Here is a 72089-nt window from a genome sequence, read left to right as displayed (position 1 = left end):
TTAAAAAAACGGTTAGCGGACGGTTATCTATTTCACTAACCGCTAACCGTTAACCGCTAAGCGGTTAGCGGTTGCGGTTAGTGAAATCTACTAACCGCCTTGACACCCCTCATATTCCAAATTGTATCATTGACATTGTAGTGAGTGAGCATTTTGTCCCATTTAATTATTCTATCAATGAAGAGATATTGTTCAAAAAATAAATAAATAAACAAAAGATAAATTGATCCCTAAACCCTAAATTTAGGCATTTTACTCATGGATTTGGCTTATGCTCCTTTTTTATTTTTTATTTTGATATGTCCGTACAAGGGGAGAGAGATTCAGACTAATGACTTTCATTTCATGAGGTATGATTCCTAACTGATTGATCTACTCATTTGGGACGAATTTGACTTATGTGATGTAAAAAAACTATAGCATCTTTATGCTATAATTTTTTCAACAATCAATATTCAAATCTAAATTTTTCACAACAAAGAGATAGTCACATTAAATATAAATCATTAAAAAATTACAACACATGCTATAATTTTTTTTTTTCATTAGAATTCACAATAATTATCTACTTAAATTATTAACAATTTAAACAAATAATATGAAACAACCTATATAAAATCCTCCTCTCTAAATTATTTTTCCAAATTACTATCAATTCCAACACTAAAATCACCATGAATCCTTACACTTAGGGGGTGTTTAACACACTGTTGATTTTCCATGATACTGTTCATGAAAAAATGAATAAAAAATAATAATGATTGGTATGGAAAAATAAAAAAGTGGTATTGAAAAGTAAAAAGTTTTGTTTTGTAGTAATTTTTTTATTTAAATAGTAATAAAAAGTAAATGATGTAATATAAAAAGTGAATGATTTAATATAAAAGTGAAAATTTTTTTTTATTAAAAAAAATGAAATAAATAGTGTAATTGGAGAAGGAATAGTGCCAAAGAATTTAACAAAGAAGGCCTTACACTCGTCTTGATGAATGCAAAAAAACAGCAAAAGGGCGAAAAGTGGCTCCCTCTCGACATGGTGGGGCACTTTTTTCAACAGTGGGTCCCATTAAACTCTAGCAGCCACGTCGGTTCATTTAATTTATTGAAAACGTTTTGCTGCACGTGTCTTCTTGTCTGAACACGTGGCAAACTCCGTATTCTTTTGTGGCACTAGCTAATTTCTGGTCAGACTTTAGAGTCCAAATCGGCTGCTTCGCCAACCACAGCAGCTCGGCACTCGGTCCACTAGGCTATTGACAAGTCAGTGCCTTACATTATTTCGGTGCCGAAGTGGACTGATGGACAGGTGAGTGTTGAACAGAGCGAGTTCCTTAACTTTCTGTACTTGCGGCGCGTGGAGTTGGACTTTCTTATTATTCCGGGGTTGAAAAGCGACGTCCTTTTAATGACGTGGCAAACGTATGCTGAAAGGACGTGTAACGTCGCAGCGAAGCGTCACATCTTTTATCGGTGGCCTCCGAAAGCCACTGGGAAATTTTAATAATTAATAAGTTAAATTATGATATTACCCATACGATTCTATAAATTATCCTCTACTATCCTCCCATAATCCATTGCATTTCTTGATCACGTCGTTAACCAATTATTTTATTTTATATTTCCGCACCAAGTTGGATTGCTTCCGGAGCCTGTATTTGGTGAGACGAAATTGTCCTTTCCATTTTCTGGTTTTTATAAATGGATCAAGATATAAGTATAAAAAATAAAATAAAAGGGTAACTCCACTCTAAAGATCCCTGAATTTTCACCGGATTTGATAAATTTTAACTTTAAAATTTCTCAACTTAGTTTTATGAACTTTCAATTGTAATCAATTTAGAACTCTCCGTTAGATTTTAAATATTAAATAACGTTTATACCCCTGACTTTTATATAAAATTCTAACTTTACCCTTAATTCCAAAACTTTTTTTATTTAAAAAAAAAAATGAAAATCAATGATATTTTGGTAATTTTTTTGGTATTTCTAATGGCTAAATTTGACGGATGTGTTTAAATTAAGAGCAATTGAAAGTTTATAAGAGTAAATTGAAATATTTTAAAATTTGAAAATAGTTTGTTAAATCAAGTAAAAATTCAAAAGTTTTCAGTGAAATTACTAAAAAAACAAATGATAAGAGATTTTTTTTCTGTATTCTTTTTAACTGCTCAAATTTATTTATTTTTTTGCTTTTTTGAAAAAGATAATAAGATAAAATTTAAACCATTAAAAAAAAACTTCAGTAATTTTTTTTTTTTTTTTTTTTTTATATATACTAGTAATTCTTTAGTGATTTTTCTAAATTATGAAATAAGAGTTTAATAAAATATTATAACAAAGAGATGCTTTAAAATGATTAATTATAATTTATTGTTCTTTTTATTTAAGGCATTTTCGTAAGGATTGAGAACTGGCAAGAGATGCAATACCATTTTTTATGAGGCGTTTATTTTAAATAAATGGCCCTAAATCAATATAAAATAAAGTAAATAAAAAAAAAAAGTGGCAGTTAGAACGGTTTATTAGGGGTGGCGTGGTCCGAATGGTTCGGCCACCAAATAGTTATTTACAAACCACCCTTAACAAATTGCTTTCTTTTGTTATAATAATCAGGACCGTTCATTTTATAATGAATCACAATCCTTTTATAATGTTGTATCCTGGTGTTTGTTGCTCTTCAATAACCTTTTTGGAAGTAATTTCAAAATTGCAAGTTGAGTTTATTAAAAGCATTTGCATAAAGCTCAATAAATTTTAGCTAAACAATATATATATTCGCTCTTTTATTTAAATATTATTTCTGTATCTACTAAACTATTCTGAAAGAGAGGGAGAATCATATCCATTTTTTTTTTTTAACATTAAATAAGCTTGAGTTTATTATCAAGTTAGATAATTTGTTTAATTTCTATTCATTTATTTTTCGAACAAGCTTCACAAAATACTTAATTAACTTATTTCTTTTATTTATAAAGTAAGTGTTGTAATTTTCTTTTTCTTTTTTTTTTTGAAAAAAAAAATCATTCATATTAGTTATTTAATTATTGTTTAGATTTATTATCAGATTAATTAGAAAAATTAATTTGAATTCTCTAGTTATATGTTTATCTTATAGAATATATATTTAGAGCTACTTCAAATAGGTTCATTGCTTCGGCCCAGAATACGATTAATCCAGCATGGGCTACATGAGCTCCCAATAATTTACCAAATAAATTGATAAGCCGGACATTCCCAGCCCACCAAGGGAAACCGATGGTTTCTTGGTCACGATTAGCTAAGGCTAAAGTTCCATTAAAGAGCGTTTTCTCGGGGTAGAACATCCTCAAGGAATATAAGGTTTTCATGAGGCTCATCTTGAACCGCCATCCAAGCACGAATACCTTTATTTGAAAGAATGTTTTTGGTGTAGAAAGTCTCAAAATCAGGATTTTTTTTTTTGAGAAACTCGGGGTCTTCTGCTGAACGGATTTCCTGAGAAACAAAGTCATAGGCTCATAGGTTCAGAGCCAGACCGACTACTCCAAGAGCACTCATCCATAAACCAGTTACTAATACAAATAACATAAAGAAATGCAACTAACGTTTATTGAAAAAAGCAACCCCAGAGATTTAGGACCAAAAGTGGTTAATGGTGACCATTGAATAAGTTTCTTCAGCTTGAGTTGGGCTAAAAGCACGGAATGTATTTGCATCATCATACATTCACAATTTCGCGCACGCGCACACACACACACATAAATATACATATATCTATAAAAAAATGTTGCATTCTTCTTAACATGATAGTGAAAATCACTATTATATTATGATCTAATTGTGATTTTTCTTTGTGCATTTGAAAATGCATGTAACATTTCTCATATTTATATCAAGATTCAAAATTACAATAAGATAAATGTTATTTAGCACTCACTTGAGTTTACATGCTCAATTCATCATTGATTTTTTTTTTTTTTCTTTGAGACATGCTATTTAGCATTATTTTAGTATTTCTCCGAATTGAGCGTGTCATATTAAGCAGAGAATGCTAAATAATATTTATGATTTTTCTCTTCTTTTTAATTAAGTGTACCTAGCACTCCAACTCAACTAAAAATACTAAATAATTTATTATATTATGCTCTACCAAAACCAAACATACGATTGTTTTTAATTTGACCTTTTTTTTGTCAGGTTTAATTAAAGTAAAAGGGTAATTTGGTATTTTAATGGCACATTAACCGATGATGGCTTTTTTCTATTTTACTTTTTTCTGTATAACTTATTGGGTGGGGGCCAGGCATTAGGTGTAATAAAGTCTTCTTTGTTTTGCAGTTTTCAATTGACCAAGTCACGTTGAGCAGTATATAAATTTCACGAAGCTTGTTAAAAGGCCCTTGAAACCTACATGCTGAGGTGACATTTTGCAAAAAGGGCTCCCTTCAATTCAAATCCTGAGGTGACATTTAGCAAAAAGAAAAGTTTTTTTATTTTTTTAATTTTGCTCCAGTCGAGGTTATTTATTATTGTAAAGAAAGGATAGGTGGTTGAATTGGAATTTATGATGAGAGTACAGAACATTTGTGATTTTAAAATATATTAATTATATGATATGATCCGAATCTATAGCATTAATGCCTAGAGAACCAAAAAATTAAAAAAACATTTTTAAGGAATAATTTAATGAGTTGAATTGTAAGCTTGTCAAATATATGGATTACACACCTAAAAGGCATTAATCACCTAAAAGCTTTGTCAAGTATTTCTTCAGAGTTGCCACCTAGGTGAATTGGTAGGCCCTAATCACACACATACCATTTTATTGTACAATTAATTAACGATATTAATGTGATAGCTCTAATTAATATTTTTTTAATTTTTTTTGGGTAATTACTTTTTGCTTTCATGAATTACATCATCTTGACATTTTTCTCATGAACTATCAATTATGACACGATATCCTTTTGACTGACTGAATGGAGCTTTTTGTTATAAAATGATAGTTTGATGGGATCAAGTGACATAATTGGTAGTTTATGAAAAAAATTAATTAAATAATATTATTCAACAAATTTCTATTAATATTATTATTATTATTATTTAAAATCAAATCATTTGTTTTTACTATTAAAGTTTTTTTTTTATTGTTTTTCTTTTTAGAATTGTTTTATTGTTATAAACTCTAGATCTTCCACACATATAGAAATGAAGGACCAAAATACAAAAGTATCATATAGTGAGAACATGTAGAGTCGACTTGAATGTAAATCCCATATGATATCACTTTGGTTCTTAATGTAATTAGATTTGTGAGTTTCATTATTATTATTTTTTTAACTTTCTTTGTTTTTTAAATTATTATTTTTAAGTTAAGAACGTAATTATGATTTTATTTTATTTTTGTTAAAAGACATAAAAATAAACAAACTTAGATTGAAATTGTCAAAATTTTAAATTTTAAAATTAAAAACTCTGACCTTAAAATTAAATTGAGGCATGTCACAAACGATGTTTGATATATTTTTTTGGGATAAATATAAATTTGGTTCTTGTGGTTGGCCTAAATTACAAATCACTTCATGTGGTATAAAAAATAATTTATAGGTCAGTGTAGTTGGCCTAAATTACAAATCACTTAATGTAATATAAAAAATAATTTATAGGTTCTCAAAGTATACCAAAATAACAGTTTACTCCATAAAATCAATTTCCGTTAAGTAACTTAACAAAATTTATCACTTTGTCATGTCATACCTAATAAAAACGCGACACATATTATTATTAATTTCTGACTTTTAAACATAAGAATTATGATTTTTCACATCATTTTACGATGCCAGCTAAGATTACACATCAACCCTCATTTCACGTCATAATGTTACAGTAAATTAACATAATCTCTTATATCTCCAAAATTTTACCCTATGCCATCCATCATTTTCATCTTCCTCAGCCGCTTCACAAAATGCCACAATGAAATTCTTGTAAAATGCTCTCAAATCGTGGCGAAGAAGATAAAAATGAGAGAGGTTACGCATAGAGTAAAATTTGGCCCCCACTAGTGGAACATTGGCTACCTCCCCCACTATCTTGGTTCAAAATCAACTTCGACATTGCCATCCATGATTCACTCTTAGCACAAGCAATGTCTCTTGAAACAATAATGGGCACATCATCAGAATGATATCCATTATGAGCCTCCCTTGTCAGCCAAATTATGGTGAAGTCCTTACTGCGCAACTTCCAGTGTCAGTTGCTCTCTCTCTCAATCTTGAAAAATTCATCTTGGAAGGTGACTCCCAAGTAGTTATCTCATCTTTGCAACATCCCATCATCCCTCAAGATTTGCGCATCTCCACTGTCATCTCGGACATCGATGTCATTCCTCCTTTCTTGGTCTTGGAATGCCATCAAAGTTAATAAAAGTGTAAACTTTTGTGCCCACTTTGCAGCACGTTGGCTTGCAGCCATATCTCACTCTAACTGCATTCCCTTTTCTCCTCCTCCCCTTCTCTCGATTCCTATTATTAGTGGGAAAGACCCTCCTTTAGCTTCTTGCTATAAGCCCGTTTAGTTTTCTTTGTTCTCTTGCTTTCTTGTTGTTTATGTATTTACAAAAAAGGGACGCCGCGGGGGGGAGGGGGGCGGGGGATAGAAGAGATTATGTTAATTTACTGTAGTAGTATGACACAATACAGTAACAGATTCTGTTAAATTACTTAGCAGAAATTGATTTTATGGAGTAAATTATTATTTTGGCCTACCGTGAGGACCTATAATTACCATAATGAGTTATTTATAATTTAGGCCAACTATAGGGACCTATAAATTATTTGTTATAACACTGGGAGTAATTTGTAATTTAGGCCAACCACATGGACTAATTTTGTATTTATCCATTTTTTTTTATAGGATAAAGTTTTCTTTTAAATTGGGTTTGAAGAATTTCTTTTTAAAAACATCATTTATTAGATGCCTCCTCGAGCCCCGCAAGGCCCACTCAAGCTCAACAAAGTCTATTACCCCTTGGGTCGTAAAAAGGTCCATTTGCCATTAAGTTGAGCCATTCCTTGAGGGAATCGTTAATCGACATAGTGGAATTTCGTGTGTAGGAGTGAAATTTGGAAATCTACAAAACACCAAAAGCACATGTAGCTTTTTGGGTCCCTACCAACGCTAGAGTGCGAAAGTAGGGGAAGCAACTGAGATTGGATACCCTAGTAGTCCATGCTATAAACGAGGTCACATGCCCAACAAACACGTGGTGAGGGGACCACATATGAAAGCGTATCCCCCCATTTATGATTTTACCTATTTAAACTGACTTAGTAAGGGAATGAGCCATTGAAGCATCCTTAAAGAAAAGTAATTCATGAAACTATGCCACTTTCCATATTAGTCCCTTAACCTCCGACCCTTACTATATCAAGTTCACTTACCATATCAACGGCAATCCTATAAATGAAGGTGAATAGATGATGATCCCTATTTTAAGGTATGCATATTTTTTCCTCTCTACTCTCTTTTTCATTCAGTTCTCTCTTAAATACCCCACTGACTTAGGCATCAAAGTGTTCTCTATTACTACCTTCGATGAGACACCATTGTCTATTTTATGTCTTAGAAAGCCTTATTGACTAAACTATCGGCTATGGGAATGAACATTTTGGTGCTATCTATAGGGATAGCAAGCACTTGCAACATCCCTAGGTGAAATACCCATGCCGGGAATCCGGTCTAAAAGCTCCTAGTTGGGTGGTGCCGCAACCTCCAACTTGCTAAACCCCGGGACCAAAGATTTACACACTTGAAGCATAGTTGCAAAACCTCACCCGAAACATTGAACTTGTCCTGCAGCATTAAAGTTAAAAGGCTGCAAGACACAAAAGTGAAATTGACGTGAACCAAGTGTGAGAAATTGGTGAGCAATTGATGATACCATTTACTAGAGGCCCCGTCGGGCCTAGGAAGGTCCATCCACCCTCAGGCTAGGTTTTGCCCAAAGGGTCAGCCTTCCCTCGAGAGAATCATTGGCCAACGGTTACCTACTTGGCGTCATACACGTGGTGAGGGAACCAAAGAAGGAAGGGTATGCCCCACTTACGATTATGCCTATTTAAACTTTACTTAGTAAGGGAAGGAGTTGTTGAAGCATCCTCCGAAAGAAAGCAATTTTTAGAATATGTCACATTCCATATTGGTCCTTTGACTTTCGGCCCTTGCCATATCAATGTTAGTCCTATAAATAAAGATGATGATCCCTATTTTGAGGTATGCACATTTTTCCCTCCTCACTCTTTTTCATTGGGTTCTCTCTCAAATGCTCCACTGAATTAGGTATTCGAATGTTCTCTATCGATATCTTCGATAATTCATCATTGTCTTTTTCCTATATTAGCATGTTTCCTTGACTGGACTATCGGCATGCAGTCAACCCTAAGATTATTTTTAATCTAATTTATTAAATTGATATATATCTAAAATACATGTGATTCTCACTTAAACTTTTAGCTTTTACACATCAAACATACAATTTTTATGTGTATTTTTAATTAGAAACATATAAAAATTACATATATTTTGACCACAGAAGCCCCATCCCAAGATTCTCCAATCATGGACCTTTAAGCACAATTTCTCTCAATTAGAAAAATAAATATGGTACAATTTACCACAACCTTTTGAAAAGAAAATCAATAGTAATTTGACCTTGGCATGGGATAAAATAAAATAACACAACATGTCTCACCCATTTATTTTGGATGCTTGATAGAAAAATGCCAAACTGAAAAATATATAAATAAATAATAATTGAGAGCTTCAAGAATATCCCACTACTTGGTTTCCAAAGAATGTTTAACTATTGATGGAAAGGTGATGTGGTATGCACGTCCAAATTCCAACTAGTTTTCAAATAGGAGGAAGAAAATTATAAGGCCAAAGTGGGTAGTGAGTGCGAGCAATCAAACCACTCTCTAACTTGATTTCACACTATCTTATAGGTTTCATTGTAGATAATTATTTTTTGGATTTTTTTTAAATAAAAGATTTTTTTTTTTTAATTTTTGTTTATTTAATTTTGTATATTGCCCTTAAAGATTGCTCATGGTTGGTAACGTGATTTTGTTTTGGCTAATTATATTTATAGTATGTTTGAAATTGCATTTGAAAAATAGAGCTTTTAAGTCAAAAATAATTTTTGGACAAAAACTTCATTTTTAAGCTTTTACCAAATGTGCGTTTTAGCTATTTTTAGGCTTTTTGGACCCTTAAAAGCACTTTTAATTTTTGAAAAAATTTCACTTTAGACCCCTGAACTACCACGCTATTTGACATACCCCCGAACTTTGAAACATTTCAATTTGGACCCCTAAACTTTCAATTGTAATCAATTTGAACCACTCCGTTAAATTTTAAAAGTTAAAAGTGATACAATGATGTTTACACCCCTGACTTTTTTTATAAAATTTCAAATTTACCCTTAATTTCAAATTAATATATATATATATATATATAATCACAAGGTGACCCACGGTTGGGCCACCTTGTGACCTTTTTTTTTTCAATTATTTTTTTTCTTCCATTTTTCCATTTTTTTAATAAAAAGAAAATTGAAGGGTAATTTTGTCTTTTTAAGGGTTTTAACGGCAAAAATTGACGGAGGAGTTCAAATTGATTGCAATTGAAAGTTCAAGAGTCCAAAGTGAGAGGTTTCAAAGTTCGGGGGTATGTCAAATCACGTGGTAGTTCATGAGTCTAAAGTGAAGTTTTTCCTTAATTTTTTTTTTTTATCAAACGAGTACTTTTTTTCTTCAAAAGAACTTTTTAGTGTTAAAAGCACTTTTAGGCCCTTTAAACGCAATCTCAAACAGACCCTTAGTTCCATATGGTTTGAGTTAAATTTGATTGTGCAGATGGTGCATTTTATCTGTCTAAAGTTATCTTTTTATTTTTATTTTTCATATTTTGTTAAATCCGTATATATAGAGTACATATTTTAGATAAAAAAAAAACCAAATAAAGAATAATAATAACTTTGTTATAATATCAATATATTAAACTCATAAATTCAAAAAATAAGGAAAAAAAAATTTAGTTTAGTCGACAAAGATTTCCTTCCAACTGGTGGAGGAAGTTCTTCTAACTTAATATATAAAAATGACATGTGACAAGAATATATATATATATATATATATATATATATAGCAAGGACATAGTTAAATTTTTTTTTATTAAAAAGCATGTATTTCTCACATATAAAGAAAAATATGATATTTTTATAAATTAGGTTGGAGAATAACAACATTTTCATTTAGGCCTTCAAACTTTAAAAAGTAATATCGCAGCCTCCTAAACCATCATCGCATGTAAAATTTTCCAAAGTACCCTTGAAGTTACTAAAAATTAAAAAAATAACGATTTAAAAAGAAAAGAGAGAGGCTAATATGAAAAGGGGCACCCTTATTAGTATTTTCAACTTTCCTTTTTTTTTTTTTTAAATGATAATTTTTTAATAACTTTAAAGTATTTTTGAATAAAAAATTACAAAAATGTCTAATTTAACTCACTCAATGGTATAAGAGTCCCGTCCTGATATTATTTTTTTAAATGCGATAGTAGTTCAAAAAGCTAAATAAATTCTTTAAAAAAAATATGATTTGATTTAAAATATAATCAACATAAATTTCGTGTACCTAAAGTACAAAATACAAATGAATAAAAAGCAAAAGGCTTCTCTCCTTTCTTATCACAATTTTTAACCTTGAACCCATTTGCTTGCCAGGATGTGAAAAAGGCATGTAATGATTAGGTTCTATCAACACTTGTTTGTCTTTGGTTACGGTTTATTACATGTGTTTGTGTCGATAACATGTTGTTTGCTTTTTGAAAGGATGTTCATCTTTGATTATTGAACTTCACCCTAATGATTATGGGAGAATGAGTGCTCCACGTTGATTTTTGGTCATCCATGGGTAGCCTAACCCCATACAATATTCAAAGTATTCATCCATTAATTTCCATCAATTATTGGTCAATTCTTCGAATATATCTAATTATATGCTAATTATACACTATTACTTTTGTGGTAAAAGGTTTTCCGGGAACTACTAAAGAGCTCGGTTAGGATTGCGTTGAGAAATATAATTTTTAAAGTAAGAAATAGTTTTTATTTTTATTTTTAATTTTTTTTTAAAGCAACAAGGTTAAAAAAATATTTTTTGAGTTTTTTTACCAAACGAACTAACTTTTTATGTATTATAAGTATTTTTTTAAATTTCTTAATGCAATTTCAAACAAGTAGGGCTGGCTTGGTAAATTTTTTTAGAGGTTTTTAATTATTATTTTGGTTGTAATGTGATATATAAGCAAAAATAATTTGTGAATATTTTATATTTTGAGTTGTTTGTGAATACTTTAACTTTTTTGCCAAAAAGCAAAAAAGTTGTCTTAAAAGAAGAGTGCTGCACATACTTTGGCCGCCCAATTATGTTTTAACATGACAGTAAAAATCATAATTAAATAAAATAACAAATAAAAGCATATGAAGCATTCAATCATGCATGAGCGAGCACTTAAAAATATGTGGTCTTTATTTTTTTTATTTTATTTTTTAACATTTTTGCACAAGGGGGACGGGGATTTGAATTTTTGTTGTTGACATATTCACACAAGTAGAGAGAGATTCTTACTAATAATTTTCATTTCGTAATGCATAATTTTCAGCCAGTTGAATTATTCAATAATAACACGCTTAACATTTTTCGTGTTACTTGTCAAACGAGCTATACCAAATTCCGCACGTTGAGGGATATGGGGCAATAATGACGTGGGAGGTCATAAATATAATATAAAAAGCATTGGTAGTAGCAACATGTATCGATTACATTACAAGGGAATAATTGCTATTTACTATATAAATGCATGCGTGTGTGTGTGTTCCATTTTTAATTCACAAGTAATCAACAAAAGATTTTCTCGAGAAAGTTTCAAGTATAGGTGTATTAAGCAAACAACCAAAATACAAGGGAATTACGTGGACTCCAAGGGATTCCCAAGAAAAGAAAAAGGAGATGGAGGAGAGGGGGAGAACAACATGACCTATGGTGACCTATAGCCTATATGTAAAATTTAAGCATTAACTTCAAATTATATAAGAATTTGTATAATTTATTAAATTGATGTGTTTTTATATAATGTAATTTTTATATGCATTTTTAATTTACATTGTGTAAAAGCGCATGTCAGCCTAATAAACGATATTGGAGAAATATTCTCTAATTCATTTTAGAGGAAATCGTTATCCTTTATAGGAGGGTTTGTTTATGGTCATTCCTAAAAGAATTCTAGCGGGGATATTACACTTTTTATTATAAATCATTTACAAACTAATGTGGCTATTCACGTGTCTCTTAAGTCTTATCACATCAACCGCTCAACAATTAAATTTTATAATTACTAAATTTTTTCCATCACTAAAATATTGCCAGGTGAACTTACAATAAAATTGTAATGAAAGCTATAATATCTCAAACATTTTTCTTCCTAAAACTCTAAGGGACAAAAAACAATCTAACGAAATATCATATTGCTCGCCGAAAAAAAAGAGTAATACTATATAATATATTTTTGTTTTACAACTATCTCACAATGTTTACATGATAATCTCAATCAACCATTAATTTTTTTTTAAACAATTAATTAAATCAAGGGTTGATTGAGACTATCACTTTAATATTAAGAGATAAAAATGTGGTTTATAACCTTATTCATAAAAAAAGAAGAGAAAATACAAAATCAATTTATGTAGTTTACCTAATTTACAATAAGTTCTACCTAGTATTAAAAAAAAGGGGGAAACTTCAGTTTAGCTCCCTGAAGAACTTCTACTCGATTTGACAAATTTCTAAACTTTCAAATTTCTCACTTTGGACCCTAGAACTTTCAATTGTTCTAAATGTGGATCCCTCCGTCATATTTTAAACGTTACATGACGTTTATATTCTTGACTTTTGTATAAAATTCAAACTTTATCCTTAATTTCAAAATGTTTTTTTATTTAAAAAAAAAACAAAAATTAGGGATATTTTGATATTTTTTGGTATTTTTAACTGCTAAAATTAATGAAGTGGTCCACATTAAGAGTAATTGAAAGTTCAAGGGTCTAAATTGAGAGATTTAACAGTTTAGGGATGAAGTTTCCCCTAAAAAAAACAACTTATTATTATTATTATTATTATTATTATTTTTTTTTATAAAAAAAAAGAGAGGAGAATTTAGAAAAGTTTGATGGGGGACAAAAAGGTAAAAGAAAGAAGAGAGGGGGGTCAAAAAAGGTAGGCCAGGGGCATTGGGAGTCCATCCACAAAAAAACCACAAGTGAAGAAAGCAATCGAGAAAAGCAAGCCGAAGGAATTAAGGAAAGGTAACAGAAGAAAGAGTGCCGTTGGGGCCTCCGCTTACGTGGCATAGACCATCCCCTTAATCCGGATAAGTAATTCACACACCATTTCTCCCTTCTCGACTCTCAATTCACATTTTATAAACACGCCTTCTTTTCTTTAATCTCTCCAAATCAAAACAACCAAACCCAAACTCTCTCTCTCTCTCTCTCTCTCTCTCCCCCACAAATTCGTTCACAACCAGACTCCTCATCATACGATAGATGTGATGGCTGCGGGAGTGGAGTCGTCGTCGTCGGCGGAGGAGGGGAACCCGGTTGCCCCAGCGATCATGGACGATTCGGCGTCGTTTTCCAACTCTTCCCCAAGATTACCCCCAAGGCTTCGTCGGAGGCTCTTGGAGTGCAAGACTTCTCCCAGGAGTACTGTCGAAGATATCCAAGCCAGGCTTCGCGACGCCGATCTTCGTCGCCAGGTCTCTACTCGCTATTTTCGTTTCTTGAGAAAAACAAATTTTGGATTTTCCCAGTTTTAACCATTTCTATTTTTTTGTCCCAAGATTTTGTTTTTCCGTTTTTTTTTTTTTACGGAGAGAATTAAGGGAAAGAAGTGCTTAATCTTTTATTTATTTATTTTTCTTGTTTTCTTGGTTTGTGAAATTACTTGCGCTTAACTGAGCCAATTAATTCAGTGGATTGCAACTTGGTTAAAAATAGATGACTTTCGATTTCTAATTCATACATATCTTTTCCACGAAAATTTCGGCGACCAATCGGTGTGATAAATCATATACCTGTTTATAATTAATGCTAATATATACTCTGTCTCTGTTATTATTGTTTTTATATTCTTTTTTCACGTCATTTGGATACTGATGAAGTTACGCCTAAATAAAATTAATAAATATTTTTTTTTCCTGTTATTTTGTCGAATAGTTTAGTCGAGTCCATAATTTTTTCAGGAAGCAGATCAAATTTTGATTTTTTATATATTTATTTTTTCATAAAATTTTCCGCAAGCATATATAATATATATATTACTTTCAATATTTTATTTATTTTTTTGGGTCATTGCTTGTGTTAGGTAAGGGTGGGTGTTGTTCTGTTTTGCCCTTTCGGTCGCATGAGCCTCTCTTGTTTGTGTGTTTCGATTTTAGAATGTGACGAAGTCTTGAAATATTTTCTATATTTCTTTTTCTGTCACTTGATTTCTTGTTAAAACTGAATTAAAATTACCTCTTGCTATATATAAAAGAAATTTAGTGTCGTTAATTTTTTTTCTTTCTTTTATTATTATTTTTTTAATGGTTTCAAGACATGCTATACCTTCAATTTTAAGATAATGCTCGCATGGCTTTCTCACTTGGATTCCTCTCTTTAAAACCATTATTTATTCCTTTGACCCTGTGATATTCCAATTTTTTTTCTTCATTTTTTTGAATCTTTTGGTTCATTGGTTTTGGTTTGTATCCTTGCATGAAATTTTTCTTAGAACTTTTTTTTTTTTTTTTAATCTCTCTGAATCCTACACGAGCTTTACAGTGCCATTTTGTTTTGAGTGCAGCAATACTATGAGAAATTGTCAAGCAAGGCTAGACAGAAGCCGAGAAGCCCATCACGGTCTTCGTCTAGCGAGGAAGATCTTGGTCAGCGCCTTGAAGCCAAGCTACAAGCTGCCGAGCAGAAGAGGTAATAATATATGTGTATTGCACAATTTGGTCTGGCAATAATATGTATTTCAATTTTATTTTCTTCTGTATATATGTTCATGATGGGAATACTTGCACATCAAGCTATGTCGTTGTTGCTTAGATTTTTTGTGCATCTCCTTTTTTGATTGTCTACTTGTTATTCCCAATGCCTATTTGTAGTTTTGGGTTGTTTCTGATATCCTCATCCCTAAATTTCTGCTTTATAACTTTGTCACTCTTCAGTGATCTTAATAGCTACTCCATAACCATGTCTACCACGAGTACCAAATTTCAGTTCCGGATGTGACATATTTTCATTTCTTTTAACCTCAAGTATCACTTAGCCAGATAAAAAAAAAAAAGACGAGAGAAAAACTGTATGGGACTGTATGCTATACATGCTAAGGTGGAAGATTAGATCTCATGTCATTCTATGATGTAGTCTATTGTAATGGAGAATACTTTTGCATGTATGACATTTATCGTCACTAAATGAAGTTCACAATTTCAAAACACTGGCAGAATTTTGTGTCCTTATTCATTTCAAAACAATCAGTATGTAATATACTGCTTGTGACTTTTCAACTATATTTAGCCTGTCCATGTACTTGCTGTGCTTTTTAATTTTTTTCTTCTTTTTCCTATCAAACTCAAGAGAAATTCGTTAGATATGGAACTTAAATTGAAAAAAAAAAAGGGGTGTGAAACTTGTAAAGAGATCAATGACTGCTGATTATTGGGTAAGAAGAAGTTGAACTAAGTTCCTGTAAAGACTCATAAATTTTGGCCTCTATGTGATTACTGCAATACTATCTTTATGTATTTGTTAGGTAAACAAAGAACATTTTCCTTATACTGACAAGCACCAAATCTATTTTGCTTCTTGAAGTTCTAGATAATTTGTGCTTTTAAAGTCACTTATTATTGAACCGACAGGCTGAGCATTTTGGCAAAGGCCCAGATGCGCCTAGCTAGGTTGGATGAGTTGCGGCAAGCTGCTAAAAGTGGGGTACAATTGCGTCATGAGAAGGAACGTGAGAAGCTTGGCTCAAAAGTTGAATCACGGGTTCAGCAGGCAGAGGCAAATAGAATGCTTATGCTCAAGGCTTACAAGCAAAGAAGAGCCACACTAAAGGAGAGGTCATCTCAGTCATTATTGCGAAGGATGGCTCGGGATAGCAAATATAAGGAGCGTGTTCGTGCTGCAATTCAACAAAAGCGTGCAGCTGCTGAGATGAAGCGACTGGGTTTGCTAGAAGCAGAGAAAAAGAGGGCACGTGCTCGGATGTTGCAAGTGCGGCGGGTGGCTAAGTCTGTCTCTCATCAACGTGAGGTTGAGAGAAGGAGAATGAGGGACCAGTTGGAAGATCGACTTCAGAGGGTATGCATGTTGTCTGAAGTTAAATTATATTATATACCATGTGCTATTTATTACTTTTTGCTTGGTGTGACCATCATGGGGCTTGATTATTTTTTTTCCCTCATGATTTGTTTTGATAATTGCTAATTCTCATGAAAATATTTCATGATACGCAGGCGAAGAGACAAAGAGCTGAATATTTGAGGCAGAGAGGAAGGCTACATGGTTCTGGTCATGCAAAGTGGAATAAACAGGCTGATCACCTTTCCAGAAAATTGGCAAGGTATACTGCCTGTCATTACTACTTAAGACTTTTTACTTGTAAAAAAAAACCACTACCAAGTTCTTAAACATTGTTGATAATTTTTAATAAAAGCATCAATTTTTTTTTTTTAATAAAAGCATCATGGAGCTGGGTTAACCTCTTTAGCTCTGTATGGCCCTAGTTTCTACTCTTTTTTACTTGTTATGTGATGTTGAGGGGGATATAGTGCTGCACATCTTTTCTGTGCATTTCAGGGCGAGTTTGTGACATTATCTTTTATAGCCTTGATTCATCTGGATGAAAAGATTTATATTTTGTGAACTTTTTTTTTAAATTTTTTTATTATTATTATTTTTTAAATTTTAAAAATTTTCAGGCGGACAATAATGCTACTTAATTTTCTTTTGCTAATAAAGGAATTATTTATAGATGAGTACTACACATACTCCTAAGTGTTCACTCTCTGACGTAGTGGTGAAAATCACTATTAGATGAAATAACAAATGAAAGTACAAGTAGCATTCAATTGTGATTTTCACTGGTACGTCAAGGAGTGAATACTTGGGAGTGTGCACTTGAGAGTATGTGTAGCATTTATCTAATTTATATCCCTTGCTAGTTAGGTGGCTCATTTTGTATACTACTTGTATGCTTAGGAGTTCCTTACGCTTTTATTGAGATTGGTTTATTAATTATCTAAAATTTTTTTTTATCTTATTTATGATTGGACAATGCCATGCATTTTGTAATATTATTGCAATTTTAGTTTGTTGGAGATGAAGTTAAACATATTCAACAGCCTAATGTTATTGTTGAATTAGGTGTGCAAAATTTTTGCAATTTTAGTAGTTTGGATATTAAACATATCCAAGATTATTATTTTTTTGTGGACAAACGACATAGTTCTCATCCTAATTGGCCAGTAAGTTGTAGAAGAAAATGCATATTTCTTATTCTAATTCTGTTGCTTTACTAGGTGCTGGAGGCGGTTCCTTGGGCTGAGGAGAACTACCTTAGCCTTGACAAAAGCTTATGATGCCTTGAAAATTAATGAGTTGTCTGTGAAATCATTGCCATTTGAGCAGCTTGCTGTTCTGATTGAATCATCTGCTACCCTTCAGACAGTGAAAGCATTACTTGACAGGATCGAGAGCCGCTTGAAGGTCTCCAGGGCTGTTTCTGCTGCTAATCATCCATCCATTTTGGATAACATTGATCACCTTCTCAAACGAGTTGCTTCCCCAAAGAGAAGGGCTACTCCCAGGACTTCTATGAGGAACCGAGATGTAAAGAAAGTAGGTTTTGTCAGAGAGGCAGCCAGAAGTCCAGATAAATTATCAAGGTATCCAGTGAGAGTGGTTCTTTGTGCCTTCATGATATTGGGTCATCCAGATGCAGTTTTCAGTGGCCAAGGAGAGCGTGAAATTGCCCTGGCCAAGTCTGCGGAGGAATTTATTCGAGAGTATGAGTTGTTGATAAAGATTATACTAGAGGGGCCCCTACAAAGTTTTGACGAAGAGTCTGACTTCAAATTGCAAAAACGCTGGACCTTCAGGTCTCAGCTTGCAGCATTTGATAAATCATGGTGCTCCTACTTAAATTGCTTTGTGATGTGGAAGGTTAAGGATGCTCAATTGTTGGAGAAGGATTTGGTGAGGGCAGCTTGCCAACTCGAGCTCTCTATGATTCAAACTTGCAAGCTAACTCCAGGAGGAGAGAGTGTTGCTCTTACCCATGATATGAAGGCTATTCAGAAACAGGTCTTGCCCTGGGCCCTTTTATTTATAATCTTTTCTGCAGAAATCACCAAACATCCAATTAAAGTTGTGGTAAATATAGCTAAGTATTTCCAAGAGTTGGGGTGATTTGGAATTGGAAATTGATTTTTGGCTTCTCCACATTTCTTTTTCAATAGAAGTGTGCCTGAAGTAGTCTAATTTAGTGAAGTCTTGTTATAGGCATCAATATCCAACTGTTTTTTTTTTTTTTGATAGTTTTAATTCTGTTTATACATTGTGCTAATTGTTATGTTTGGATTTTTTAAACTGCAGGTTACAGAAGATCAAAAACTGCTGAGGGAAAAGGTGAAACACTTGAGTGGAGATGCTGGGATCGAGCGTATGGAATCTGCTCTATCTGAAACCCGATTTAAATACTTCCAAGCAAAGGAAAGCGGAAGCCCTGTAGATTTGCCGATTACACAGTATATATCTCCAAGCCCACCTAGCTCCTCGAGTGGCCCTTCTTCTGTTGCTACTTCAGAGAAAAGCAGTAATGTGGCTGAGGGCACTGAGAGGCCAAGTCGTGTAGTTCGCTCCTTATTTAAAGAAGATAGTACTTCCCTGCCGAGAGGATTTGGTTTCTCTGCAAACAGAAGCAGTTTGGACAGTCAGCTGGGTTCGTCAGATAAAAAATTGGTCACAGAGAATGAGCTGATTGTAAATGAATTCATCCATGAGCAGCGCCATGATTCTTCTGATAGCTTGAGTGTCACTGATGAAGATGACAATATTAAGGTTAGTAATTAATTTGATTTTTTTTTTCCTCCATATATGCAAAGAGAATTATCTATGTATGCCGTTCTATGTGAATATTGAGTGTAGATAAAAATGCACATTATAGAGCTTATTTTCTTTTTTAGTGTTCTGAAGTTGACTAACTTATTCCCTGCCATACCTATATACTCGATACCCATCAGTAGTGACTGAAACATATCAGAAGCCAATGACCCTTTTTTGTATTCATGGTTATAATTTGTAATGTGGTAATCTTGTTGTTATCTGAGAAAAAAGTGCGGATTTTTTTCCTGTTGGCTGTGTGCAAAAACACAAAATTTACACGTTGGATTTAAAAAAGGACCGACTTTAATACTTTTTCTTGGCTCTTTATTGTGCAGGTGAAAATAAGAGCAACAATGGAGAAGGCTTTCTGGGATGGCATCATGGAATCTATGAAACAGGATGATCCCGACTATGAACGGGTTGTCCAACTCATGAGAGAGGTGAGGGATGAAATTTGCGAGATAGCTCCACAGAGCTGGAAGCAAGAGATTACTGATGGTATTGATATAGACGTTCTCTCTCAGGTAGTAAGCCTTTTATTGCTGCAGCCAGCAATCATTAGTACTGTTATTACTATCATATATCAACATTAACTCATATTTTCTACTGTCCTGAAGGTGCTAAAGTCGGGTAACCTGGATATTGATTACCTTGGAAGGATTCTAGAGTTTGCATTGGTCACTTTGCAGAAGCTTTCCGCTCCAGCTAATGATGATGAAGTGAAGGCTAATCACCAGAAGTTATTGAATGAGTTATTTGAGATTTGTCAAGCCAGTGACGAGTCAAAATTTTCATGTGTAATTGCAATGATCAAGGGTCTGCGTTTTGTCCTAGGGCAGATTCAGGTGTGTTTTCATCTCGGCTTAGCCTGAAAGGAAAGAAAAAAGGCGTTTTGTCATAACTTATTTATAATATAATATACACGTGCTTTTAAAATGTTGAAAAATTAAAATGGGATTTTCTGTATTTTCCATGCACATAGGTAAATTTCTTGGGCAGGCATATACATGATAGGGGAGCTTACTTTCTGGATTATAATTTTGTTGCTGTTGTTTTAGCTGTACTTGCTCTGAGATGCAAAGTTATCACACCAACAGGCAAAAAAATGGAGGGCTTATATTACTAGTTTTAGTCGGACCTTTCTGTGCTTTTTTTAAATGCTTATGCCAATGTTTAGATTAATACAATAAAACAGCTTATGAATTACTGTACGATGTCCTTGATCATCTTCTGATCGTCCATGGCCATTTACTTATTTTTATAGTTAATATGTTGATAGTTATCTTAACTTCTGTAGCCTGGCTGTTTAAAGTAATCTTCCTTTTTTCAGCACTATACACTGTTTAAGGTGCCGTTATACTTTTTTTCTCTTCTATAGCCAAGCTTTGGAGTAGTGACTACGTACCACACTAGGTATTATATGTAGTGCTCATGCTCTGGAAAATCTAATTAAATCATGCAAGCCACTTAAGTATTTAAGTTAATATATTATATGCTCGTGTAGAGATAGTATCCAAAGAGAGATTCTTTTTTCTTTTGGTGTGTTACAGTCTGCAAGTACGACCGTATTTCTTATGATGTGGACCTTTCTCTGACAGGATCTTAAACAGGAGATAAGCAAAGCACGACTAAGAATTATGGAGCCTTTGTTGAAGGGTCCTACTGGCTTGGATTACCTTAGAAATGCTTTTGCCAACCGTCATGGATCTCCATCCGATGCAGATACCTCTCTGCCATTAACGGTGCAGTGGCTTTCTTGCATTTTAGATTGCAAAGATCAGGAGTGGGAAGAACACACAAATTTTCTCTTACCTTTGACAAGCAGTGAAAATTCGACACAAGGGTTTCTTCCTTCCACCAGCCTTAGAACTGGTGGAAGTTTTCTGCTCAAAACAACTGGAAGCCCAATGACTCCTCCTCCTCCTACAAGTACTGGTATGATTTTGGAAAATATGGAAAATATGTTAATTACCGTTGTGAAATCTACATTTTTTACACACTTTGTTTTGTCATTGCATCAGGTAATCAACAACCAGAATGCAAGGGAGAAAAAGTTGACTTACTGGTGAGACTCGGCTTGTTGAAGTTGGTAAGTGGGGTAGAAGGCCTAACACAAGAGGCTCTGCCTGAAACTTTAATGCTTAACCTCTCTAGGTTGAGGTCCGTGCAGGCTCAAATTCAGAAGATAATTGTAATTTCAACCAGGTAAAATGGCTTAGTGACATCGTATGGGAATATATTTTGTTTTGATTGTTTATATATAATGCTAAAACAACAGACATGTTCAATTCTTGAATGAGCTGCTTACTAATCTGAAGTTGTAAAATGCAGCATTTTAGTTTGTCAGCAGACCCTTTTGAGTGAGGCAGTAATAACCAACCCTACAGACATGGAAAATGTATTGTCGAAGTGCGTAGAGCGACTTTCGGATGTATTGGATCGAGATAAAGATGCAGGTATTAAAGAAATTGTTGAAATAATCAGCAAGTTCCCAAGAGATGGTGATGGAATGGCGGACACCGAGAAGGTTCAGTTGCGGAGGGCGGTCATGGCGAGGATGCTAGCAAAGAGCTTGCAAGCTGGGGATCCCGTGTTTGAAAAGGTTTCTCGGGCTGTTTACGTGGCTGCTAGAGGAGTGGTGCTGGGAGGGAGTGGGCCTCATGGAAAGAAATTAGCAGAAATGGCATTGCGGCGAGTCGGAGCTGCTGTGCTGATGGAGAGGGTGGTGGAAGCTGCCGAAGTTTTAGTCGTGGCTGCCACCATGTCGGTTAGTGTTCATGGGCCATGGTATACACATCTGACTAGCTAGTAATATGTGAGGGGATTTGGAAGATGATAAAAGCATTGTGTAGTAGTGCAGAAGCAAATAATAATACACACTTGTATATACTAGTGTGTGTAGTTTGTACATGTGTAAGTATATGTATGTAGTATTATGCGCAATTGTTTGACGTAAAAAAGAACAAGATGTAAATAGTATGTAGACTAATTGAATGAATGCTCTCTCTCTTCTGTATTTATGGGGTGCTTTTGAAGCAAAGAGTATGTAAATTGTATCTAGATTTATAAATAACAGCAAATTTAATATTGCACATTTTACCAGATGCTTTCTTTTTTTCTTGTTTCCCGTTGATTCATTGAGAATGCATGGGTGATTCAAAAATTTGTCCTCTACTTCTGGGCGTCGATTGCGCGCTCATTGGCAATCGAAGATGACAATGCTCGAAGATTCCCTTAATGTTCTTTTCTAGACTGAGCTTGAGCTCTAGCGCGACGAGCTTGATGATGATGCTCGAAGATTCCCTTAATGTTCTTGTCTAGTTGTCTAGACTGAGCTTGAGCTCCAGCGCGTTGTAGGCACGGTCCACCTAGAAAGGTGGGTTCAAGTAATATGCGGAATTAAAAATATGAAGCATGCAAACATTCACTAAATATAATAGAAAGCAGTAAATCAATCAGACACATTTGTGATGAAGATGAAACTTTTTAGAAAACTCTCTAAAAGTAAAGCTTTTTTTGGGGTAGCCCAACTAAATCTATATTATAGACACAATAACATTTACAATCCTTTGTAAATCATACTCTGTAAGATCAATAAGCTTTCAGTTTGTCTCATACCTCAACAATCTTCTTGAAGTGATTCTCCTTTATTGGATCTTCCGATAAACTTCTCATCGTTGATGAATAAACAGCTTCTCAAACACAGCTATAAAGAGAAAATAACTTTGAAGCTCTGAATGCATCTTCTCTTAGCACAATATATAATTTGCCCCCTTAGTTGCTTAGAAAAATTGTGCTCTATAGAGTCATATATATATGCAACTGAGAATTAGGTTTCCTTACTGAAGCAGAAAACCTTATTATGGAAAATTCGCAATAGTGTTCATACGACTGACGGTCTCATTCAAACGAAACTAGGGTTTTATAGAAGTCCAAGCTAAAGTTGGAAAACCTTAATGCGGGAACAACATACTTTCGTTTGGATGGAATTGACTTTCGTTTGGAGATAGCTTCAACCGTTCGGTCGGACTTGCGAAAGCGCAGTGAATGAAGCTCTTGGGTTTCACTATGTACTTCATCCATTCGGACGGTCCTACGAATGGTTAGCGAATGAAGCTCTCTGGTTTTACCCCCGTTCACCACTAGGAATACCTTTAAAGGCTACATTGTGCTTATTAACTTTATTTGTTTATAATACAAAGGTCCCTATTTATAGAGTAATATCTAAATACAAATATAGTAATCAAATTTCCTTGATTTGATTACAATCCCAATATTTGATTACAATCAACCCATAAATAGAGAATATTTGATATTAACATACTATGGAATATACAGAAAATATATTATATATTTTCCGTATATTCTAACAGTGTCAAGCTCTCTTGGAGGATCGTATCCATACCATCCTCAATAGTAAGAAAAACCCATTCTTTTCTTTTTCTTTAATTCTTCTCTTTCTTTCTATTCTGATGATTTTGGGGTGGGTATGTTTCTTGGCTTCTCCATCTTGATCACAAATTATAGTTGATGTTTTCTTGAATTGGGTTTTTGGTGTTTCTTTAATTGGGGTTTTAGGTGATTCTTGAATCGAGTTTTAGGTATTTCTTAGCTTCTATCTTGGTCGCAAGTGTGTTTCTTGAAATCCAAGGCTAATTGAGGTTTCAGGGCTGTTTTGAATTTATTTTTAATCTATTTATTAATTAGACATAAAATTCTGATAGCTATACATGTTTGAATTAACCTTTTCTTTTTTCTTTTTGGGGTTCCTTTTTATGTATAAAAAGTGACTGAATTTCTCAAGTGGAGTAAGCATTGAAGGTGTTGAATCTATCTTCTACTCGGGCCAAAAACGATTCACCTCTTGAAAAGCCTGATAAATATGTATCTTAGAATATTTAGAATTCAATCATTATGTTATTTATTTATGTTGGGTCATGGATCAGTTTCATAAGGTCCAACAGATCCTGAACCCGGTTTCCGCAAGTCCACAGGCCTGACAAGGCCTCGGACGGCTTAGCTCGATGAGGTCTCGGACGCCTAGTCCGAGACTCAACTCATGGGCCGAAATAGTCAATAACCGAAGGGCAAGTCGTCGGTCATTCTACAATAAAGATATATCTATATTCTATTAAATTAGGTGATCTTATCCCACATTTGATAAGATCATCTAAAATGTAGACCCGCTATCAATAATATATCAACTATCCCTATACAAATGGGATAGGCCATCATTCAAATTCAAAAGGTTATCTACATTGATCAAGATGCATGATAGCTATCAGCACCTAAGCTGTACACGTTTGACTGAGGACTACTCGGGCATCCTCATCTAATATCAAACGGAAGTCATATCACTTATCCCACAATCTTAGGCTACTAAGATCACGGAGTGGCTAACAAACCCTTAAAGAAAATATGAATTAAGATCGTATTTGTAAATTTATGAAGGGTGTCCGGACGGGACATACCCCCTGTCCAGACACGTAAACAAAACGTGCATAAAATAACATAGAGGTGTCTGGACGACAATTCCAGAAACTCTAAGATCACAACCCTATCCAGACGGCTAGAGGCCCTATCCGTACACCAATTCCAAAAACTTAAGATTGTAACCCTGTCCGGATGGCTAGAGGCCCTGGCCGAACACCAATTCCAGAAACTCGGAATTACTCCCTGTGTCCGAACATGGATGTCATGTTCGGACATTGCAATCGTGTCTTGACTCTTTAGGGTCCCTTCACACTCATATCTGCCTTAGTCTTCCTCATGAAGTCCCAAGAACTCTAATCTTTACTCTTAAAAAAGAGAATACTATGCAGTGGAAACATATGATTTATATTATTGTATCAACATTAATCGTTACAACAAAACATCTACTAAGAATCATCACATTAACTGAAATTATACTATACATATCATCATTACAAAATATCTAAATTAAACCTTAATACATACACATATCTCAAACCTACAACATCACCCAAAAATAATAATTACCATGAGCAGTTTTCGAAATCCTGTAATGAGTCCTCAAGCGTTAATCGAATAGATATCATAACGCCAAATGGTCATATTTGTCCTGAGGTCCATCTCGAAATTGACATCTAAAGGTAGTCCATCTATAAAATAATACACATAGGTGGAAAAGATACAAGTGTATATAGGTTATCATGTAGTGAAATAAGTTATTTAAGCAAAAGATTTATAAATCACAAGCAGTAATGTAAATGAAGTCTTTTGTTCAATAAAAGAATGTTATGGGTCCCCAAGTGGTAGCTCAATTGAGTGTGTACCACACCTCATAAAGCGGAGGTCACTAGTTTAAATCCCCCATTCCCCTTCTTTTGTGTGGACATGTCAAAAAAAAAAAATGTCATATATATATATATATAGTGTGTGTGTGTGTGTGATATATTAAGCGAGCATGTTATATGTTAAACAATATATTCTACTCGAGATTTAACCCCTTCTCAGTAGGGTTGGCGTTGTCCCAAGGGACATATAGTACAATATCAGTGCTCTGGATACTACCACATATCGTCATATGCTAGCAGCTCAATCAAATCTAACCTCTGGTGGCCTACACTCCTAGCAAAGTCGTATTAGTGACCACATTCGTACATGGTGTGTTCATTACAAAATAACCATTGGATCCAAGGTCAAAAAATAAAAGTAAACCTCTTCGACCATAGGGCCAACCCTTATAATAATAACCCTATGGCCGTTATCCTGCACATATCAGTATATCATGTCTTACAATTCAATTCGTTATTCATTGTCTTTTATATGAATATGTTAAGGTGCAATAGTGCTACTTTGCTTACATAGACAAATCTTAGAACATGCCTTGTGTGTTGCAATTTTGAATGCCATAAAAGGCTTTTAGATGAGATTGTCAAAGGCTCGATCAAACAAATGGTATTAGAGCCAGAGTCATGGGTTTGAGTTGTGTGAGCGTCATGTTGAGGGAGGGATTGTTGAGGTGCAACAGTGTTGCTCTACTTACATGGACAGCTCTTAGAACATGCATTGTATGGTGCGATTTCGAATGCTATAAAAGACTTTGGCTTTCCTCACTAGACACCAATTGGTTTTCAGATGAGATGGTCAAACACCCGATCCAATTGCATGCATTTACGATTTGTCATTTTCATCATTTGTTTATTTATCACTCATTTTCATAAAATAGAGTTCACAGTAATCTAAACTATATTTCATGTGAGTTGTAAACATGCACGTTTGAGCTAAAACAATCCATAATTCCTAAGTTGTTCAAAATAGGCTTACTGTTTGGCCATCAAATGTTTGGACAGAAGAGGTCGAACGTTATGCCTTGACATCGAACGTTCGTCCAGAAGGTGTCAAATGTTCGGTTCTGTGTATAAACCCATTAGAACAAAAATTCCTTCTAGACCTCATCCCGACATGTCCTAAGGTACTAAGCCTCAATAGCATTCTCATGCAACGTATGGTACGCCCAATAACATTAAACTACGAATATAGTATTAAGATAAAAACCTACTAGAGATTAAAAACCTTAAGCCTAGATACAAAAACTACCTAAGTAGAAGATAAGCATTGAGATAAAAACCTAATAAAATCATTAGAACAATCTATGTTAGGAGAATTACTTCATTTGAAGATCAAGGGACCAAGAGAGCTCATTCTCTCTCCAAATCACTCTCTCTCTCTCTCTCTCACTTTCACTCTAGGAACAAATTGATAGAAGGGGCAAAATAGGGTGAAGGGGTAAGGGGGGGGGGGGTATTTATAGGTTTATAATCGCACAAGATAGGGTTGATGTGTTATTTTTAGTACTGTATCAAACTTTCGGATCAAGAGTTTCAAGTGAACGTTTAGCTGCCCAACTTCAAATGTTCTAGTGGGATCACGAACGTTTGGCTCTCTACCTCAATCGTTTAAATGAAACATAAGTTAGGATTCTATTTCTTATTAAACCCTAAAATTCCCATTAGTTCAAATTAAGGCTCACTTAATTGTAATTAATATTTTGGAGCCCTATAAATGGCTTCTTTAGAATACTGTTATTTTTCGACAACTAGTTTGGCACTGCAAAATAATTTTCCCGACCTACCTCTCGTACCCACGGCACCCTCAAAATAAAAAAATAAAAAAATAAATTCTTTTTATAATTTTACCTACCCATTACCCAAGACATGGCAACCCTTCTCCCGCTGCCCCGCACCCCCATTCCCCAAAAAAAAAAAAAAAAAAATCTCTAAGACGCTCTCTCTCATACGCTCTCTAGTCTCTTCATTCTCTATTCTTTCTATCACAAATTCACAGGTAACTCCTCCTCCGTGTCTCTCTCACATCTCAGTTGCTTTTGTAGCTTTGTGTTACAGTTTTAGATTTTTGTTCTAGTTTCTTTCTTTTACCTGGTTTCAATTTTGGATTTTTTGATTTATTTTATCAGTTTCTTGAGGTTGTATGGTGGAGAACTCAGAATTGGAGAACATGAGAAGGTGTGGAAATGATCGAACTCGATGATGTAGTTGCCAAATTAGGTCTTGATCTGATCTCTCTGATTATTAATTCCCACATATTCATCTTTTATGACTATTTGTAATTTTTTTTATTGTTTTCATTTAATAATCTTCTGTTTGGTTGCCTAGGAAATTGAATAAAAGTTAGTAAACCTATATGTATCAATGTATGTATAATGTATTAATGTATCTATGGAGTTTGGTTATGAAGAAGTTTTTAATTGATGATTCTCCTACTACTAGGGAAGATATTTTGAAATGGGGATAAAAGAATGGAAAGGTAGAACCGTAGAAAGATGAAAGTTGTTTTATGCAAAATATATTGGGATGCGATGGTCAAAACCCATAGGAACTAACTACTAAGCAAGATTTGACTATTCGTGATAGGCTTTGTGTTATATTGCCGGAGTTGATTTTTTTGTATTTGAATTTTTTAGAGTATAGCAAGAAAAGGAAAGAACCAATACTCATGGAAGATTTTGGGAGAAATTCCTGGGATTTTGGAGGAGCTTAAGGTAAATTGTAAATGTTGTTTTGTTTCACCAAATTTTGATGCTTCGGTTGAAAACCATGACTTAATTTATATTTTGCACCCTTTACAGGAAGAAGGTTTGGGAGAAAAGTTCAAATACTCTGGTGTTTTCTACAATTCAGTTAATTTGGGCCTTTTGGGTCTGGCGGGTTCTTAGGAAATCGAAATCAAAGACACTCTCTCTATCTTCTCAGGTGAGTCACAACCCTAGTAATTTCCTAAACCCTAAACTTTTGTGTTACATTTTTTATTCATCCTCTATTTTTCCTCTGTTTAATATGTCGGTTTTAAACTTTAATGTTTATTTTGGTGCTTATATCCATATAAACTTTGATTAAACATTAATTTAATTTCAATATTAATTTGAATGATTGAATAAACTTTAATATTCGCATGATTGCTTATTTTGTTGTTTAATGTTTATAAACTTTGATTGTCTCTTATGGGGTCGCGATTTAACTTGAAAATGTTAGGTTCATGAATCATGTCTAAGTTTAAAACTATTGATTCATTCTTCAAAAGGAAAGAAGCCGACATTTTGAAAAGTAATACACCGTTGGAATTTAATGCCGAAACTTCAAATCCCAATGAGCATCATCTTAAATCTCCAAGGGTTGAAGATGAAGAACATCCTTTTGAATCTCCAATTGCGGAAACACAAGAGATTCATTATAAATCATCCACACTCAATGTTAATGAAGTTGATGTTTCTTCTATAGAGCGAGATCCAGGATTACGTCCTCCGATGTGGGACTATCCAGTCAATCGACGTGATGAAATAAGATGGGCTTATTTAAAAGATGGTCCAAATCGATTTATTCTTACAAATTATCCACTTTCTGGACTAGAAAATCACCCTTGTCGCTTTCAAGCCTCTTGGTTCACACAATTTCCTTGGCTTGAGTATTCTCGTTCTAAGGATGCTGCATATTGTCTACCATGCTATCATTTTACTATGAAACGAGATGGACGTCTTGGATGGGATGTATTTACAATCAAGGGATTTAGAAATTAGAGAAAACTTTATGAGGGAAAAAATTGTGCCTTTTTGACTCATATTGGGAAGGATTCTTGTTCACCTCATAATAATGCTATGAAATCTTATGAGGATTTACGAAATCAATCAAGGCATGTCGATAAAGTATTGAATGCACAAAGTACCAAATAAAATCAAAATAATAGACTACGTGTGAAAACTTCTATTGATGTTGTTCAATGGCTTGCATTTCAAGGATGTCCTTATAGAAGTCATGATGAGACTCTTGATTCAAAAAATCGAGGTAATTTTCTTGAGATGATTAAGATTTTGGCATCATATAATGATAATGTTGTAAGTGTTGTTTTGGAAAATGCTCAAAAATCTGCAATGTATACTTCACATACAATTCAAATGGAGATTTTGCAAGTCATTGCAAGTAAAGTGCGAAATAAAATTCGTGTGGAGACTCTAAATTTTGCATCATTGTTGATGAGGCACGTTATGAGTCTAAGAGGGAGGACATGGCTATTGTTTTGAGATTTGTTGAGAAAGATGGTTTTATACAAGAACATTTCTTTGATCTAGTTCATGTTAAAGATACATCGGAATTGACTCTAAAGAATGGAATATCTGATGTTCTCTCTCATCGTTGCCTCGATATTCAAAATATCCGTGGACAAGGATATAATGGTGCTGGTAACATGCGTGGTGAATGGCCGGGATTGCAAGCATTATTTCTTAATGATTGTTCTTGTGCATACTATGTTCATTGTTTTGCTCATCGATTACAATTAGCATTAGTTGCTGCATCTAGAGAGGTGTCTTTTGTTCATGAGTTCTTCACAAATTTGAACTTTGTTATCAATGTGGCCAGTGCTTCAAGTAAATGTCATGATCAACTACAAGCTGTTCATGCAACACAAATTCCACATATGCGACCTATTGGTGAGCTTGAAACTGGAAAATGGGCTAACCAAATTGGCACTTTGAAACAAGCCAGTGATTCTCGTTGGGGTTCTTATTTTAATTCTATTTGTAGCCTAATAAGGATGTTTGATGCTACTTGTACAGTGCTTGAAGATGTTGGAAGAGAATGAGGTACTTACTCTCAATGAGGAGATGCTAAGGTTGCTTATAAAATACTTATATCCTTCGAGTTCATATTTATTTTACATTTAATGAAGGAAATCATGGGTATTACTGATGTTCTTTGTCAAGTTTTGCAGAAAAAATCTCAAGACATTTTGAATGCTATTCATTTAGTTTCTATTACAAAAAAACTTATCCAAAAGTTGAGAGATGATGGTTGGGATAATTTGCATGAGAACATTGTCTCTTTCTCCAAGAAAGCTAAAATTGACATTCCAAATTCGAGTGCTCGTTATATTGAAGGTCGAGGTTATAATAAAAAGAATCACATTACAGTGGAGCATCATGATCATTTTGACATATTCAATACTACTATCGACCTTCAATTGCAAGAGCTTGATAGTAGGTTAGGTGAAAAGGCGATGAAACTTTTAACACTTAGCTCTGCTTTGGATCCAAAAGATGCTTATAAATCCTTTAAAATTGACAATATATGTATCCTTGCGGAAAAGTATTATCCCTTTGATTTTTCTGAGCAGGAGAAAATTAATTTGAGATATCAGTTGAGGTATTTTGAACTTGATATGCTTATTGATCTGACATTACAAAATTTGTCTTCCATTGCAGAATTATGCCAAGGATTGGCAAAGACAGAAAATCAAAGACATATTATCTTATTGATAGATTGATTCGTTTTGTTTTGACTCTTCCAGTGTCTACAGCAACTATCGAACGAGTATTTTCAGCAATGAAAATTGTTAAAACACGACTTCGCAACAAAATGGATGATGATTTTCTTGCAAATAGTTTAGTTCTCTATAATGAAAGGGAAATTGTTGAGAGCTTTGATTTAGATTCGATACTTGATGATTTTGTGCTTCTAAGAGACCGTAAAGTGCAGTTCTAGACACTTTTTTTTTTTTTCTCTGTATTTCTATCTTTTTGATATAGTGTTGACATGTTACATTTTTAATATATCAATTTGAGCACATATTTATAAACTTTATAGATATTTTTTTGTGATACATATATTGTGTGAATTACCAAATTTTTAGGACGCCAAAAAAATTTTAGCGGCACCCCCAATATAAAATGTCTGGCTCTACCACTGGGTTTTATGTTATCAACTTCAGTATCAAAATTAGTCTTGTTATAAGTTTAACATGCTTCTTTTAGTCGTACTTGCTCAGTTGCTCTTGCTCCTTTTGTTGAAGATAGAACAAAAGTTACTAAAATGAATTTATCCCTAAAGCCTTTGAAATGTTTTAGTTCATTTAATGTTTTGGCCTTTCAATAGGCTCTTCACTTGATCATACGAAACACCAACTTTTCAAGTTTTAGCTGATTTTTCATACAAGTTATTAATTAAACCTAAACTATTTTGGAAGCTCATATCCCCAACCATGGGAAAATATGGATAGTTAGCGTGTAATCTGTCTTACTTATTAAATAAATAAAAAACTATTTTGGAAGCTCATAACCCAAACTATGGGACAATATGGCCACTTAACTTATAATGTATCTTACCCTATCAAAATTTAATTTTATTTAAACAACTTTTCATTTAAATAAAATTTCTTCATGCAATGTCTTGTTACATGGTATTTTGTCCTTGATAAAGTTGATTTAATATATTTAGTGAAAAAGTCTCATTATAGCTTACAAAAATTATTTATTTATTATTATTTTTTCTTTCTAAAATTCGTCTTTTCAATGAAAGCACATACTTTTTGGGAGTAACTTTCATATAAATTATATTTTCATAAATGAATAATATAATGATTAAATTCTAAATATTCTAATATGTATATTTATCATGCTTTTCAAACTTTTGAATAAGTGTCTTGATGTAATATATCATGACTAGGGATAATTCTCTTCACTTATTCATTTGAATCTAATTATGTTCTCACTAGTACAATTGTTTGGCTAAAAGGCATTTCAAAACCTTGAGATCCTAACAAAAAGATATTACTTAACCCAAAGGTCATTTAATTAATAAATGATCATAGTTCCAAAAGTCACAATTATTAAAAAAACAATTCTGAATTAAATTACTTAAGAATATATTATTTTCAAAGAATATATAAGGGCTAAGCCTTATTCGTCATTTTGATTATACATAAAAATAAAATAAACAAACTACCGTGAAAGAAAATTTATGGCTTACAAATGTATTAGAAAACTTATGGCAGTACTGGAGTTCCTTGTCCTTATTCTCTTAAAAGTTCAAGCTAATGACCTTTCCTATATTTCTTTCCGTCCCTCTTCACCTTCCGCCTCACTTCCTCATTTATTTGAACTTGATAATGACCTTGCCTCTACCTCTTTTTCTCCCTCTCCATTGCCCATCATCTATCGTCACTCATCTGAACTTGATGAAGTTAAAATAACAATGCGTAAATGCATTCCAGATTTAATTAAATATTGCGAAGAAAATAACCCACACCACAGCGATGCATTTGAACGTCTTTGTATTGTTGAAGGTCATTGGGCATGTCTCAAAAAGTATGGCCTAAAACATACTAACGAGTGTTACTGGTGCATAGGAGACTGCAAAGCAAATCGAAGTGATATTGCACATTGTTACTTAGCATGCTATGAAGAGCATTTCAAGGAACACTTGGATGTGATTTATACGGAGAATCCCTAGGCTGTGTTTGGTAAAAATTTCTTAACTACTCGTTCTACTCTCTCCTTCCTTAAAACTATTTGTTGGTGACCAAATTGATTGCCTACAATGCAAATATGGAAGTTTCTTAGAATGCTTATCAATCTTCTTATATAACTTAAAATGATACTTTTCAATTTTTATATATTTCTAGGATATCAATAGATAGTTTATTATCAATTATTTATTTGGGATAAATACATTTTACTCCCCGTGAATTTTCACATGTTTTTTAATATTGTCTCAAATCTCTCAATTTAGACTTCTGAACTTTCAATTGCTCTCAATGTGGATCCCTCTGTCAATTTTGGCCATTAGAAATATAAAAAAAGACTAAAATATCCATGGTTTTTTTTAAAAAAAATTAAAAAAACGTTTTGAAATTTAAGGGTAAAGTTGAAATTTGATACAAAAGTCAGGGGTATAAACGTCATGTAACGTTTAAAATTTGACAAATGGGTCCACATTGAGAGCAATTGAAAGTTCAGGGGACCAAATTAAGAGATTTTGAAGTTTGGGAGGATTTGTCAAATCGGGTGGAAGTTCAGGGGTCTTTAGTGAAGTTATCCCTTAAATTTTTTTCCAATTTCGCGCCTCATTTTTCAATTTCCAAATTACCCCTCATTTTAAAAAATAAATAAATAAAAAAATCAAGGATTTAGGCATATGAATCATTGAAAATAAATTTAATTTAATTTTTTTAAAAAACAATTAGGAGTAGTTTGAAAATTTTGACATGATTTAACGAAAAATCCTAATAGTGAGGTGAAATTGAAGGATTGATACACTAAACTAACACTTTTTTACAATTTAAGGGTATGATAACAGAAATGATGAAAGAGCAAGGGTGGCAAATAAAGGTTTTCCTTAAAAATATGATTAAGAACATGGAAAAGTGAGCTAGGCCAGGATCGTACAAAGCTCAATTTTTCATGAACAATTTTAAAAGATATATCCTATGTCAACTATACAAATTCCAAGTAAACTGGATTAGATATTTCATTTTTTTCACATAATTATCTAGGAATTTGATGGTTTGTTGAGGTTTTGGATTTTTTTTTTTTTTAAATGTTCTTAGAAAATGCATTTAATCCATTTAATTTAAGTTTTGGGCTTAGAAATGTTAGTGGTAATTAAGTCCAATTTTGGATTTTAATTTTTTTGGTTTATTTAGGGTGTTTTTGGGCCTTAGCATTAAAGTCCTAGTTAGAAAAGGTCCAATTGGACTATTCTGGACCATTCCTCAAGAAAGAAAATTTTTAGAATTTCAGCAAAAATAAGAACATAAGTGATTTTTGTCCAAAAAGGGCTTTTTTTTTTTAAAAAAAAAAAAAAAAAAAAACAAAAGCAATACATTTTAGAACAGAAAACAAGACTTTAGAAAGGGGAAAAGTCTGGAAAGGCTAATTAGTCAGGACCGGTTATTCAAAATTTATGGTTCAAGTAGTTAGCAGATGCTCTCTTATAGATTAGCAAAGAGGTAACTGAAATCCTACACTTTCTAAAAATACTAGTTTTATATGTTTCCAATTAATTCTTAAATGATTACACGTGATTATGTTATTGTTCTCATGTTTTATATAAACCATATCTTGTGCAAAAAATGTTTTAAGTTTACTATATTTAGCAAGTTTCTAGTTAAAGAAAATTTTTAATTAAGAAAAGCATCCCCAGATAAATTTTTTTTGGAAAGAAATTAAAAACCATCTTTCACATTGCCTTACAATTATGAGATAAGAGAAAATTTAAAGAAATTAAGGGCATCTACAAGAATGAGAAGTTTATATATTCATGGGTCAATAGACAAGATAAGGCACAATATGGTGCTGGAGTTGGGAATCACCTAGTTAGCCATATTGACTGCACCTAGAAGTTAATCAGCTGGACTAGATGGCACACCTACGCCCACAGGTGGCGTCGGGTCCTTCTGGATTTTGCATAACCCATGCATACGTACGGGGCATAAAAATATGTAAAGGGCCATAGTATGAGATTAAAGAATAATTTAAAAGTTCAGTTTTATATGGATTTAATGGAATTATTTCCTAAATTGAACTGTTGTAAATGTTTACAAGTTCAATCCTGTAAAGAGCTATATGAACTTATTTTCTATGCTGAACTAATTAAGCATTTAAAAATAAAGGTTTTAAAGAAAAATAATTTTTGACTCAATTGTTTTGACATGGTTGGAATATAGCTTATTGAGACTTTTTGCTCACTAGTTTTTGTTGTACTCCTCTTTTCAGGTTATGAGGAACTGGGTTAGGAGGCTGGGAATGCAGCTCAGGGGGAATCATGATTAATGCAAAATAAGTACCTTTTATGGGAATATCATCCTCTCTGGTTTATTTGAATGGGAGGGTATCTAGTTAATAAATAGTTATTTTTTATGAGTATTTTTGTCTTTTCACTTTTTAAGGAGACAAAAATACCCCTCCAATAAAATACTTTTGTCATATTATTTTATGATCCTCATTCCCTTTTATATTTATGTTATTTTTAAGAAAGTTTGACCGTACGGTTTCGCATTGAAGTTTTAATAAATAATATTTCATACCATGCATTGATTGAGTTTATTAGTTGCTCTGGTTTACCTATAGAAAATAGCCCAATGGTCTCCAAGAGGTAGCTCAATCGGCTGGGACCATGCCTAATGAAGCGGAGGTCACTAGTTTGAATTCCCCTCCCCTCTCTTGTGCGGACATGTCAAAAAAAAAAAGAAAAAAAAAAGAAGCCCAATGACTCTTAACAACACCTGAAATAGGGTTGAATCAGTGTTTTAAAAAATAATGCAAAATTAAAAAGTCATTCACCTCACAATAAATTATTAAATATAATAAAAGCAATCAATGCACGAATTTGGTAATGAAATAAAAACATTTTGGAAAACTCTTTAAAAATAAAACCACTCCGGAGTAGCTGAATACATGAAACTCATCCACTATAAAAGAATTCAATTACAAGTAAGACAAAATCTTTATAAAAAACTCCTCAATTGTTCCAAACAAACGACTTGTTTGTTTCTACTATTGTAGTTTTAGGAATGGTACCATAAAGTGTTAGGGATATTGCCATAAACTCTAATTAGCTCAAAATGTTTTGATTTGATAAAGTTTATTTACTGATGTTTTAATAAGGAATTCGCATGTTACGACCCTATGAATTGATTAAAACCTCATTCATACTACAACCAAAATGATTCAATAAAATCGGCCCTCAAACTAAGTCCAAAAATTCCTTGAGTAAGAATCGGTGGATCATCACTTTATGATTATTATTGATCATGTGCTGTAATATTAATTATCACGCAGAAGATCTTAAACCATAAACCTTGTAGTGTACAACTTAATGTTCGTTTCAATAATGGAACTGAGAATACTATTTGAGAAGAATGTAACACATCAATTATGATGATCTATCTTGATCATGTGAAGTCACTACAAAAAAAAGGCAATTTTTTAACGTGGCAAATAGTATCCTTTTTTTGCCACGTCAATAAATGTTGATGTGCCAAAACTGACACGTCAACAATTTTTTTTTTTGACGTGTTGAATGTGCCACGTCAATATTTATTGACGTGTTACATTCAATATGTCAGGATTTCTTGACGTGTCAATATTTGACATGTCAGGAAATTTAAATTCAAATTTTTTTTTTTTAATATATCAGGTTTCTGACGTGCTAAAAATAGCACGTCAAGAATCTGTAAAATATATATATATATTTCAATTTTTTTTTTTACAGGTTCCGACGTGCTGAAACTAGCACATCAGAAATTTTTGACGTGCTATTTCAGCACGTCAAGAATTAAAAATAAAAAAATAAAAATGAAGAAGATAGAAGGGAGCAGAGAGAGAAGAAAAAAAAATTTGTAGGGTGTGCACACTACGGTGTGTTAGAACAACTTGGGGGAGGAAAAAGAAAAGGAAAAAAAAAATTAGAAGAATGAAGAATAGAAGTGTGCATAGAGAGAAAAAAAAAAAAAAAAAGGGGGAGAGAAGAAGAATTAATTAATTAAGAAAGGGAGAGAAGAAGGATGAAAAAAAATAAAATAAAATAAAAAGATAAAAGAAATCCTAACGTGCCATATTTGGCACGTCAGAATCTGTTTTATTTTTATTTTTATTTTTTTGTGTTTTTGTTTTTTTGAAGAAAAGTAGATCAAGAAGAAGAAAAACAAAAGGAGAAGAAAAGATCGAAGAAGAGAGATTTTTGATTTGAGGAAGCTCTGATTTGGTTTATTTTGATTTGATTTGAGAGATTTTTGATTTGAAGAGAAAATGATCGAAGAATCATAAGGTTTATTTTTTGTTTTGGGTTTTTTATTTTTTGAAGATTTTTTGTGTTTGGGTTTTTGAAAATGGAGGAAAGAAGAGAGAGAGAGAGAGAGAGAGTGACAATGGAGGAAAGAAGATCAGATCAGGGAGGGAGAGAGCTGGCCATGGGTGAAAATGAAGATCGACGATGCTGATTTTTTTTTTTTTGTTTTATCAGAATTATATATATATTATTTTAATTGAAAAATAATTTAAATTAATAAATTTTTTAATTGAAAAAAAAAATCCGGTAAAAATTTTTTTAAAAAAAGAAAATTATTTTTTTAATAATTTTTAAATTACTGAAGTGTCAAAATTAACACGTAAGTAATTTAAAATTATTAAAAAAATAATTTTTCTTTTTTTTTAAAAAAAATAATTTTTCTTTTTTTTAAAAAAAAATAATTTTTCTTTTTTTTAAAAAAAAATAATTTTTCTTTTTTTTTAAAAAAAAAATTTTGGATTTTTTTAATTAAAAAATTTACTGACTTGTCAGAAAATTTTTCTGACGTGCCAATTTTGACACGTCAAAAAATTCTGACGTGTTAACTCTAACACATCAAGAAATTCTGACGTGTTAAATCTAACACGTCAGAAATTTTTCGTTTCTGACACCCACAATCTTAACGCTTGAAACATGTCAAAATTACCCCGTCAGGAGGATTTGCTGACGTGTCAGACCACTTGACACGTCAGAAAACTTATGTCAATAAAAAATCATTTTTTTGTAGTGAGTGGCAACTTCATATTGATGTGTTAGTGCATATTCAATGCACTAAACGGACCACCTGAGTATTCATTCGTTAAAACACTATCAAAATGAATGATATGAAATTTCAAGACTTCTTACGACATTGATTTTAAATCTTGAGAAGGATCTCATATTCAAATGTGAATTGGAGATCACTTTAATGCATTTTGGAGTGAGACCATACTGCTATCAAAATTCTTGGTGCGTTGGGTGATCACATGTAGCATTGTGGGAATTCCATCATAAAAAAGGAATCCAAATTCTCTAACTAGATCAAAGCTATAAGAAATTTTTCCTTAAGATAGACTTAATGGATTAATTATTCTTAGGCTTCGTTTGTTTCGGCGTAAAATATTTTCTGTTGTAAAATATTTTCAAGGAATTCATTTTTCAGGAAAATGTTTTCTGATGAAAACATTTTTCGGCGTTTGGCGCGCGCACGAAAAATCACAAATATTTTTTATATTTTCATTTAATCATATTAACCTATAAAATTATTCATAACATAAAAATACTAATATACAATAATTAAAAAAATCAAACTAAAAACCATGTTTCGGCCTTATTTAAAATGAAAACTAAAAATCAACATAAAAAATCAATTTTCATTTAATCATATTATTCTTTAAATATGACTAGTTCATGAAATATACATTATAACATCAACCATACGAAATCTAATCATTTTTCCTATTTTTATAATCATCTTATATCGCATGACATATTACAACCCTTTTGATTATTAATTCTCTACTTTTTTCTTAAACTTTCCTTCGTATTTGGTAGACTCTACCACTTCGATTTTGAGATTCAACATCACGAACAACCTCTTTCATAATTGATTCATTAGGATCAACACCCATAATATGATTGTGAATGACACAACATGCTAAAACTACATCCACTTGTGTTTCGAATTGCCAAAATGGTTCTGCATCCAACACACAAAAAATGTTTCTTCAAAATTTCAAACTCTCGTTCAATGGTAGTTCTTAAGGATGAATGGCAAAGATTGAATAATTCTTTTTCATTTTCAGGTGGATGATCACTAAATTCTTTCAAATGTTAGGAAAAAAAAAATTGAAAAAACATGACTGTTAGAAAAAAAATATATATATAACCGTTAGGAAAATATAAACATTCAAAAATATAAGTGTTAGAGAAAGAATAAAGAAATATTTGAAAAAAAAAATATTTAATGGAATAATGAAAGTGAAAAGTTAAAATGGTGAGGTTGATGAGAGTGCTTTAAAAAAGTTTGTAGTTAAAATAGAGAAATGTAATTTTAGTTATTTTTGTGAGTAAAATTTGATGAGGCTCCTAATAATCCTCTTAATGTTATAAAATCAAAGAAAATAACAAAGCATGATAAATATATTGCAATATGTGAAACTAGTTCTTCAAGAACTATGTATGATTCTTCTATATTATTGTGTATTTTACATACTACTCAATACTCCATTTTATAGACATAGAATCATAATGGGAGGTTGAGGAATATGAAAGGACAGTACATGAATTAAAATGTTACATCAATGTATTATATGAATGTTATAAGAATTCTAAAAGATGACATGAATGTGTAGAATTTCAAGATATGAAACTAAATAATTATCCACCAAATGCATGAACGCATTCATAACACTTGCATATTTAACTTATAATAAATGAGTAGCTTTTGTTTTCAGAAAATATGACCTATGGGCTATGGTATCAACAATAACTAAAAATTAACATAACAAAATAAAGGCGTCTATTATTATTTGTTTTTATTGTAATACATTGGCTTTAATAGAGTATGTCCTATGCTAGATATGTTAATTCCATATTATTTCAAATTTGATTTTAAAGTATATGATATAACAAAGAAGAGAGCAAAAAATGAAAGGTGATGCATGTAACAAAACGAAGAGAGAGAGAGAGAGACAGAGACAGAGAGAGTATTTAAAAACAAAATGCCAAAAAAAAAAAAAAAATCGTATTAGATTCTCTATTGGATCATTTATATTGACCAGATTCATCAAGTTTTTAGTGACCATGGTTGATACAGTGATTATGTACATGGAGTTCTCGATGTTAGAGCCATGCATGAAAATCAAAGGTTAGAGTGACACGCCAATGGTAATGGCAAATCCAATTGTACGCTTTTTAGTGAGCTCGGGTCATTAGCCAAGGCCGAGCCCACTTGTGGGTAGGGCTCGGCCCATTAGTCCTTGGAATAACCTTGTCATTCACAAAATATTCAACTATAATACCTGTTTATTTACTTCTAGGTTCGGACAGACAGACGACCGTTAGATCTTCAAATTTTTCCCAAAAAAAAAAAAAAACAAAAGAAAAACAAAAAGTTGAGAGAGAGTCAGAGAGAGTAGATGCCGCCTCCACGTGGGGTTGTTTGGAAACTTGAAATGGATTTGGAGAAAGAGAGAGAGCAGCGATTTCAATACAATGGAAGGTGGGTTTGCGTAGAAAATCACAACAGATACTAATAAACTATAAAGTGGCACATGGCTGTGATCGTAGCCTACAGGCTACACACCTGCAAAAAAAACTACAAAAAGGAAAAAATGTCTCGCATTAGGAATATCTCACTTCCCCATTCCCTGGATCTTTCACTTTCCTCCACTTGCGAGTTAGTTCGAGAAAAGACTCCATTTTTCCCGAGAAAATGTTAGGAGTTCCACTGTGAAAGTTCGTGGGCTGTTGTTGTTGTTGTTAATGTCAGAAATGGGGGAGGTGATAATACAGCAAGGGAGGTCTCTGGCAGAGACTCCAACTTATTTGGTTGCTTCATTGGTAACGGTCATGGTGTTTGTGTGCCTTCTAGTGGAGAGGTCAATCTACAGATTTGGAAAGGTAAGCAGGAGAGAGGTTCTTGATAATGCTCTGTTTGCTTTCTCAGGAAATGTGGGAAAACGAGAGAATCTTTGTTCTTTTGGTCTTGTGGAACCCACTTAATGATTAATTATGTTTGAAGAAGTGTTAAAGGTTATGAGAGCAGAATCTTGTAATAATGCTCTGCTTGGTTGCTGAGAAAATGTGAGAAAAATCCTAGAGAATCTCAGGAAATATAAGAGAGAAACAACTATGTCTTGCCTTTTGGCAGCTAAGACAAAATTGGGAAAAGGGTATAAATCATAATGTTGAACTTTTCCCTGTTGTTTGGGATATGAAACAGATAATTTGCTAGAGATATAATAATCTCTCTTCAAGTTGGAGAATCTAATTCTCATGTTTGCTGTGTACAGTGGTTGAAGAAGACTAGGAGAAAGGCTCTTTTTGCTTCTTTGGAAAAGATTAAGGAAGGTTTGATTTTCCTGCTTTGTTGTTGATGATATTGAGTGAGCATTGAGAGACTACGCAAGCAATATTTAAGTGGGATTTTTTTTCCTTCTTGTTAGAGCTGATGCTGCTTGGGCTTATATCTTTGTTGTTGGCACAATGCGCAAGGGGGATCTCCGAGATCTGTGTAAATTCATCTCTTTTCAGCAGTAAGTTCTATCTTTGTTCAGAGAAAGATTACGGAACAGATGAGCACATTATGCTTGAAAGTACTTTCTCTTCTACCAACTCTACCAATATTCCTCCAAAGGGTCTTTCATCTAATAAATGTGGTGAGGTAAATTAATTTTAATATTTGAAAATTTTTAGTATTTTTTGTGGTGAATTTACCTAACTAATTGCTAAGGGTTGATTGCAGGGCCGCGAACCATTTGTTTCATATCAGGGTCTTGAGCAGCTTCACCGCTTCTTATTTGTTCTTGGGATCACTCATGTTCTCTATAGTTGTGTGGCAGTTGGTCTGGCTATGAGCAAGGTATATTCTGAATATAATCCAACACATATGAAGGCATGAATGGGTTCATTGAAAATTATAAAGATGAAGATGGTCAAATTTCCTGTAACTTATGAGGGATTGCTCGGTTATTTCATGAAAAAAAAAAAATCGATCTTTGAAGTTTCCCAGTAATATTTTTTAAGTCATGATCTATCCTTTTAAATCAGGTCTTTCTAATGATCAATGTTTATGATTAGAAAATGAGATGAGATTGAAAGCCAACTTTTTTCATGGAAACTTGATATGGTCCAATCAATGTGACAAGATAGAATCTTTAGGTCCTATAAAGCATGATTCCGACTCCTTGGGGTTGACTACAGAGATCCTTTTCTTCATTTTGTCTCTGTTAGGTCCCTATTTTCCATTATACTGATTCAAATGCCTCTTGGAATACAATGATATGATTCCATTATACTTCAGAGGTTTATTCGTTTCTAAATTGTTTTGTCTTTGTAGATCTACAGTTGGAGGAAATGGGAAAGCCAGGTTAGCTTAGTGGCTGATGGGAATCCGCAAGGTACACAACAAAAAGGCTTTTATCTACACTTGTGTTAGCATACTTATTAAATTTCTTGACTATTAATTTCTTTAGCTTACAAATGAGAACCTGTGAGATGTTTTCCTTTGAAAGAGGAAAATCATGGGGAAGATAAAAGAAAGGGGAAAGCATTTATTAATGCCAACTCATCTTTACTTATTACTATAAAAAATTGCTTGGATGTATGCACTTGGGTATATGCACTAATAAGATGCTTTGCACCATATGCTTTGCATGGCTATGAGCTGAGCTGTAGGGCACTTTAATGCCATGCTTACACTTAGCATAAAGCATTAGATCAAGGAGCAATCAAATCATGAACTTTGATTTTTGACAGTTATGATTATAAGTGCAATCCAAAGGTCAGATTCATATGGTGCAAAGTGCAATCTAACAATCAAGATTAAATAAAGGTAAATGATAAGTGAGATCAATAGGTCAAGGAACCGTTAGTGATATTTAATTTCAAAATTAAATGTCCTTTAAAGAACAGACATGGAGCTGTTACTACTAAAAACATCATTTCTCCTATAAATAGTCCATTCTATTTATAGAAAATTCATTTGCAATTCATCTATAATGTCTCTTCTCTCCCAAAGGCTTATCCATTAAGATAATTTTTTTTCTTTTCTTTTCGCAGAAACATAACTCTTGGCAAAATAGATCAACTTGAGGGTATTCTGATTTTTTACTTCCTTTATGCATAATGCAGGCAAACAACATTCTATCCTACAGGTGAATTTGCTGCAATCCAATAGATATCAATTGAATAAAATTAGTGAGGGAAAATATTGTTTTAAGGAAAGCGAAACAGTAATGCATCCTGAAGCATTCTATCATCATCTTCTTCAAAATCAGAAACTTTACACCAACATAGCTGACCTATGAGCCCATAACTGTCCAGCCCATCTTGCCTACTTGTCCAATGTTTGCTTAATTTAGTTGACTTTCCACTTGAGCCAATCAAACTTGAATTCTTATTTGACATTTTTAATTAAGATCTCGAGGTTATTAATATATGATGTCTCTAACACAGCAGCATTCGAAAAAATGAATATGACTACAAACAAACAAGTTTGGTATTTGGCATGAATGCAAGAAATACTAATAGATGATGCTCCTAGTTAAAACTAGTCACATTTTTTGGTTCAGATTTGAGGCTCAAAAATGAAATGGGACAAAGTCTAACAAGTAAGAAGGGTTTTGAACACTCCATTAGTAAAGTCTGGAAAAAATATATTAAGAATACCAGCCTGCTATATGGTTTTATAGTATCAGCTATCAGTTGTGTGAAACTTGATGCAAGGAATCAGATTAATATAAGAAAAATGATTTTCCTAAAGAAATTTTTAGCAAGGTGCAAGCTGCTCCTTTATCACAGTGACCACACTGCAGATACAGTAGACCATAAATCCAAAAATGTTGAATAATTAAGGTTGTGTTGATGCTTTCCTTCTGAGCATTACACACTAATGATAGTTGCCTAAAATACCATTAGGAATTGCTGCAAGTATGAGATTAGCAACCTTCCAATTCACCCTCTGCCTCTTCTGCTGAGTCTTTAATTTATGTGCTAAGGGCAGTCAGAGGCGTGCACCACTATCCTGTTATGTATTATTGCTTCTTCCAATTGGTAGGTACTTTTAGTGTAATTTTTTGCTTTATCTGACCAAAATCTGATAGAGATGTATCTTGCATTTTTATCCTGATCTCTATCTCCCATTTGTCAAAACTATTAGCTATCTAATCTTGGATCTGTTTTTTAGCAAAGAAAATCAAGGTGATGAGGCGACAGACCACCTTTGTTTTCCATCACACATCTCATCCTTGGAGCAGGAGTCGGGTTCTCATTTGGATGGTGATTTTTCATCCTTGTTATGAACATGGAAATTTAGATTCAAATTGAATTTTCTTTTCTTTTTCCCTTATTCTTGTGAATGTGCTTTCTTCTTGTTTGAGATTGTTAGGTATATGAGCTTAAAATCTGCCTTTGCTGCCAAAAATTAAAATAAACAAAAGTAAAGAAGGGTAAATGAGCTTTAATATAATGCATACTGCATTCCTGCACTTTGGAAAATAAGATCTGAAGTATGTTGAGTGTGGTGGGATATTCAGCTAGGCAAAATAATTTTTGGGTGTTTTAAAAAGTTTGAAAGATATTGGAGGATTGACAGTGAGTGACTACTTTTCATAACTTAGTTTTCCTTTCACAGTTGATCAAGATACCAAGTAGGCAAAAGCAATTCCTGTGGTTTACCTGATTTACAATTAGCTCTATGTGGTATCAAAATAAATTTAGAGGTCCCTGAGTTATGCCAAAAAAACAATTTACTTCCTATAGTCAAATTCCGTCAACTAAATTAATGGATTCCGATAGTGTGATATGCCAGAGTCAATAAAATTATGATGCGTGTCCTATTTAAGTCGGTGTCAAAATTGGAAAGAAAAATCTTTCCTTTTATACTTCCATTGCTTGCACCCCAAAATAGGGGATTACCATCCTACATCAGTAAGCCTGAATTTTATTTCAAAGATAGCAATGAGAACAATGACCAACAACAGTTTCGAAACCAAATCTTCAAAGCCATTAGAGCAACGGAGTATCATTCAGAACATATTCATCAGTTAGTGTTCTTGAGCCCATTCTTTCACTGTTTCTGCAAAATAGCTGCATAAACCACGAGAAGGAGAGAAAAATCAGTGTTGCCAAATTTCTTCTAAGAAAGTTTGATTTTCAAGTAAAAGGATATAGCATATTTTCCCAAGCTCTAGTCATTTTCTCTTAAGTGAGGTTTACTCAATGTGATAATTTCAATAAGAATCAAGCATTTTCTGATGATATATATCACTTCTGTGGCCATCTGATTCATATTTAATTTACAGTATAAGGTTGATGCTGCTTCCGTTAATTTGAACCCACTATGTTATGTGCTTTAGCAAATCCATCTCCATCCATAAGCTATTCTGATGGTAAATCAATACAAACATCTGACAGTCACTTTGACATGCTCTTATATAATAATTCACAATACACACCTAGTGTCTATATTTCGGTTGGTTTTCATTTCTTTCTTTTGGATAAGGTCACATCTATGTTTTTTTTTTTTAATTTGTCTTCAGCTTTCAAGTTTCTGTAAGGTAAAGTTGATATTTATGGTCTTATGGTACAGCTCTGCTTTCTGCGGCAATTTAGGAGTTCTATACAGAAATCAGATTACTTGGCACTGCGTTTGGGTTTTGTCAATGTGGGTATCTTGTCTTTTATTGATACTTTTTCTTGCATGTTGTTATATGGTTTCTTTGCCAAAGGCAACAAATCTATTACCATTATCATAGTTATATGGTTCGATGTATATGTTCCCTTCATTATAATCTCAGACAATTCTGCATGGCAAATATCAACTACATAAATAAGAGGCAACTGGATGTCATAGCAGAATTTCATTTAACAAAGGCACATGTCTGGCTGTCCGACATGAACATGAATACGTAGTGCCAGAAAATCAAACTTAAAATGAAGCGTAAAGTCCTTTTTGGTTGTGATTATACCAAGAATTATGCCAGAGACATGTTAGTCAATAATTGTTAAGGGCAAAGAAACTACGACAGCAATGCTGCTCTATGATGTAGTATGATGTGCCATCCTGATATACACACGCCCATGCATGCACATGCTGAGACACACACACAGACACAAATATACATATGTGCATGAATTCTTGTTTAATTTACTCAAATTGGAAGTAACAGTATATTGATTCCTTTGTGAGTCTGAATCTGATTACCCCCTCCTTTACATATGAGTTTCTTGTCATAAGCAAAAATCATAATCAACATACGCACCAAAAACATAAACACAGAAACACAGTATAGATTATGCAGTTGGCTTACATCAGGAATAAACCACATTGGTTCCTTTATAAGTCCTGATCTTTTCTTATCGTATGTTTGCAGTATTTTCACTATTTTTTCTTTTTATTAGCTAAAGTACGATCTACAGATGTACCAACAAGATCAAAGAAAAGTACAGCAGACATCAGTTGCTATTACTTTAGTTCTTGCGTTTTAATGTTCATTAATGACAATAATAATAAGTCTTATACTTATATTTGTCAAACTTATTTTGTCTTTTTCACTGTCTAATTTTCTTTCAATAGCTTAAATCCTTGACCTTCCAGGTGAAAATAGACGCTAGAAGGTGTACAGTTATTTGACATTTTTTTATCGTACAATATTATTATGAGAACTGTTACATCATTGTATTACGGTGTTCGTTCCTCAACATTGAATATCATTTATCCCAAATGTTTAATATCATATTATAATTTTACTGAATTTAGTTGCAATTTTCTTTGTATCCAGAAGCACAAACTGCCACCTTCTTATAATTTCCATAAATATATGGTTCGGAGCATGGAAGATGAACTTCACGGTATCCTAGGGATTAGGTATGCACTTTTTTGCATCGGATCACATTTTTTCATTCAACTCCCAATTGGTTGATGGTATATTAGTTGATGGTATATCACAAGTTTAATGCGGAAACAGATGAGAGAGAGAAAATGGAGAGTGGCAGATACTAGGGAGTTATCAAACATGGCTGAGGTAGTTATTGAGAGTGGATAATGTGCTGTAACTTCTAAAGTGTTTAATATGTAAGATCTATGGTGGATCACTGATCACTCAGCCGCATTGCACCCTATATGTGCGTATGTTATTTACTGAGCAAAGTTGATTGTACTTGTTACTGAGAGTGGATAAGGCTTAAACCTTGCCATTTTACGCATGGTGCAACGGTTTCCTCTTGATTACTTTTCTTTCTCTCTGATGGTCAAGATTAAGTGCTTTTTGGTAAAATGTGCAATTGAATGGTTAGAATTTAATGATTGTTAGACGATAGTTATTTTCCATTAATTACAAAAATACATGTTTGTCAATGAACAAACAAGAAAACTATTGAGATGCACGAGCTAATCACATAGTAACATGCCTTTCTGAACACTTTACTGTCATTTTTCAAGTTGTGAAGTTTTTGCACTAACAAATTAGTCACTCTGAAATATCTCAGATACATGAGCTAATCGCATGCATGTTTTCCATCCAAAATAACAGCCAAATTTGACACAACGTGTAATTGGAGTTATAGTTTGGGGAGGTAAAGCGTAATTCACCCTAAATTTAAATAGAATGAATAAGCAAAAATTAGTGCAGAGGATTATACTGTTAATGCAACTAACACTAAAGCAACAATAAAGCCCTTGTATATTGCATTTCAGTTCTGTAAGAGATTGTCATGTTAGAACTTTGTAGGATTGTATCCTTATCTGATATTTACACATTTGTGAATTCTTTGACTGCTAATGCTCTTGCCTTTTTTGGGTGAACAAGTATGTCTCTTCCTTGTCAGCACCTCAGCATAAAGGTGACTAAGAACCGCATTGACTTGTTGATCCTTTTTTGATACATGATTTGCCACTGCCTTGTCCCTGCAGCTCAACCAGAACAGTCGCCTAAAATAATACCAATGCACTCTACCTGACCATTTAGGAACGAGTGGAGGAGTGGACCTTTTTAGAAAATCTCAAGAATCTCTTGTTCAGCCATGTGAAATATAGGATTACTGTTAATAACCACTGAATGAACCGGCTGCATTATCTGAAAGCAGATAGATGAAACATTGCCAAAAATGTAGTAAAAAACAACTACAGTAATCGTTTGGATTTGATACACAATGAGCCTGCTTCTCATCAGTTAAAACTGATTACCTTTTAACTTTGCAGCTGGCCGCTTTGGGGGTATGCAATTGTGTGCATCTTCATAAATATACATGGTAACCTGTCATTTCTTCAAAATGCAAATACAGAGAACTTGGATTTTTGCTTTTTTCTTTGTTTTGGCTTGCTCTTATTTCATGAAATAGTTAGTCATCTAATTGCTACAGGTCTCAATATATATTTCTGGCTTTCTTTCATCCCTGCCATTGTAAGTATACAGTCACTCATCATGTCATTATATGGAAATCTATGTTCTTTATAAATTAACAGTTTTCGTGTTCACTTGTTCGAAAAAGCTTGTCATGCTGGTTGGAACAAAGCTTCAACATGTTGTCTCCTCTTTAGCACTTGAAATTATGGAACAAAAAGGTCCATCTGTTGTGGGTCAAGTAAAGCCACGTGATGATCTTTTTTGGTTTGGGAAACCAGAGATATTATTACGATTAATACAGTTCATCATATTTCAGGTAGTGATAAGTGATTCATATCTTATTTCTCGTTTATGATTTGGATTGTATTCTCTTCATTTGATTCAATCATCATCATCTTTCTTTTGCATGCAGAATGCCTTTGAGATGGCAACATTTATCTGGTCAATGGTAAGATTAGACCCTCTCTCTCTCTGCGTTTGTGTGTGTCAGTAGTTTTTTTTCTTTTTCTTTTTTATTTTTTATTAAGTTATTTTCATAAAAGTGGTTCTTTCCTTGAGAAATACTGTTAAAAGATTGGGGGAGGGGGCAAAGAGAGGAGTTTGTATCTCTTACAACTGACACTGATGATGTGAGCTTATTTTTCGTTGACAAAGTGTTCAAGCCTCTTTGAACACTTGCCTAATTGCAAGGCACATGATGGTTTAATATTTTAGCTTACACTATATAGAGTAACCAAGTTCCACAGGGTGCAGGTTCATAATACAACCAAAAATTCAAAAACTGCTTTGAGTGGCTTTGTTTTTTTCTTCTGAAACTTTGAACTTAAATTAACAACAGATATGTGTTTTCCTTGTTAATTGCAGCAATGGCTGATGCATTAGATAGTTTGTTGTATGCTTCTCTTTCTGTCATAGGAAATGCAGTTACGATGGTTTTTTATTTATTTTTTGTTTGCTTAGTGGGGATTCAAGAAGAGATCATGCTTCGTGAAAAACCATTGGATGATAGCCATTCGGTTGGCTTCTGGGTATGTTTCTTTCTCAATATGTAATTCTATTGCAAATGTGCAAATTTCTAGTCACACCATTACTCTTGGTAATGCATATGAATGTGTGTTTACTTCTTCTTCTCCTTTTTTTAATATGACTGTGGTGTCTACTTGCTCGTATTATGCTCTAAGGAAAATGTGCAAATCTATGGTGTTACGGTTAAATCACCACTTGTCCCAAAAGTGTAAGCTGATAGGAAAGGGTAAATTTAATCACTTAATCAATACTTTAACATTCCCTCTCACATGTGGGCTCAAACTCTCTTTTAATAGGTGAAGCTTAACACGTGGAATATTTAATTTAAATAGGAGGTGAGTTGACAGAGTCAAGGTTTGAACTCAAGATCTCTAGCTCTGATACTATGTAAAATTATTACTTATCCTAAAAGATTAAGCTAATAGGAAGATGTAAATTTAATCACTTAATCAATACTTTAACAGTTACAAATATTAGGCATATGTAAACTAGGTTTCAACATCTTGTTCCTCTACCTTGTTTATTCTGTCATAGATAGTTTTATCCTTCATTTACCCATGTCCATTCGCCACATCTCATATAGGCCTAAGTTCTTTTCTAATCAAGCATGCTTAAAAAATAATATTATCTAAGCGCAATGGTTTTCTGCCGGCTTGAATAATCTTAGTCACTCAAATATTATAATGTAGAATGGCACCTGTGGTGGACAAAGTGCACTTTGAATTTGAAATTTGCATCTTTTTTTGCATTCTTTTATTTGGAAGACATATATAGTACTTCTGCATAATATCATTAACTCTGTCGCATGCTTGATCAATTCTAATGTATCAATATTAGGAATCATAACTGCATCATAATCACAATTGAAGTAGTTTGAATTCTAATATATCAATATACTTTTGCATAGCTGGTCAACAGTTGGAATAAAGGAAATTATGGATAAATTGATTGACAGCAAGCAAGAAATTGTCATATCTTATGAACATGGAACCTAAAGTTATGCAGGAAAAATTGCTAACTTTTTGATAAGTTGAAGATAAACCTACCCTGATTATAGCTGTTAAATGAGACTACAGCAGACAAAGCTTCATACTCAAATGTCCATTCTAATTTTCACCTTTGGCTTTTCCAAAATCTATGGAAAAACACTATCACTGTCACATGATATTTCACTTCCATGCCTCATCTTGAGGATGCAATTCTTCAAAGAATATAGACAAGTTCTGCATACCCTATTGTGCTTTATAATTTAAAAGTACCCTACTGTAGCAGAAATTTTGGGGCTAAAAGCAAATTGGATAGTAAGATTAATCTTTTTGGTTTGAAACACTTGGTTTCTTGGAGCAAAGCTAATTCTAGGCTTTTTTGTATATATATATACATGCTAGAAGTTATTATACAAGAGGATTATCTTTATAGACTTGAGGCTGCTGACAAGAGTCTTTTCACTTATTTAAAACTAAAAACAAATGTAAGTGGCAGCAAGCAAGTCCTATAGACTCCAAATGTGATGTCCAAACTAACCTTTCAATGGTGTATTGTTATATGAATTTTTGCCACCACTGTGTAAATTGACTATCATTGCTCCTGTCAACTGTACATGTTTAGATTCGGTTTTGGCATTTCTAATATTCAACTAAATATATAAATTAATAATTAATAGACAATGAGATAGCCGGGACTATTAATTTGGAAGAGACAAAAATAAATGTTACAAACAAAAAAAAAAAAACCCTTAGTTTTTTTGCTAGTGTTAAAACTCAAGTTATTAATTTATGATCAAACTTCATGGTGATTCTTTATGAATTTGTTAGGTGGTTATATGCATCTTATGATTTTCCATTTTGGTAACTGCAGTATTCTTGTCCAGTTCTGGTGTAGCTACAGCACGGTGCCGCTCAATGTAATTGTTACCCAGGTTAGCATATACTTTTAACTGATAAATATATTGCCGTATTTCGAATTGATAGTTTAGACTTATAGTATAGGCGGCATAAATGAAATGAAAAGTAATGAATCACAGGACCTCTACAACTGCATTCCTATTCAAAAGGAATTGTTGCCAAGAACACATGAAATAGTTAGTGAAATTAAAGAACATGTGAAATGGTAAAAAAAAAAGGGGGGGGGAACAAACCAACTTTTACTCAAGAGATCCGGCATCAAAAGTTTTTCCTTGGAGATGCTTCTACAACTCCATTAATCATATAAACATTTACCATGCTCATCATAGATTTCCACAAATTCCTCTAAATCCCGAATATCAATCAGCTTCCTCCTTGTCCAATTTTGTGTACAAATCAAAGTCTCAATGGTATTGGAGACAATGAATTTATAAAGGGACCCAATATGTGACCCCCAATATCAAAATTTCAATAGGATCCATAACCCATCAAAATGAAACTCTCAACAATTATTATGACATTCCTGGCTGGGTTTACTTGTTCCAAATCATTTTGGGCCTCAAAATCCATTAATGGTTATGTTTGGCAAAGGAATGGCGTTAGGAAGTAGACCGGTACTGTAGCAGATTTGATTGATGTAAGAGAAAAAAGTAAGAATGTTTCGTATAAAAAAGTAAAAAAATTTGTTTTGTAGTGATTTTTTTTATTTGAATAGTAATAAAAAGTGATTGATTTGATGTAAAAAAATAAGAATATTGGGATTGATTTTGAGAGGAAAAGTGTAAAAAAAAAAAAAATTGGTTTTGGGTCATGGGTCCTCTTTCCAGTCCGGCCTCTTGCCAAACATAACCATTGTTTCCATCAATCTCTATGTTGTTTTTCAGCCCAACCTCAATTTTTATGTTCTTTTCAATTCAATCCTTAATAGTGTTCCCCATTTATACTACAAAGACTAGTTGATGGAGTCCTTTGTACTTTTGGTCAATTTTTTAGATTTCTTGAAGTTTCTTTCTTGTTGGGATTTGGGTTGTAGGTCCCATAAATATGTGATCAGAACAATTCTTAATTTTCATCTTTTTCAAAATTCAAAATCCAAAACACTTCTCAAAACTTTACCAAATTAACCTGGGTTTTCTTAAGGTTTCCATCCACACCATCATCTCTTATATGATTACATTCACCTTCATGAACAAGATGTCATCTGTTCTGCTCATTTATTCTCTGCAAGCCAATCTTACCCTTGTCACCTCCATCCATTAAACTTGATTTCTATAATGGAAGCTTGTTCTGCGTGATAGTTGTTAAACTAATAATTAAGTAATTAAATTTATTTCTTCCTATCAACTTAAGCTTGTGAGATAACAGGTAATTTAACATTGTATCTCAACATGTAAAATATTTAATTTAAATGGGGAGTGAATTGACAGAGTCAAGGTTCGATTTTAGGACTATTGGCTCTGATACCATACTAAATCACTATTTTTCTCAAAAGCTTAAGCCGATAGGAAGAGGTAAATTTAATTACTTAATTATTAATTTAACAATAATAACTACTTGAAAGGAAATTGCCAAAGATTTCTTCTCTTTTAAATCATAGAAGCCTTGAAGTAATTCAGCTCATACAAATATACGCGGCAGATGAAAAATTTGTGTACCATATAATACGCGTACAATAAAATCAATCATTTTCTATCGGTTTACGCTTGATGATTTCAGATGGGATCGCGGTGCAAGAAAGCATTGGTTGCAGAGAGTGTGAGAGAATCACTCCATAGCTGGTGCAAGAGAGTGAAGGAGAAGTCTAGAATACGCGATTCGGTGCACTCACACACCACAAGATCAGTATGTTCACTTGAATCAACGGTGGATGAGAGGGATGAAATAACAGTTGCATCTGATACGTTGTCTCGAAGCTCTTCCATGGGGTCACTGAATCAGGTGACTGTGGAGTCAAATGAACTAGTGCAGCAACCAGTGGTTGAAAGTTGTGAGAGAGATGGAGAATATTCTTTCAGGGTTGAAGAGTATTTGTCTGATTCTCTAAGGGTAAGCGGATCACTCCCTCCCACCAACGATGAAGATGACAGTAGTGAGGAAGGGAAAGTTGAGACTCTCTTTGACTTGTTTCACAAGATATGATGAAGGCTTAGGCATAGGCTTGTTTATGCAATTAACAGCAGCATTATATTGCCATTGTTGTTTGTTCAAGCTATTATTATTTAAGTTAATCGGATTAGTCTTAATCACACTCATTTGGTAAGGTGCCATGATGAATGTATAATCAATGGCTCAAAATAATAATAAAAATAATAATAATAATAATAATAAAAATAAATAAATAAAAGCAATTTCCTTTGACCAGAAGACGTAGAGCGATGATTGATGTGTAATCTTAACTGATGTTCTAAAATGATGTACATAATCCTAGTTGTCATTTTTGAAAGTTAGAAATTAATAATAATACGTGCTGTGTTTTTAATTGGGTATGACATAATAAAGTAACAGATTTTGTTAAGTTAATTAACATAAATTGATTTCAGTAAATATTTAGGCTAACTGCAAAAACTTATAAATTATTATAAATTATTTTTTATACTATAGGAAATAATTTGTAATATAAGCCAACCATATTGACTAATTTTACATTTATCCTTTTTATTATATAAATTCCTAGCGTACAATGTTAGCTTGGTATATAATTTTAACAAATCTACAATACCCCACGGCAAAAAATTTTATTGTTATATCACTACTTATCTTAAAAAAAATAATGAATTTAAATATTTTAATATATATTATAACATTAAATTTATTGTGCAGGTTTAAACTTTTTTTTAATAAAAAAAAAATTAACACAAAATATTTAATTAAAATAAAATATAAATGTTTGAACTCAAATTTTTTTTCTTTTTACTTTAATACTATTTTAATAAGTAAAAGTTTGAGCTTGAATGTCTTAAAATTAAAATATTAAAATATTAATTAAATAATTAAATTCAACATTTCTGCTAGTTTCAACTTTTCCGCAAGCTGATATTTAACATCTATATCCACGTTCATTTTATATATATATATATATATATATATAAATGGAAATTATAATTATTTATAGGAGTATGAAGTAGAGCTACTAGAAATTGTAAATTGCAGTATGCACACACACAAACATATAGATATATATATATATATATAGAGAGAGAGAAAGAGAGAGAGATCCAATTATGAGCAAAAAAAAAGGCATGAAATGGAAGATGATAATTATTGATAAACTACAACATTTTTCATTTGTGACTGCAAACGAAAGGCAACAAAAAACATAAAAATAGAAAACCAACTCGTTGATCTAAAAACATAAACGACGACATGTAGCCAGCCAACCGACAAAACATTATAAAGTGACAGAGGGAGAGAGAGCAGCTATGAACTCAAGTTCCTTAAGAATCCTCCGTCAGGGCCTCCTCCTTGTGGGTCTCAATTACAACGTTGCCCTGCGGGTAAGCAACGCACGTGAGAACCCACCCGCGTCCAAGCTGGTCGTCGTCGAGGAAGCTCCCGTCAGACTGATCCACGGGGCCTTCCACTACTTTCCCGGCGCAGGAAGAGCAAGACCCCGCCCGGCAAGAGTACGGCAGATCGATCCCAAGCTCCTCCGCCTGGTCCAGGATGTACACGTCATCCGGGCACTCGAACTCTTGCGGCCCTTCAGGCGTAATGAGCTTCACCTTGTGAACAGCCATGGCGGTTATCCGCCCACCGCGGCCGCCCTTTACGCCGAAAAGAGCCTGCCCGACGCTGGGGAGTGACCGGAGGCTTGTCACCGGCTGCCGGCGGACGAAGGAGGTGCTGACCATGGTGCCGGAGAGAGCAGCTGCGGTTGCCATTTTTTTCTTTATTTTCTTTGTGTGTTTTTTTTTTTTGGTTGGTTGGAGAAGAGAGAAGGAGAAGAGTTGGGATATGGCAGAGAGGCAACGAAGTGTTGATAACGGGGAGGGTGGTGGAAATATAGAATGGAGTGAGGTGGCATCATACCCTATCTTCCACGTGGCAACCTTTTGTGGTAGGTTTTATCTTTTTATTATCACCTCAGGATTTATTGGTGACTGTGGTTGACACAAGCCTCTGCTTCCTAATGGACCAACTTTTTTGTTTGTTTTTTTGGCGTTTCGTTTCAAGGAGGAAAGGATCTTTTTCCTTATTCTCTTTGAATCTCCATACCTTATATTTACAGAAGAAGAAAAAAAAAAAAAAAAAAAAAAAAACACATACCACCTCAAATTATCATCCAATTGACAATATCCTCCCAAATTTTCAATTGTAATAATGTCTTTCTAAAACTATTAAAACATTGTCAATATTCCCTTCAACTACCCTTAGTAAAATAAAAACAAGGGTTAAATATTAAATATTCCTTGAGTTTAATAACTTTATTTTTTTTTCTTTGGGGTTTGGTTTTTATCACAAGAGGTCTCTGTAGTTTTGATAAATGACCAAGTTAGTCCCACCATTAGTTGACCTAACAAAATTTCACGTGGACCAATAAGATATTGACACGTGGTACCTACATAATTTTTTTTAAATAAAAAAATAAAAAAATAAAAAGGAAAAGAAATTGGGGGTGGCTCCTTGGCCCCCTTTGGCCATGGGGGTGGACATCTGGGCGGATGGGGGTGGCCGAGCCACCCCCATGGAGCCTAGGGGGTGGCCGAAACCACCCCCGGGTGGTCAAGTCACCCCCATCCGGCCAGATGAAGGTGGCCAGGCCACCCCCATGGCCAAAGGGGGTGGCCGAGCCACCCCCAAATGGCCAAGCCACCCCCAATTTTTTTTTTCCTTTTTATTTTTTATTTTTTTAAAAAAAAATACATTTTTTTTATTTAAAAAAAAATTAAGTAGGTGTCACGTGTCAACATCTGATTGATTCACGTGGAATTCCGTTAGGTCAACTAACGGTCAACTGACAGAGGGACTAACTTGGTCATTTATCAAAACCACAGAGACCTCTTGTGATAAAAACCAAACCCCAGAGAGGGAAAAAATAAAGTTATCAAACCCCAGGGCTATTAAGTATTTAACCCTAAAAACAAAAATACTAAATTCTTCTTAAAAAAAAAAAAATCGTTTAAACAAAAATACTAATACTACACTTGACACAAGCCTCTGCTTCTTGAATAAATTTCCGTTTAAAAAAAAAAAAAAATCGTTTTTAAGAAAAATAAAAAAAAACAAAAATTAAAATTTTTAATTAAAATTTTCGTATTATTATATATATATATTTTTAATTTATATGGGTATTTTTGTCTTACTAAAAAATATATAGGGGCATTTTTATCTTTTTGCTAACTTTGGAGGGACAATAACATGTTTTGGTAGTTTGAGATAAATGTTGTCACAATTGAAAGTTTGAGAGGAACATTGTCAATTAGGTGATAGTTTGAGAGAGTACGTAGACTTTACTAAAATAAAAAAAAAAAAATTATATTTGGAGAATGGAAAAAATGAGAGTGAGCTATTTTTCAATTAAGACATGTTATGCATCATTCTGTCGATTATTTTTAATTATATGTAAACTTATATATAGGTCTCACAAATTTAATGATAAATTCACCAATTCACTATAAAAAATAATAAAAAAATTTTTAAAAAAAGTATGAAAAATAATTTTTATAATTTTCTCATTTCAATTTGGCTTTCTGGATAGATCTGGATGGTTGAACCACAATCACACACACAAAGTGCTTTTTAACAACAATGTCTACATTTTAGCCCCTCTATTAATTATTATTAACAAACAAAGCTGAAAAAATCGCATCCATAAGAGAAGTGACAGGTTTAAGGGAGGCATGACAACCACCAGTTACATATCGTTGTTTTAGTTTGTCCATTACTTGTTTGAGGTAGATAATGATGCATTGGATTGGACCAATACAGTAAAATCTGTGACTCATCATTTTTTAACCCAAAATTAAATTAATAACTTGAGATTTCATATAATTGAGTTCGAGTCAATTTTCAGATCAACTCACTTAACCATAGAATAACCCTCTCATAACTCATAAATTAAATTAGATATTTTAATTAAAAACCAAAACCCCCAAAAAGTATAAATTTATATAAATTTATTTTTATATAAAATTCATATACAACTCAAAATGGGTTGTATTTTGATCAACCGAACACAACTCGTGTCGCTCACTAATTTGTGAGACTCATTTTGAAGAGTTCGACCAATTTAACTAAGTAAATAAATTTGAATTTACCCATATCATGCTAATCCATAATAAGTCGACACCAATTATCAGCCCTAACTGAAAATCCTCCACACCATCATTTTTTTTTTTTTTTGGGTTCTAGTTCAGTTGCAATTCATAATCTCAAGTTCCCAACAAATCATCCAATCCCCGATATATACAACCCAACCAATTATGGATCATGGAAACACATGCTCAGGTATAAATGGAACGGAAACAATATCTATAAATTCTTACATATTGAGAAGCACAAAATTCATTACTGAAAGTCCCCCTCAGAAGTCCTTTGTCCCAAAGATGAGAAAGTTGCAGAAACAAAATAAAGAGAAGAATAAAAAAAGGGGGGGTTGGGGGGAATTAGGCATCAATCCTTGCACAAGGCAGCTATTTTTGTAAAGGGACAAAGAAGAAAAATAATCAAATAACAGGAGTCTGATATTTTGCTAAATTTGAAGACTATAGAGACAATTTTCTGCATCCTAAATTAAGGCTTTCACTTACAGCCGGGGAAAACACAAAAAATAAATCTCAGGGCATCCCCAGAAGAGAGAAAGAAGAATACATACCCATCCTCAAACCCCGTGATTTGAATCTGTTCACAAATGCAGAGTACCTCGTACACATGATGACCACAAGCCTCCTCTCATAATTTATTGTGTTTTACCAAAAGTGCTCAGGGAAGTTCTCTACTGTCTGTTTCCCCTCACAAGACTCCTAGTCACACTTGATGTTTCTGTAGATCCTCCTCACAAACAAATTAGAGCCCAAGTAACCAACAGCTCCTACACATTTAGAAAGACAAAATCAGTCTTCAATAAAGAAAAAAGAAAAAGAAATATAAGATCCCTAATAATTATGTTTCTTTTCGTTCAGTTGTTCTTAGCCTTGTATCAGCAGCAAAATCCACCAGCATGCGCAGTGGCAAAAATGACTACAAAGCTTGCTTCAAGGGAAGCCACGCACGCAGAGGGCAATTTAAGCTCAGAAGTCGACCATGGAAATTGAATGCAAATATAAAGAACCTAAGGCCTACATTTGAAAGGTCAAAAGAAAATTTCTTTTCCGCATCAGCTCAAAATTCAAACCAACTTTATTCAGTTCCTCTACAATTTATACTTCGACTAACAATGAGAGAATAAAAAAGTTTTGTACGATTTGAAGCACATGAGGGTTCAGTGACAGAATAAAAGAGTTGGAGATCCTTGAGAGCGAGCACAAGCACCCCATGAAAGATATATAAATAAATAACTCGAGGGAGCTTTTTGACATTCGATAATCCTAAAAGAATGTCAAAGAAGCAACAAAAGGCGGCAAGTATTACCATTTCAAATTCAATAAAATTGTGAAAAAAAAAAACTCACCACAGAGGATTCCTAAACCGAGACAAAACATCAAAGTGTATCCAAAATAGAAGCTTGTCTGAAAGAAGCCTGACATCTTGGTCTTCACATAATAGTAGTAGATTGAGTACAGGTACACATAGACAGCTGTCGAGGCAGCAGAGAAGAAAGAAGTCCACTGCCAATGATAGTTTTCAGCATTTAGCAAGAAGTATGCCCCGACAATAGTCACACATACAGTGACAATAATGAGAATCAGGAAAACCAGCAGCATAAATCCGTACACATAGTACACCTGTTGAGCATAAAGAGCAAAATAAGAATTACTCATGTTCAACATATCTCCAAACTTTATTGTGCTCACATACTGAATCTCTATTTTCAGCATAAAGTGCTGACATCCATCCGTCCAAAGACACCATTAGAAAAAAAGTAATACTCAGCATATATATTACAATACAAAATTCACAAAGAAGAAAAAAAAAATGGAAGTGTCTCAGTAAAACAGAATAAGCTTTCCTACGAATTAAATTCCTGTTAATTCAAACACTCTTAAGTAGGTATCAAATGAAATGCATTGCATTGTAATGAAGAATGTCAACCTTACCATGTAACAAGAAACCTCATTTTAACACTTATCACCATGTAAAAAATTGGCATGTTTCCTCAGGTACATAGTCTACAGACATTTATGTCATAGTTCATCGTAATTTTGAGAGGCAAATCAGTCATTGGAAACCCTGTATCCATACTTGTTAAAAAGCATTTTACAATGTCATGATATCACTTTTTTTTTTCTTCATTTTCACCAGCTAAGTATGGTAGTGATTCCACCATCTGCTGTAACTCCATCATAGACAATTAAGTTCATGCCTCTGAATGCCGCACAGAATGATCACTTAATAAAAATGACACCCAAATCTTCCAAATCAACCCAAATAACCCATAGAATTGTGAAACTCACCTTGTAATTCCAGAAGGACGTGAAAACAAAATACATCTCAATGAATATGCTGCCAAATGGTAGCAATCCACCCATAATTGAGACTACAGATGGTGTGAGATACCATTTTTTCTCAGGGATTGGACGAGGAATGGTCTTGACACGACAAGGATTGTTTGGAGCACCACTCCAGTTTCTTCCAACTACTGTACCAAGAAGTGCCAGAGGGAAAGAGATAAAACCCCAGATGACAAAGACAACTACCATTGTGCCAAAGGGAATAGCTGCTAAAGACCCATAGAAGATAGCAATCGTATTCAAGATGAACCCAATACCGAAGCACATAAACGGAAATAGAGATGCTGTGAGGATCATGGACTTTATCCAGTTTTTACCTGAAAGAACGACATGGAAGTTATGCAAAAATGTGGTAATGCAAACAAAATAACACCTCAAAAAAGTATTACAAAAGCTAAAACAAAACCCTAACGCATAAAACAAGAGAAAAGCATAAATAAGCAGATGAGGCTGCTAATGGTCAAAATGCTTACCCCCATTACGCGAGTACATCCCACCACTCACATAACCAGAAATGAATGATGTAAGAGCATAACATACAATGAAAGTTGTGACAATTGCGCCTCTCCTGAGACATATAGATAACAATTGAAGGATGCCATAAGAAAAATGAGAAGATGAAGGAAAACATATGAAGCTAATGATATTTGATGGCAGGATGATTGAGCTACCATCAAATGCATATATGTAACTGCTCAGGATTTATACACTGACCAAAAAGTCTCAAGAAATATGATGAAATAAATTATTCAAAATAATGTCCCATGTAGTCATTAGTGGCTTCTCAACATACCCGACATACAACATTCCAATAATTGCCAATAAGATGACGAGGAGGACAAGCAATGCTAGCTGGGCCCCTGTCCCAACAACAGCTGAAAGAACTACTAAACTGCGAGGAGGCCGAAAGACATCCCCATGCACCAGTTTCCAACCAGACTCTTCACTAACATCTCTTTCCTAAGAAACAAGTTCCATAATAGCAACCAAAACTTTGCAGTTAGCAACAACTACAGTTTCCATAGTTAAAAGGAGGGGGAAGAATAATCAACAACCCATCAACAAATGGGAAAAAAAAAACACAACATAAATATGAGTGAAAATAGCACTACCAGAGTCTCCAAATCATCATCTTCCCGAGCATACTTTGCATAGTCATTCCTAAGCGTCCGCATTAATATCATTGACACCAAACCAGTGAGGAAGATAACCATCATGAATGAGTTAAAAATGGAGAACCAATGGATCTGCGTATTAATGATGCACACATAACTCTCAATAACAGGCAAGAATGGGAATAGTGCATAATCAAGTAGCCAATGAAAAAACCATTAAATTATCTGAAATGATTTAGTCAGAAATAAGAAATTTGGAGCCCATGATACAGAAAACAAAGTGACACATGCACACACGCATGCAAAAGAAGAAGAAGAAGCAAGCAAGCATATCATGTTACCTGGTGCTCAAAGAAAGGGTAATCCAAATAAATATCAAAACGTCGTGCAAAAGTGACATTGGTTGGAATCCATTTGACAGAATATGTCATATCCAATACTTTTCCAGCTACCAATGGCTTTGGGTTTTCTTGAGTGATATTGGCATGAATAATCTGCAAGAATAGAGGCTTAACTATGATCCCAGAATAAATTCTAAACACCAATATAGAATTCATATGCAATCTGGAAATCCATAAACCTGATCTTTGTTGTATTTGATGATTATTTTCTTGTGCGTGTAAAGGACATGCTTGCCAATATCGCCATTCTTATCTTGCTGCCAATCACCAACAAAACCTGAAACATCGGAAATAAATCATGAGCTACCCAATTATATACAAACTCAAATAAAACAAACAAAAGCAAGTAAAATACATACCCCACATAGGCAGATCATCTGAACTTGTAGTCAGCACGCCGAAGATCAACATTGGAAAAGAGGCAAGAGATCAAGAGTAAGAGCTCCAATATAGTAAAAATAGAGGGAAAAAATGGCCCTAATACAAACCAAAAGAATGCATACGAAACATATACAGCAGCCTAAACATGCATTTTCTCCAGATTTATATAGAATAAGGCAATATATGGTCATTAGATCAACATATTGAAATCCATGTAGCAATATGCTACAATGAATACAAGTATATTGTGTTTTCAAAAGCTCGCAACCCTTCCATCTCCCCCCCCCCCCCCCCAAAAAAAAAAAAAAAAAAAAAACAAAATACAACAAAACGAAGGGGGAAGCCTCCAGCAAACTCTATTCTTCATTAGAATCAAAATCAAGTAGACAAAGTCTCTGAATTTCAGTTTGGAACTCTCAACTGCACAAGCCTGTAACTGTCTCAGCATTTCTAATTGCCATCAATGATTTAAGCAGCCCGAACAAATAAAATAGGTGAACGCGTGAAAATCATTTTAAGTGTCACATATCTTACATATCCATTCTAACTGCTTATAAATTAGAGTTATCATCTTAGAACAAGAATTGTTCCAGTGTTCATCTTGACAACTCTAAGATCATCAAAAAGGTATATGCTTGTGCAATTACACAAGGCATAGACCTTAGTGGAGGTAGCAAACTTTATACAAATAAAAAACCTAATTCATTTGTTGCTCTAAATGTACATAATATTATCTTAATTTTCATATGTATGTACTAAAAAATTTGTATGTATTCTCCTGAAATCAAAACACCATAGTATTGAGATTATCGGTATATCATCTCTGGCTTTGCTTTCCCCACCACAAAAGCAGCACTACTTGTATATTACCTCGCCTCCCTCCCTCCAGAACTCTATACTAATAGCATTTCAAATAAATAAATAATACAATTTATGGCAATACATGTTTCCCACATTTTTCTGGACCTTTAATAGCATTTCCCTACATGCTATTTATGGCAATAATGAATAATCAAAACCAAAAGAATTATGACAATGTACTAGTAAAACATCAAAAGATACATTGAAAAAAACATACCCACAAAGAATTCAAGCCAGTAACTATTCTCAACTGCATCCTTGAACTGTTTAACCTTTGCGTCATCAAGATTCAGACGACAAATGACAGCCCTGTCCACATTTTCTGTGCAAGGAAAAAGTCAGCATATACAACTAATTCAACTCAATTAAGCATTAATCCCAACTATATTAGAGTCAGCTCAATTAATCAACCCCACTCCACTATCAAAGTTCAAGTGATACGATGGAAATACATACTTTCAAACTTTATTGGGATCTGGCTATCAATAAGTTCATTTCCACCAAGGACTTCACCCAGACCACCCCATTTGTGAGCAGCACTGCCAGTTGAACCGCAAAATGGAAGGCTGTAATAATTGTATGTTTCTTGTGGATTATTATAGGGGCCAACTTTATTTACCCAAAGGGTAACTGGGTCATCTGGTTGATACTGCAAAAGAAATGAAAGGGGTATCAATAAACTTCTATAGCAGTTCAGGACAGAACGTAGACGTGACAAAACATAAGAAAACCATTGGACTCAAAAAAAGAAAAGGCTGCATTTCAAGCTATTTACACATTATAAGTTCAGTTCCTGCTGCACATACCACACAAAAACAACGTACACAGAAAGAATTTAGAAAATAGAAAAAGGCCAGTTCATCTTAGATAACTACTCTTTAAATAGGTCAAATAACCCATGTCCCCATATGAGATTGAGCCTATTACTTCACCCACTGCCCCTTGTTCAAGGAAGGAAGAATTCTACTTCTGATTTGAACACCATTGGCAGCTCATATGCTTCTTGTTCAATGAGCAAATGAAGGGGGAAAAAGCATAGATAACAACTGAAGAGGTTCAGAAACTTTCTTTCAACAAGCAAATGAAGGTAAAAGAAAAAAGAAGGAAAAAGAAAAACAGAAATTGCATATGGTAACCACTGAAGAGGTTCAATAACTTTCTATAGTGTACATGTTCTTTTTCTTCAATAAAAATGCATCTCCCCAGAACTTATTGCATAAGGATTGCATGTGCAAATTGCATAGACACTTGCAATTCATTAATTGCTGCGCTAGAAGTTGGCTCTCTTCTTGAAATGTAATAAATAAACGAAAGGAAAAAGAAGTCACTATCTCCTATGAGCTCAAAGCACAAATATGTTCTTAAGCACTAGAGTCAAAGCACCAATGCTAAGTTTTCTACAATAATTTTGATAAGCCTGCCAGTATAATTTCCAGAACATTACAGGCATATCCTTCCAAATCTCAAATCTCTCAGTACACATCCAATTAGAATCAGATCCAACTTATGGCATTAGGTCATGGGAATTAGCTATAAGCTGTAGGTCATCATTCGAGGTGCTTAAAAAGCATAAAAATACATCTTAATTCACAATGATACGTTCTTAGTGCTTAGAGGGCACCACTATTACCACTCTCACCATTAAAATCATAAGCACCACGACAATCCCACCAACCCCCACAACCAAATTTTCCACACCGACCACTAGCAGCTCAACTATCCTGCAACCAAATGACTTGCAAGCCCAGCTCCACCTCTATTCACACCCACAAAGACGACACCTATAAAATGTTAAACTCGCCCGAGATCTAACCCCTACACAGCGACCCTAATCACTACCAAATTCCCAATGTAACATACACACATACATAGACACTTACATAAAAAGCATATACACAATAATACACATATATATGAAATGTTGTGAATTGAGCGAAATTGAGCAAATCAGATGCATTGATGGGCATGAAAACCACTAAAGCCTAAATCAAATTCTAAATCTTGTGAAATGAAGCAAAGAAAATCAAATCCCAGAAGCGCAACAATCACGAATTCGGCAGATCTGAATCGAATTCAAGAACTCAACAAAAAAAAGAAAAAACACACAACGTGGTTAACAAGATCCACGAGTTGAATCGGCGAGTCGCGAGTCGGCAAGAAAGTCATCTCTAGGGTTTGGATTGAGAGGTAGAGGAACAGAGAGAGCAACTTTACCTTGTGATCTGACTCGGAGGCAAACGCAGAGGAGAGGAGGAGGAAGAGGAAGGGGAGGAGGGGGAGGGATCGGACGGTGGAGGACATGGAGATGGCCGGCGAACGTCGGATCTGACGGTCCAGATTTTGCCAAGGTACTCTTCAGACTTTCTATTGATTTGATTTCTTGAACCTCTTAACGCCCCTTCTCTTTTAGTGTGTGCAAGAGTCGAGAGAGAAAGGGAGACTTTGGAAAGCGTTTACTCGAAAACTTGTTTTTCTATTTTCTTTTACTTTCTTTTTTAAATTTTTGTTTAATCTGATTTTGTTGGGCTTCTCAGGCCCATCTAATGTTTTTGCCCTGGCCCAATCCAATATTTAATTTAGCAACAAATTTTTTTTTTTTTTTTTGACATGTCCGTACAAGAGGAGGGAGGGGGATTCGAATTAGTGACCTCCACTTCATTAAGTATGGTTCCAGCCGATTGAGCTACCTCTTGGGGACAATTTAGCAACAAATTTGAAGGAAAATGGAAGGGACTAAGGTTTCCTTCATAATGATTTGCCCTATAATCGTCTGCCACATGTCACATATCTACTGGCGACCATGCTTACCCCATGCTGAGAATAATAGGGAAAATTTTCTCAAGTTTGTGGGCCTCATCAAGTCAAAAGGCCTCTTTGAAGGTAAGGTCTTAAGTGCATGTGCAATTTTTTTTTTTTTTTTTTTTTGATGTGCAATATATTTTTAATGCAAAGAAATTGTACAGGATTTTCTCATATATATTTTTTAATGCATAGAAATCATGGGGTGTACGTAACATAAACTTAATTTTCTGTGACACACATAGTCAAGCCTGTATAATAGTAAGTTCATTGTTGTTATACAGTACGTATAAGTGCATTGTGTGACTTATGTCATACAATGTGATTATTGTTCATTTATTATAAATCGTATGTTAAACAAATATTTGTTTAAAGTAGATATAAGTATGTTATAAAAATAGTAGGCTCATGACTTATTTTTTGAAAAGTAAAGCATGCTCAATTCACAGACAGATCGCATATTAAAGTAAAACACTTTGGTAACGTTTATTTACCTCGCATATTCCTCCACACTCCTAGACATCTACAACTCCCCAATACTGCGAAACATACTATAATATTAAATACTGACAAGCAGGAAACCTAATTGAGCACGTGAAACACTAAACGCATAATAAAACCCTAATCATGCATATTTTAGTCTTCAACAAATGTTCGGCATTGAAATCGATCGTTCGGTTAGCAAGGATCGATCGTTCAATGATACAGTTTAACGTTTGACTGCCAGAATGCATGAAAGTCTCAAAACTACTTCTAAAACTCATTAGCCAACCTAACCAAGGTCTCTAATCATCATAGAAAGATATAGCAAGATGATATGATGTGGAAAGTAAGTTTAGAGCTTTTGAAAAGTTTAGCTAACCCATGCATGCTTATTAAAAATCTTGATGTAATATGCTTGGATGTTCTTGAAAAAACACATGGTACTTGTTTAACAACATAAACAGTAGATTAAAACTAAGAGGTACATGTTAATATGATAAAAACGAGGTTGAAACATAAGAGTTTACCTCCACTTGAAGATGAAGCCTTACCGAAGGTAATCTTTCTCTCTTCTCTAGGGCTGCTAGTGTGAAGGACTGACGAAAGTAGGGTTTTCTAAGGATAAGAATAGTTTTATAGAGATCTGGCACACTCAAGGGCTGAGGTGGCTAAAAGATAAAATTGTCCTCAAGTATTGTTGAATGTTTGGGGTAAACTCTAAACACTCCAATGGAATGTCGAACGTTCAACTAGGGCAATGTTGAGCATTCTAGTGGGATGTCGAACACTCACTTAGGGCAAACACCAATCATTCTAGTGGGATGTTGAACATGTTAAATTACCAGTTATCCCAAAAGTTTAAGTTGATAGGAAAAGGTAAATTTAATCACTTAATCATTAGTTTAACACTACCCCTAACATGTTGGCTCAAACTCCATTTTAATAGGTGAGGCCCAACACATGAAATATTTAATTTAAATGGGGGGTGAATTGACGGAATTAAGTTTCGATCTCAGGACCTTTGGCTCTGATACTATATTAAATTACCAGTTATTCCTAAGCTTTTGAGATAAAGAATCCTTTCTTCTAAAATTTATCCTGGTATCAGAGTGATTTGGTTAACAGCTTACGATCTTGGTTTTTTTTTTTTTTTTTTTTTTATTTTTATTATTATTGCTGCACAGCCCGTGTGGGCTATGCTCACACGGGGAGTGCCTTGTTGAAGCCTTAAGCCAACATCATCCTCTTCCTCTTCTCGCAGCTTCTCTGCAACTTTAGTCAAATACTCAAGCTTCACCCCACTACACACGAAAAATAACAAAAAAAAAAAATCTTTGCGCCATATATTTGGCTACTTTCAAATTTGACCGTAAATTTACAGTAAAATGCAATTTGCTGTGAAATCTGATCGTCCATTAATGGTTTTGTAGTGAGATTCAACCGCCCCTTGATATTTGCGGCGAGATCCGACCGTCCCTTGGTAATTTGCAGTGAGATCCAACTGCTCCATGGTGTTTTGCGGCGAGATCCGACCGACGCTTGGTGTGTTGCAGCAACATCTGACCGCCCACAGTGGTTTATGGCAAGATTGAACCATCCGTTAATGTTTTCAGCGAATTTTCAATCGGAATTGAAGCTTATAACGCATTTTTCTTGTTAATGTTTCTATTTATATTGTGAACTTCAAACTAAAACGCATTGCATACTTCAAACCGTTTTAGCTTGAGGGAGAATATTAAAGGAACAAATCTAGAAACAAATCAGAAATAATAGGCTACATCTTGCTTTTATTGAATGAATTTTATTGTATATGAGAAGTTTCATTATATAGAGAGCAGAGGGAGATGGACTTCCATATACTAGCAATGTGGGACAAGCCCACATTACTATTCTAACGGAACATTCAGTTGGAGCAAACATCGAACGTTCTAGTGGAACGTTGAATGTTTAGAATTTGGAAAATGTTGAAAATATCAAAGTTGTTTTTTTGGAAAAATTTGGTTTATGGCTTTTATTGGAATTCTTTTAATGTTAATTATAATTTGGGTGTTAATTTATACGGCACGATTGTTAAAAATGAATAAATGTATTTACTTTCGAGGCATTACAATGAAGAAGGCTGCTTTGGTTTGTAGGAATGGATTTGAAAGAAGGTGAAAGTTTACATGGATCGTGTAATATTCCAAAACGCAATATCCACACAATATTATCAACTTAAATGGACAAAATATAAATCATGCACATCACAATCGTAAACACAAAGATTTGTTTACGAATTGAAAAACCTTTTGAATACATCAAAGGGAAAGGGCAGTCAAATCAGGAAAATCACTATGAATCTATGATGAAGATCCTGATTACAGACACAATGAAAACTTATAATCCAAAGTAAATCCCTACACTCTATAAGACTATACGCTGGCCAACATGCCTCCGAGCTCGACAATCTTCACTTTGCACATTTCCTCATCGACTTCTTCGATAAGCTCTTCAACGATACCAAAAAGACAACTCCACAATATGAGACCAATAAACCAACAAAGCAAGAAAACATCTAGAATCCAATCTAGGCATAATACCACACTCTTGCTTAGCCTAGAGAAATAAGTCCAAAGTTCTATTTATACATTTTCATTAATAGTGCAATAAATGCTTCAGAACTGTTTATTTACTGGGAACTTCATCAGGACGAAATGATAACGAAAAACTAGATCTAGAATTCCGTCAAGACGTCATGATGACGATATGATAACAATCTAAAGATCTGAGATTTCTTCGTGACGAACTGCTAGGGTTTCATACCTTTCTACCCATGTTCGTCCTGACATCTTCATGACAAACTGTTGACAAAAGGTTGCCAAGAGCTTCTGTACCATTTTGTTATGACAGGATATTTACATCATCATGACGAACTCTTACCGAGAGCAAAAATTTGAAACTTACATTTTTTGTCAAGACGGAATTGTGACGTGATTTTGATGAAAACAAAATAGAAGCTTCAAGAACATTCAACCATTTCGTTATGACAAAATACTAACGTCGTTATGACAAAACCAAACAGAGTGTCCAACCTCTCTGACCAAAACTGTCATGACGAGGTCCTGATGATTTTCATGACAAAACTTGATCGAGTCCAAGTTATTGAACTTGTTAGTGTTTCGTCATGACGGTTACTTGACGAAAATATACAAAGTGTATATAAAACAATGAAACCAACCAAGTGTTTATAGAGAACAAAACTAAAGACATTAGAAAATAAGAGATACACTTAATAAGGCCAAAACTAAAGACCTAATAAAAGGCAAGGAAATAATTTTAGAGGAATTCCAAATGTGTAAATGGGAGTACCTGAAAATCCTATGGCAAGCCCCTTAAGATAAAATATTACGGGTTTTAAGAATACATTTTCAAATCCAAGAGTCCGAAGAAAGGGAGGGGGGAGAACCTCGCAATTGAGTCACCTAGGTGATGTTGGAACAAGTGTGGAGCTTCCAGCCAAGCTTGGTAATAAGAGCCATCTTAACATACTTCCTACGCCTGAAACCCAACCCTCCCAAGGCCTTAGGGAGACATCAAGAGTCCCAAGACTTGAATGAGAGATTCAATGACTTTTTTTTAGGGAGAAAATCCCACCAAAATTCCTTGAATAACTTGTCTAACTTGTTGCAAAAGCTCATTGGAAAAAGAAATGAACCCATGGAATAGGAAGGAATATTGGCAAAAACCTATTTGATTAGGACAGGCCTTCTCGCTTGAGAGAGTGTCTTAGCTCTCCACCCCTCAATTTTCTTATGAACCTTCTCAATGATGCCATGAAAAGCTCCTAACTTAGATTTACCAAAGAAAATGTGTAGCCCAAGATAAAATGGAATTTGAGGGGTTATGAGTGAAAGGAATGATATTTAAGATGGAGCAGATATTGTTGTTGTTAGTATTTTTGTTGAAGTGTATAAAGGACTTGCTTGCATTTAAGGATTGCCCTGACTAGCTAGTCTGCTAGTGTATTTTTCGAAATAGGACTAGATGCACATTACTTTAGAAAAACAGCCTCGACAAAAATGAGACCCATGGCTCCAAATTTCTTCATCTCGAAGCAATCTTTAAGGCCTTTGCCGATAGAGATAAAATTTTTGAGTATCATACTTTTCAAAGACAAACTACGTATTTGCACCCAAAAAGGGGGGTGAAGTTGAAATTTACTTCTTCCAGGAATAGAGAAAAATACCATTTTTTTGAGAACCAACAGAGAGCCATTCACATTCCATACAAATTGCTTGAGAATTTTGTAGAATTAATTTGATTAGTAAACTTAAAAATAAACATTTTGGGTCTAAGAACTTCTAAATCAAAAGGGGCTGGAAAATCCTAAGCTTTGTTAAGAGCAGCTTTGACCATTTAGTTATTACTGGGTTTTTGGGAAATAGCGTGACCCACTAAGGCTAGAACATCTACACCCTAAAAGTCAATGGGAAGGGATGCAAGCTGAGGAGATAGATCATTCCAAGAAAATGCATTCTTCGTTTGTGATATTAGAGTTTTTAGGTCCCTAGATGTTTTGTCCATAGGAGTTCAAACTGAAAATAGAGAGGGCAAGAGGGGAAAAGAAGAGGGGAAAAGAAGAGGGGATCTTTTGGAGGTCGAACTAACATTCTAGGAGTAAGGCAAAAAAATTGCCTTGACATGATTGATCCTTGCTCAGTAAGGATCAATCTCTAAACCCCCAAGATCGATCCAAACTGTCCATAATGCCTAAATTATGGTGAGTCCACAAACCAATTAATTTAATCGAAACTAACCATTTATAATAAGAGCATTCTTGTTAGAAAATATCTCTAACTTGTGTTTATAATACAATTGTTTATATATATAAACAATGGCACCTCTAACATGTTGTAACACATCAAATCCTGCCAAAAGTTCAAGAGCTTACAAGCAAAACAAGATATCTCTCAATCTAGGTTCATTTTTATGAACGGACAGAGTTAGTGGGGTTATAGTGGTACTGGTAACAACCTAATGATTGCCAAGTATTCTGAAAAAAAAAAAAAAAACGTAATAGGGAGACATTTTGTGAGATGATCATTGTTGATTAAATGTCATTTTCGATGGTAGAGAAGATGGGTTTCAGGAAATTGTTTAGGGATATTGAGCCTCGATTTAAGATCCCTTCTCACTATACAATGATGAAGAATTGTGTTAAGTTATATAGGTGCAAAAAGGAGACAATGAAAACCAAGTTGTTGACGACTAGGCAAATGGTTTGTTTGACCATTAACACTTGGACTTCGATTCAGAATTTGAATTACAAATGTGTAATTGGACATTTCATTGATTCTACTTGGAAATATCACAAAAGAATATTAGCATTTCGCCATGTGTTGGATCACAAGGCACTAATGATTGTGAATGAATTAGAGCTATGTTTGGTGGAATGGGAGATTGTAAGGATGTTGACAATCACTTGACAATGCAACTACTAATGATTCCGCAGTTGACATGCTTTTATATATATATATATATATATATATATATATATATATATGTGTGTGTGTGTGTGTGTGTGTGTGTGTGTGTGTGTGTGTCCAATAAAAATGTTATTTGTCACCATGAGCTTATTCATGTAAGATGTTGTGCGCATATTCTCAATATAATTGTGCATGAGGATTTAAAGGATGTAGATGATTCAATTAGAATGGTTCAAAATATGGTGAAATATGTGAAGGGATCCCCTCAAAGATTGGTCATCTTTAAGTCTTGTGCAGAAAGGATGACAATTAAGTATCATGCTTCCTTTACTCTTGATGTTTCCACTAGATGGAACTCTACTTATACCATGTTGAACGTGGCAAAGAAGTACGAAAGAGCATTTGATCTAATGTTAGATGAAGATACACATTTTCTAAACTATTTGTCTGAGGATAGTGGAGGGAATAAGGGGTTGGGGCCTTCGATTGAAGATGATTGGAATACTGTTTGACACTTTATTAAATTTATGCATGCGTTTTATGAGGAGACAGTTCCGATATTAGGTTCCTTGAACGCAACTTCCAACATGTATTTTGGTATACTCCAAAAGGTTTATAATTGTTTGACAGAGTATTGT

General features: G+C 33.8%; 5 protein-coding genes across 6 annotated transcripts; 3 read left to right on the top strand and 2 right to left on the bottom strand.

Moving 5' to 3' along the window:
- Nucleotides 1–13510: 13510 nt before the first annotated feature.
- On the top strand, nt 13511–22360 carry LOC132182231 (T-complex protein 11). 2 transcript variants are annotated; one of them, XM_059595424.2, is made up of 11 exons: nt 13511–13857; nt 14946–15070; nt 16009–16453; nt 16609–16715; nt 17674–18457; nt 18749–19213; nt 19594–19782; nt 19876–20103; nt 20857–21193; nt 21280–21463; nt 21590–22360. In XM_059595424.2, exons 1-11 carry the CDS (start codon nt 13651–13653, stop codon nt 22065–22067), a joined length of 3549 nt encoding a protein of 1182 aa, XP_059451407.2. In that variant the 5' UTR covers nt 13511–13650; the 3' UTR covers nt 22068–22360. The 2 variants fall into 2 exon arrangements, with proteins under 2 accessions (XP_059451407.2, XP_059451413.2); XM_059595430.2 differs by lacking the exon at nt 13511–13857 and having other exon boundaries at nt 14986–15070; nt 15962–16453.
- A 7440-nt stretch (nt 22361–29800) lies between these two features.
- Nucleotides 29801–30376, top strand: LOC132168112 (uncharacterized). The gene has a single exon (XM_088512665.1). The coding sequence runs from the start codon at nt 29801–29803 to the stop codon at nt 30374–30376; it is 576 nt and encodes a 191-aa protein (XP_088368791.1).
- Nucleotides 30377–40824: 10448 nt separating this feature from the next.
- On the top strand, nt 40825–53563 carry MLO4 (Seven transmembrane MLO family protein). The gene is made up of 15 exons (XM_059578541.2): nt 40825–40962; nt 41355–41412; nt 41508–41725; nt 41807–41923; nt 42401–42461; nt 44249–44340; nt 45653–45727; nt 46845–46930; nt 48263–48312; nt 48424–48464; nt 48553–48723; nt 48820–48855; nt 49368–49435; nt 51291–51351; nt 53054–53563. Exons 1-15 carry the CDS (start codon nt 40825–40827, stop codon nt 53474–53476), a joined length of 1695 nt encoding a protein of 564 aa, XP_059434524.2. The 3' UTR covers nt 53477–53563.
- Nucleotides 53564–54573: 1010 nt separating this feature from the next.
- Nucleotides 54574–55276, bottom strand: LOC132191137 (ferredoxin-like). Its single transcript, XM_059606156.2, has one exon. The coding sequence runs from the start codon at nt 55216–55218 to the stop codon at nt 54772–54774; it is 447 nt and encodes a 148-aa protein (XP_059462139.1). The 5' UTR covers nt 55219–55276; the 3' UTR covers nt 54574–54771.
- A 2511-nt stretch (nt 55277–57787) lies between these two features.
- Nucleotides 57788–65163, bottom strand: TMN1 (transmembrane nine 1). The gene is made up of 12 exons (XM_059591812.2): nt 64919–65163; nt 63161–63353; nt 62922–63026; nt 61822–61839; nt 61642–61739; nt 61403–61555; nt 61059–61193; nt 60740–60906; nt 60420–60514; nt 59890–60263; nt 58947–59220; nt 57788–58367 (listed from the first exon to the last, which is right to left on the bottom strand). Exons 1-12 carry the CDS (start codon nt 65003–65005, stop codon nt 58300–58302), a joined length of 1767 nt encoding a protein of 588 aa, XP_059447795.1. The 5' UTR covers nt 65006–65163; the 3' UTR covers nt 57788–58299.
- Nucleotides 65164–72089: the final 6926 nt, after the last annotated feature.

Source organism: Corylus avellana, chromosome 2 (genome assembly GCF_965113065.1).
Source record: "Corylus avellana chromosome 2, dhCorAvel1.hap1.2, whole genome shotgun sequence".
NCBI lineage: Eukaryota > Viridiplantae > Streptophyta > Magnoliopsida > Fagales > Betulaceae > Corylus > Corylus avellana.
Note: the sequence above shows the minus strand (reverse complement) of the source record. Positions and strands in the feature narration are given on the sequence as shown.

Coding starts and splice junctions, on each gene's coding strand:
- LOC132182231 (XM_059595424.2), top strand. CDS start 13,651: ATGGCTGCGGGAGTGGAGTCGTCGTCGTCGGCGGAGGAGGGGAACCCG. Junction 15,071..16,008: donor CAAGCTGCCGAGCAGAAGAG/GTAATAATATAT, acceptor TTGAACCGACAG/GCTGAGCATTTTGGCAAAGG. Junction 19,214..19,593: donor ATGAAGATGACAATATTAAG/GTTAGTAATTAA, acceptor TTTATTGTGCAG/GTGAAAATAAGAGCAACAAT.
- LOC132168112 (XM_088512665.1), top strand. CDS start 29,801: ATGGCTATTGTTTTGAGATTTGTTGAGAAAGATGGTTTTATACAAGAA.
- MLO4 (XM_059578541.2), top strand. CDS start 40,825: ATGTCAGAAATGGGGGAGGTGATAATACAGCAAGGGAGGTCTCTGGCA. Junction 41,413..41,507: donor TTTGGAAAAGATTAAGGAAG/GTTTGATTTTCC, acceptor CCTTCTTGTTAG/AGCTGATGCTGCTTGGGCTT. Junction 46,931..48,262: donor CACGGTATCCTAGGGATTAG/GTATGCACTTTT, acceptor TTAACTTTGCAG/CTGGCCGCTTTGGGGGTATG.
- LOC132191137 (XM_059606156.2), bottom strand. CDS start 55,218: ATGGCAACCGCAGCTGCTCTCTCCGGCACCATGGTCAGCACCTCCTTC.
- TMN1 (XM_059591812.2), bottom strand. CDS start 65,005: ATGTCCTCCACCGTCCGATCCCTCCCCCTCCTCCCCTTCCTCTTCCTC. Junction 61,556..61,641: donor TCAAATACAACAAAGATCAG/GTTTATGGATTT, acceptor CTATTCTTGCAG/ATTATTCATGCCAATATCAC. Junction 59,221..59,889: donor CGTCCTTCTGGAATTACAAG/GTGAGTTTCACA, acceptor TATGCTCAACAG/GTGTACTATGTGTACGGATT.